The sequence below is a fragment of the Lampetra planeri genome, unplaced genomic scaffold, assembly GCF_965212315.1.
Source record: "Lampetra planeri unplaced genomic scaffold, kcLamPlan1.2.h2 scaffold_373, whole genome shotgun sequence".
Lineage (NCBI taxonomy): Eukaryota > Metazoa > Chordata > Hyperoartia > Petromyzontiformes > Petromyzontidae > Lampetra > Lampetra planeri.
The window spans coordinates 12,501-66,134 of record NW_027615196.1 but is presented as its reverse complement, the minus strand read 5'-3'; the positions used below and the strand labels follow the sequence as shown (position 1 = coordinate 66,134).

Genomic DNA, 53,634 nt, shown 5'->3' with positions numbered 1-53,634 from the left:
TTTGAATGCTCACTGAGCTAGCTGACAAACCCTGAAGTCAGATGACCGGTAGATGCACCACCAGCTGTACCCCCCGACTGTGCCAGGCTAGGTGCAGGAGGGACAGACCCAGCAGGTTCCATGGGTAGGCTGACTCAGATGACCGGTAGATGCACCACCAGCTGTACCCCCCGACTGTGCCAGGCTAGGTGCAAGAGGGACAGACCCAGCAAGTGCCATGGGTCGGCTGACTCAGATGACCGGTAGATGCACCACCAGCTGTACCCCCCGACTGTGCCAGGCTAGGTGCAAGAGGGACAGACCCAGCAAGTGCCATGGGTCGGCTGACTCAGATGACCGGTAGATGCACCACCAGCTGTACCCCCCTACTGTGCCAGGCTAGGTGCAGGAGGGACAGACCCAGCAGGTGCCATGGGTCGGCCGACTGAGATGAGCGGTAAGATGCACGTTATGATCCCGTACACACACGCACGCACAGAGACAAAGTTCGCCCCCCCCACCCCCACCCTGTTGTAGCCTTAACAAACTTTGTTGGGGCAAGTGCCATTAGCGAGTAGCAGCACCTATGGAGGCCGGCACGGTACACTAAGGGGGCGGGTGGCCAGCACCGCGCCCAGCCGCCTTTGTTTTGACACACAGCACCAAGTACTCATTTGAGGCCGAGTAGAGCTAGGGGAGGCCCAAGACCGCAAGGGCGAATCATCACACCACGTGGCCACGAACGGGATTCGAACTCAGGTGGGCGTTCTGTTCTGCTTGATTAACAGGGGGGGTTAGGGGGGTGTGGAGGGGAGGGGTTAGGGGGGTGGGGCGGGGTTAGGGGGGTGTGGAGGGGAGGAGTTAGGGGGGTGGGGCGGGGTTAGGGGGGTGTGGAGGGGAGGAGTTAGGGGGTGGGGCGGGGTTAGGGGGGTGTGGAGGGGAGGGGTTAGGGGGGTGGGGCGGGTTAGGGGGGTGTGGAGGGGAGGGGTTAGGGGGGTGGGGCGGGGTTAGGGGGGTGTGGAGGGGAGGAGTTAGGGGGGTGGGGCGGGGTTAGGGGGGTGTGGAGGGGAGGGGTTAGGGGGGTGGGGCGGGGTTAGGGGGGTGTGGAGGGGAGGGGTTAGGGAGGTGTGTGGAGGGGAGGGGTTAGGGGTGTGTGGAGGGGAGGGGTTATGGGGGTGTGGAGGGGAGGGGTTAGGGGGGTGTGGAGGGGAGGGTGATTGACAGTGAGGGGGGGGGGATCAGAGGGAGGGGTTTGGGCAGCCACTGTTTGTTTAAGACGTCGCCCACTCAGAGATAAACTCCCAATCAGTTGTCGTTGGTGGGCGGGGGGGGGGGTGAAGTGGTGGGGGGGGTTGAAGTGAGGGGTGAGGGGGGGGGATCAAGGAGGGAGGGGGGGGGGCAGTGAGCTGTGATGAATCCCAGCTGTAGCATCTCCCAACCGGCCGAGATGAACCGAACGCGAATTGCAGTTTGGAGTTTGTTGATTAATCAATTAGCTCTGAGAGGCAGCTAGGCACGCCTACATCTCAGGTAGCCCCGCCCACTGTTAAAGGTAACTCCGCCTACTGTTAAAGGTAACTCCACCCACTGTTAAAGTAGCCCCACCTACAACTCAGATAGCCCCGCCCACTGTTAAAGGTAACTCCGCCTACTGTGTACAAGTGAGGTGCACAAGTGAGGTGCACAGGTGAGATGCACAGGTGATGTGCACAGGTGAGGTGCACAGGTGAGGTGCACAGGTGAGGTGCACAGGTGAGGTGCACAGGTGAGGTGCACAGGTGATGTGCACAGGTGAGGTGCACAGGTGAGGTGCACAGGTGAGGTGCACAGGTGAGGTGCACAGGTGAGGTGCACAGGTGAGGTGCACAGGTGAGGTGCACAGGTGAGGTGTACAGGTGAGCTGTACCTGAGTAAGCACACACAGGAGCGGGAGGCAGAAGAGAGGCGGCAGAACCCGAAACTGTGCTTCCCGTCGGCGTCGGTGAGCACAAACGTGAAGTTCTGTCCAATGTGTCCGTGTTTCACCCTGAGACACACACAGAGACACACACACAGAGACACACACAGAGACACACAGACAAAGAGACACACAGAGACACACAGAGACACACACAGAGACACACAGGCAAAGAGACACACACACACAAACAGAGACACACACAGAGACACACACATACAAGACAAAGACACACACAGAGACACACAGACAAAGAGACACACAGAGACACAAACAAAGACACACACACAGAGACACACAGACAAAGAGACACACAGAGACACAAACAAAGACACACACACACACAAACAGAGACACAAACAGAGACACACAGAGACACACAGAGAGACATACAGACACAAAAAAAACACAGACACACGCACATACAAGACAAAGACACACACACAGAGACACACAGACAAAGAGACACACACACAAAGACACACACACAAAGACACACACAGAGACACAAACAAAGACATAGACACACACAAACAGAGACACACACACAGACACAAGAAAAGACACACAGAGAAACAGACACAAAAAGACACAGACACACACACACAAGACAGAGACACATATAAAATGAATAGCCATTACATCATCAAACATAGACACACACGCACACACACAAAGACAAATACCCCCCGTATAGCCTTAACAGACTTGTGGCAAGTGCTGTTAGCGAGCACCACCTATGAAGGCCGGCATGGCACACGAGGGGGTGGGTGGCCAACACAGACACCAGCCGCCTTTGTCTCCCCAGTGCTGATGTTTACACACCACACCAGTTACTCATTTAAGGCTGAGTCGATCTAGGGAGACCCAGAACCCGTTCCGATTTTTTTTTCACGGACATTGACCGTGAACGGGAATCGAAATTTCGATTTAAAGCTTTCGTGACTGCAGGGATTCATCTTCTTGGTTCTTTCGGTAAAGTCACGTAGAAGGGAAGTAATAAAATAATAAAAATAAAACATAATAAAATAATTCTCACGACGTTTCGGCTGCTTGCGTTGCAGCCGAAACGTCGTGAGAATTATTTTATTATGTTTTATTTTTATTATTTTATTACTTCCCTTCTACGTGACTTTACCGAAAGAACCAAAAAAACGGGAATCGAACTTTAGTTTTATTTTGTTGAACCAGATGGGTACGCAGGAGGCCACCAGGATACGTCCCATTTGCAGGAGTCAACGAGCGAGTGAATGAGTTAACGAATGAGTGAGTGAATAAGTGAATGAGTTAACGAATGAGTTAACGAATGAGTGAGTGAATGAGTGAAGGAGTGAAAGACGAAGCTGTGTGTTACGTTGCAAGTTGATTTTGTTGAACCAGGTGGGAACGCAGGAGGCCACCAGGATGAGTGCCATTTGCAGGAGTCAACGAGCGAGTGAATGAGTTAACGAATGAGTAAGTTAATGAGTGAATGAGTTAACGAATGAGTTAACGAATGAGTGAGTGAATGAGTGAATGAGTGAGCGACGAAGCTGCGTGTTGTTACGTTTCAAGTTTATTTTGTTGAACCAGGTGGGAACTCAGGAGGTCACCAGGATGAGTCACATTTGCAGGAGTCAACGAGTGAGTGAATGAGTGAATGAGTTAACGAATGAATGAGTTAACGAATGAGTGAGTGAATGAGTGAATGAGTTAACGAATGAATGAGTTAACGAATGAGTGAGTGAATGAGTGAAGGAGTGAGCGACGATGCTGCTAGTGACCTAGGGCCGATGATCGCTGCCCCTGCGACCACGATCCCAGCTGAGTGACGTGCGGTGGAGCTTTGCGACTTGGAAAGATCGGTGATGTGGGCCGATGACGAACGTGATGTTGGTGATGTTGGGTTACCGACGGTGATGTTGGTGATGTTGGTGATGTTGGTGATACCGACAGTGATGTTGGTGATGTTGGGATACCGACGGTGATGTGGGTCGATGACGACGGTGATGTTGGTGATGTTGGGTTATCGACGGTGATGTTGGTGATGTTGGTGATACCGAAGGTGATGTTGGCGATGTTGGTGATGTTGGGATAGCGACGGTGATGTGGGTCGATGACGACGGTGATGTTGGTGATGTTGGTGATACCGACGGCGATGTTGGTGATGTTGGGTTACCGAAGGTGATGTTGGTGATGTTGGGATACCGACAGTGATGTTGGTGATGTTGGTGATACCGACAGTGATGTTGGTGATACCGAAGGTGATGTTGGTGATGTTGGTGATGTTGGGTTACCGACAGTGATGTTGGTGATGTTGGGAGATACCAACACGGTGATGTTGGCGATACCGACAGTGATGTTGATGATGTTGGTGATGTTGAGATACCGACGGTGATGTTGGTGATGTTGGGAGACACCAATGTGGATGTTGGCGATGCTGGTGACGCTGGTGTTAGCGGAGGGTGTGTTTGAAGGAGCCATCACATGACAGGGTTACAAGCCGGGGTCATCACCCCAGGAAGTCGTTGAGAAGCGATAGGAAATGAGATCCTGCGTTTTATTTGTCCGGCAGTGGAAGGGAACACGGGGTGACGCGGGGTAACACGGGGAGACGATGCGGGGAGACACGGGGAGACGATGCGGGGAGATGCGGGGAGACACGGGGAGACACGGGGAGACGCGGGGTAACACGGGGAGACGATGCGGGGAGACGCGGGGAGACACGGGGAGACGCGGGGAGATGTAGGGAGACACGGGGAGACACGGGGAAACACGGGGAGATACGGGGAGATGCGGGGAGACGCAGGGAGATGCGGGGAGACACGGAGAGATGTGGGTGTTAGGTTTCGGGCTCCGATTAGTGTTAGGGGTTAGGTTTAGTGCTTTTGGTTAGTGGTGAGCGGTTAGGGTTAGTGGTTAGGGTTAGTGGTGAGCGGTTAGGGTTAGTGGTGAGCGGTTAGGGTTAGTGGTTAGGGTTAGTGGTGAGCGGTTAGGGTTAGTGGTGAGCGGTTAGGGTTAGTGGTTAGGGTTAGTGGTGAGCGGTTAGGGTTAGTGGTGAGCGGTTAGGGTTAGTGGTTAGGGTTAGTGGTTAGGGTTAGTGGTTAGGGTTAGTGGTGAGCGGTTAGGGTTAGTGGTGAGCGGTTAGGGTTAGTGGTTAGGGTTAGTGGTTAGGGTTAGTGGTTAGGGTTAGTGGTGAGCGGTTAGGGTTAGTGGTGAGCGGGGTTATTCGTACCTTTCCACATCGAATGGGAAGCAGAACTTGGCAATCGTTTTCACGACGTCCTGCGTCACACACATCACCACCATCACCGCCATCACCACCATCACCAACATCATCACCAACATCATCACCAACATCACCACCATCACCGCCATCACCATGACCAACATCATCACAATCACCACAATCACCACTATCACCAACATCATCACCAACATCATCACCAACATCACCACCATCACCACCATCACCACCATGACCAACATCATCACAATCACCACAATCACCACTATCACCAACATCATCACCAACATCATCACTAACATCACCACCATCACCACCATCACCACCATCACCACCATGACCAACATCATGACAATCACCACTATCACCAACACCATCACCACCTCCGCCATCACCGCCATCACCACCATGACCAACATCATGACAATCACCACTATCACCAACATCATCACCACCACCACCGCCGCCACCACCGTCAGACAAAGACCCACACCCCATCTCATCTCGCCTATGCAATACGAATCCTGTATTGAGGCAGCAGCAACAACAACATAGATCCCACCTCCCTGCTCCCACCTCACTGCTCCCCTGCCCCCCCCCCCTCCCCACCATCTCCCCTCCCTACTCCCTCAATGTCATTGATCTCTCTCCTGCTCCCCACTTCTCTCGCACCCCTTCTCCCCCGCTCTCCCCTCGCTCTCCCCCCGCTCTCCCCTCGCTCTCCCCCCCGCTCTCTCCTCCCTCTCCCCCCCGCTCTCCCCTCGCTCTCCCCCCCGCTCTCTCCTCCCTCTCCCCCCCGCTCTCTCCTCCCTCTCCTCCCGCTCTCTCTCCCGGGCTCGTCCTAATTGAGTCCCAAGAGGCAGAAAGTCTCTCAGCCTCCCCCCTCCTCCCCCCCCCCTCCTCATCCCTCTTGCCTCCAGCTCCCTCCCGCTCCATTCCTCCCAGCAAAACCCAGACCATGCCCCTCTCTCTCTCTCTCTCGCCTCTCCCCGCTCCTTACACTCCCCTCTCTCCTTTACTCCCCCCCCCCCCACTCCTTTCCTCTCCCTTCCCTCTCGCGTTGCCTCTCCCCTTGCTCACTCTCTTGCCTCTCCCCTCCTCTCCCCTAATCTCCCCTTGCGTTTTCCTTTCCTCTGCCCTTACGACTGCTTGTCTCTCCCTTTCCTCTCCCTTTCTCTCCCTTTCCTCTCCCTTTCTCTCCCTTTCTCTCCCTTTCCTCTCCCTTTCCTCTCCTATCCCATCCTCTCTCCTTGTCTCTCCCTTTCCTCTCCCTTTCCTCTCCTATCCCGTCCTCTCTCCTTACCTCTCTCTCTCTGCCTCTCCTCTTGCTTGCCTCTCCCCGTCTCTCTCCTCCTTGGGGGAGTTAGCAGCTGGGAGCTGTAATCGTCACCCCCCCCACGTCACCCCCTCCTCCCCCCCTCCCCCCCAAGGCATCTCCTTAATCCACTCTGATACCCGGGCCCCTCCCCCCATCCCCCCGCCAGCCCCCCACCACCATCACCCCCCCACCCCCCTCGAGCTAAACTCCCACGGGCCCCAAGGTCTCAAGTTTTTAACAAATCTCAACACCCGGAGGCTAGGGCTACCCCCCCCCCCTCCCGTGAACCTAGCCTGGCACCGGCGGCTAATCGCGGTGGGGGGGACTGCGTGTTGTGGGACTGCTCAGCGGGTTCATAATGGCCGTGTCAGAGACGCTGAAAAAGCGCTTTAGAGCTGATTGGATTCCTCCAGCGTAAGTATCATGATTCCGATTCTGGCATTTTCTGAGGTTTCCGTGTTTGAGTCCTGGACTGGGAGTCTCTCAGCTACCTCCGTGTCGAGGTTCACGATCGCCGTGGCTACAGATACCGTCATGTGGCGGGTTCATAACAACAGCAGCCGTCATTCGCCACTAATTGGCGGTGACCACGCCGCCCCCGTGCCAGGCCAGGTGCACTTTGAGGCCACGTCAAGTGTCGAAGGCCCGCTGACAGGTCACGGGGACACGCTCAGGTGCCACGGGTTCATAACTCGCACTCGGACGCGCACTCGCAAAAGACAAAGATCCCCCGTGTAGCCTCTAACAGACTGCCGGGGCAAGTGCTGTTGGCGAGCACCCATGACGGCCGGCACGGCACACGAGAGGGTGGTTGTCCAGCACCACACCCGGCCGCCTTTGTCTCCCCAGTGCCGACGTTTACACCTTCGCACGTGTAACACGCTCACTCGCACACTCGCACACTCGCACACTCGCACACACGCGAACTCACACGCTCACGCTTCTGGCCCGAGGCGACCGAGCAGAGGCTCGGGACGGAGTTCAGAAACCAGCCGCCGTTGTCGTCGGCCGCGAAGTGGGAATTGAACTCGGCAGGTTCGTAGCGCAGCGCGCTAACCGCTGCGCCACCGCTCCCCAACACGAGCGCACATACGCACACACGCTCCTGTTTCACGCACACACCCTTTACACACTCGCCCATATAACGCGCAGATGACGCGAACGCCTCTCCGCCTGTCGTCTGGCAATGCACAAATGATTTAAACGTGTCATTCACGACACACACACACGTACACACACGCTCATGCACACAACATCGTACAACAAAGACAAAGATCCCCCCCGCCACCCGTATAGGCTTCAACAGACTGTTGGGGCAAGTGCTGTTAGCGAGCACCTACGATGGCCGGGCACGGCGCACGAGGAGGTGGGTGGGCAGGACCACGCCTTTGTGACACACTCACTCGCACTCACACAAACCACACACTATGCAAGTATCCGATTCTTTGATCTCACACTCACACATTCACACGCTCACTCGGTCACAGACACACACTCACACACTCACCAGCTCACACACTCACACATACACACACACACACACATTCGCACACTCACTAGCTCACACACTCACACAAACCACACACTATGCAATTATCCGATTCTTTGATCTCACACTCACACATGCACACACTCACTCGGTCACAGACACACACTCACCAGCTCACACACTCACACACTCACACATACACACATTCGCACACTCACTAGCTCACAGACACACGTTTACACACCCGCTCACGCACTCGCACACACATTCGCACACCCATGCACTCGCTCAATCTCACGCTCACTCGCACCACCCCTGATCTGTCACTTCTCTCCGTCTTCTCAAACAAAAGCCACGAGACGCCAGTGGGGGGTCCGTGACCCCCCCCCCCAAACCCCGCACCCCCCCCCCAACCCCCCACCCGCTCCACCACCTACCCAACCCCAACAGCAGCAACTCCGAACCCTTCCAGAGTCCCCTCGGAGCACAGACGTGGAGCGGTAGCACTGATCCCCCTTGGGGCTCAGAGGGCTACCCCCAGTTAAAGCCTTGATCCAAATCCCCTGCTCCCCCCCCCCTTCCCCCACCCCTCCCCCGTTGAACCCTCACCAGCCACAACTCCCCGCATATCCACCGCGGTCTCTCCCCGCCAACCCTCCTCCACCCACCCCCAAAATCAAAGACAATAACAAAGATGCCCTGTGTAGTCTACACAAGCTGTTCTGGTGGGGCAAGTGCTGTTGGCAGGCCGAGTGGACCTGATGTGTGTCTCCGGTGTTGCCGTGAGCGAGTTTGCAGCGCGGTGTGCATGTATAAAGATCCCTTGCGGAGCCTGCAGCAGGCTGTTGGGGCAAGTGCTGTGAGCGAGCACCTATGAAGGCCGGCGCCACGCCATGCAGTGGTGGCAGTGGTGTTATAGTGGTCTGGTGGTGGTGGTGTTATAGTGGTTTGGTGGTGGTGGTGGTGGTGGCGGGGTGGCTGTGGTGGTGGCGACGGTGGTGTTATAGTGGTTTGGTGGTGACGGTGGTGGTATAGTGGTTTGGTGGTGACGGTGGTGGTATAGTGGTTTGGTGGTGACGGTGGCTGTGGTGGTGGTGGCGACGGTGGTGTTATAGTGGTTTGGTGGTGGTGGTGGCAGGGTGGCTGTGGTGGTGGCTGTGGTGGTGGCGACGGTGGTGTTATAGTGGTTTGGTGGTGGTGGTGGCAGGGTGGCTGTGGTGGTGGCTGTGGTGGTGGCGACGGTGGTGGTATAGTGGTTTGGTGGTGACGGTGGTGGTATAGTGGTTTGGTGGTGGTGGTGGCTGTGGTGGTGTTACGGTGGTTTCGTGGTAGTGATGATGGTGGTGCTGTTGTGGTGGTGGTGGTAGCATGATGGTGGCAATGGAGTTGTGGTGGAGGCATGGGTGTGGTGGTGGTGGTGGTGGCGGGAGCGTCGGGTCTCCTGGGAGGGAGTTGAACCCTAACCCCCGTGCTTGCCTGCTGCTGCCGCGGGAGCTCTACGCACAATAATTGGTGACACGCTCGCTGGATAAATAGCCCGCTCGCCCCCACCCCCCCGACCCCCCCAACCTTACGCCCAGGACCGCACCCACCCCAAAAGATGATAATTGTGTAGTCCACTCAGTAACGTGATTTACCCAGCGTGGCAGCCTCGCCGAGTCTCAAGACTCAATTTGCACGGGAGGGTCCTGCCACAGTGCACTTGGCCAGTCCCGTTTGAAACAAAAGGAGATAAATGTTCGGATTGTGGCGACGATGACGATCGCGATGACGTTGGTGGCAGTGGTGGTCGTTACGATTAATGATTTTTACAAAGCCTCGTCGAGTCTCAATAAGGCTCTGTCGGGCAAACAGGATCTGTTTTTATACCTAATCTTAATTTATATATCGGAGCACATTCACTCAAGGCGCTTAACGAGGCTTACACAACGGTGACAAAATGGAACGATGGTGATGGCGGTTGTGATGATGACGATGATGATGTAATCAATTTACACGAGAAATCCAATTCCCGTTTAAATAATGAGCAAGCGATGATGATGATGACTACCCTCTCTTTAGCCAGGCAAGCCTCAGCAAAGTCTCAACGCTGTCGTTAATTCAGGAATATCCTCCTGCCATATCCATGTTAAAATAAACAAGCAGTCTTTTGATGATGATGACGATGGTGATGACGATGGTGATGACGATGGTGATGACGATGGTGATGACGATGGTGATGACGATGATGATGACAATGGTGATGACGATGATGATGACAATGGTGATGACGATGGTGATGACGATGATGATGACGATGGTGATGACGATGGTGATGACGATGGTGATGACGATGGTGATGACGATGGTGATGACGATGGTGATGACGATGGTGATGACGATGATGATGACAATGGTGATGACGATGGTGATGACGATGGTGATGACGATGGTGATGACGATGGTGATGACGATGGTGGTGACGATGGTGGTGACGATGGTGATGACGATGGTGATGACGATGGTGATGACGATGGTGATGACGATGGTGATGACGATGGTGATGACGATGGTGATGACGATGGTGATGACGATGGTGATGACGATGGTGATGACGATGATGATGGTGCTCGTGGAAAATACAGGCGGCGATGATAAATTGAGGATGCTGATGCCGCCAATTAGTCACCTGGGGTAGCCTCACCGAGTCTCAGGACGCTACTGTGCAGGAGGGTGCTGCTACGCTCCGATGCTTGGGCCGTGAACCGCATTGGTCGTCAAGAGTTTGTCTTTGTGCGGACGTGAAAAGTGGGCAGCTAATTTATCAATTATTAAAACATTTAATCGATTGACAGATTTCCGTGGCCGCTGGCTAGGTTTAAATTGTGGGGGGGGGGGGGCACCTGTGACTGGAGGGGGGGGGGGGAGAGTGACACGGGGGAGAGGGAACGCAAAGCGCTGAGAGAGAGAGCTGCGGTGGCGAGGAGATGTTAACTACCTCGCCTGGTGTACAGGAGGTCGTGGGTTCGATCCCAACCCTGACACATGTTGTATATTTGGAGTTTGCGTGTCTCTATCTCTCTCATCATCATCACGGTGGCTAAGAGATGTTGACTACCTCACCTGGTCTACAGGAGGTCGTGGGTTCGATCACAACCCTGACGCCTGCTGCTGTATATTTGGAGTTTGCGTGTCTCTCTCTCTCTCTCTCCCCATGGTCGCGTGGATTTTTCCTCTGGGTCCTCCGGTTTTTCCCTTTCACATTTAGAATCCACATCACGCGTTTAGAGGATTTGGCTGCTGCTATAAATTTCCACTCGATAAGCCACTTCGTTGGGCTATCACTTGTGGCCAGGTTCCATCTGAAAAAGAGCTACGTGGCTCAGTGGTCCTGACCTAATAAGACTCACACAGAGACCCACAGACTCACACAGAGACCCACAGACTCACACAGAGACCCACAGACTCACACAGAGACCCACAGACTCACGCAGAGACCCACAGACTCACGCAGAGATCCATAGACTCAAACAGAGACCCACATACTCATACAGAGACCCACAGACTCACACAGAGACCCACAGACTCACACAGAGACCTACAGACTCACACAGAGACCCACAGACTCACAGAGACCCACAGACTCACAGAGACCCACAGACTCACAAAGAGACCCACAGAGACCCACAAGGACCTAATAATGACTTCCAGGGGATACAGTCGTATTGAGAACATAAATCAATCCACGTTGTATTGTAGGACGATGATGATGAAGAACTGCCGATGATCATGACGATGGATGAGCGATGATGTTGATGTTGTTGACGATGCCTCACCTGGTCAGGGTAATCTTGTGGATATGTCCTAATCACCTCTGGGTCTGCACAGACAAACAACCAAAGACCAAAGACGCACAACACGCACAGCAATCGCACGCACACACACACACAGACACCACGGTTAGTGCTGCTGCTGCTGCTGCACACAGCAAAGGCTGGGCTCAAGGTTGAACACCGCTGTTGTCCCTCCGCAGCACCCGCACAGGTACAATTGCACGTCCACGCGCGCGCACACAGACAAAGCTCCCCCATGAAGTCCCACAGGCTGTTCGGGGGAAGTAGCACCCATGAAGGCCGACACGGCACGCGAGGGGGTCGGGTGGCCAACACCACGCCCGGCCGCCTTTGTCTCCCCCAGTGGCGATGTTTACACACCGCACCAGGTACTCATTTGAGGCCGAGTCGACCTAGGGGAGGCCCAGGGACCGGTTCAGATAATCGTCACTCGTGATGGCCGTGAGCGGGAATCAAACTCGGGTCGGCAGGTTCGTAGCGCAGTGCGCTAACCGCTGCACCACCACTCTCCACACTGTACACACCCCACAAGTACCCACACCTACCTTAGCCCCTCCCCTCCGTCCCCCCCAACATCTCCCTTCAGCCCCGCCCCCCAGCACGAGACGGTGCTGCGAGTCACGTGACACGTCTATTTTTAGCCTCATTTGGGCTCCCACTGAACCCCCCCGCCCCTCAGCCCCTCCCCAGAACCCCCCACGGCGACACAGCTATCCTAACGAGAGGTGTGCCTGCGTCTGTGTGCAACGTGCAGGTCGACTCGGCCTGAAATAAGTACCCGGCACTGAGGGACACAAAGGCGGCCGGGCATGGGGAGCTGGCCATACCAACCTCCCTCGTGACGAGCCTCTACAGGTGCTCGCGAACAGCACTTGCCCCAAACGGTCTGCAAAATGCTCTACGGGGCATCTTTGTCTTTGTTACACAATAAGCTACCTGGCCTGTCGCTCCACATGGAGCTCGGGGTCTTCTCGGCCACAGTCATGCCCTCCCTTCTCCTCAAGAGGAACATCTGCGCCGGTTAGAAACATTCAGGCTGGGCCTGCCAATACGATCCATCCTGGGTATAACCAGGCTGGGTTGTGTGAGGAGCTCACAGATCCTTGAAAGATCTGCACACAGTCCCAAATCAGTGAGCTCCTCCGGCGGGCGAGGCCGCGTTGGCTGGGTCACGTAGCCCGCATGCCCAGCCACCGCATGCTGCCCAAGCAGCTTCTGTTGGGCCGGATGGAGGGGACGAAACGGGGCAGCACGGGCTGGAGAAGAGATGGACTGATAGGCGAGTGGATGGGTGGGTGGGTGGATGGGTGGGTGGGTGGATGAGTGGGTGGATGGGTGGGTGGGTGGATGAGTGGGTGGATGAGTGGGTGGGTGGGTGGATGAGTGGGTGGGTGGGTGGATGGATGGGTGGATGGGTGGGTGGATGGGTGGGTGGATGGGTGGGTGGATGGGTGGGTGGGTGGGTGGATAAGTGGGTGGGTGAGTCGATGTAAGAGTGGGCGAGTGGCCCGAGCTGGAGAGGAAGTGGACTGTTGTGGTGCAGAAAGTTCAATGGGTCGATGGTCTCAACCTAGTCACCAACGCCTTGACGCAACCCATCGACTCTCAACGAGGCCCGCAAACTCACGTAAAATACATGCACGAACATACAGACCCACAGAGTCACACGGACACCTACAGACTCTCACATAGGCTCACATAGAAACCCACCCACTCACAATGAGACCCACAGATTCATACAGCATATCGTAAACTAACATAGAGACCCATAGACCCACACAGAGTATTACAGACTCACATAGAGACCCACAGATTAACAGAGACCCAGACTCACATAGACACCCATAGATTCACATAGAGACCCACACACAGACTCACACAGAGACCCAGACTCACATAGACACCCAGACTGACATAGAGACCCACAGACTCACACAGAGACCCACAGAGACCCACAGACTCATACAGATACCTATAGACCCACACAGAGACCCACAGACTCACAGAGACCCACAGACTCACGCAGAGACCCACAGACTCACACAGACCCACAGACTCACGCAGAGATCCACAGACTCACACAGACCCACAGAATCACACAGAGACCCCACAGACTCACACAGAGACCCACAGACTCACAGAGACCCATAGACTACTCACACAGAAACCCACAGACTCGCACAGAGACCCACAGACTCACCCAGAGACCCAGACTCACACAGACACCCACAGACTCACGCAGACCGAGCAAGACCAAGACTAACACACAGATCCTCCTGATCCCCACTGTTCTCCCTCCTGCTCCCACCCCCTGCTCCCTCACCGAGTTAAAGCCGAAAATGAGATTATAGAGCCATGGTGCCTGACGAGGAGTGAGGGGGGGGGGTGTTGGGGGGGGAGCAGCCCCCCCCCACTCCTCCCCTCCCCCCCTCTGTGTTGTCGGGTGCAGAGCGAATTTCTTAGCCAATTACCTCTGTGAACACTTCACTCAGAGGATGGCAGCAGACACGTACACACACACGTATATAGACACAAGACGAAGACAAAGATCCCCCGGATAGCCTTAACAGACTGTTGAGGAAAGTGCTGTTAGCGAGCACCTATGAAGGCCGGCACGGCACACGAGGGGGTGGGTGGCCAGCAACCACGCCCGGCCGCCTTTGTCTCCCCAGTGGCGATGTTTACACACCGCACCAGGTACTCATTTGGGGCTGAGTCGACCTAGGGGAGGCCCAGGACCGGTTCAGATAATCGTCACTGGTGATGGCTGTGAGCGGGAATCGAACTCGGGTCGCCGGGTTCGTAGCGTAGCGCTAACCACTACACTCGACACACACACAAACACGTATAGACACACGAATATCGATAGACGCACGTACATAGGCACATGCATGTACAGACACGCCACGCACACACACAAACACACGGGTGTAGAGATACACACACGCATGCACAATCTTAAATGAACCTCTTTCACACTGTACAAGTACATGCATGTAAATAAAAAAACGCGTGCGTGTGTTGCATGCATGTGTATAAGCGACTGTGAATGGATATGACAGGCCAGGAGAAGTGGTGACTGTGTGTGTGCATGTGTGTGTATACATGTGCTCGTGTGTGTGTGTGTGTGCATGTGTGCGTGTATGTGTCCAGCCACCGCATGCCTAAACAGCTTTTGTTCGGCCGGATCGAGGGGGCTAAACGGGCGCGGCACGGGCTGGAGCAGAGATGGAGTGATGTGGTACAGGAGGATGTGGAGCTGAGTGGACTTGCCGATGACTGGTACCAGCGGTGTCAAGATCGGCCTCTGTGGAGGAGGCTCGTGAAGGACGCTACTGGGTAGTTGGAGGCAGTCGCCCTCCAGCAACAACGGAGGGCGGAGGAGCAACGCTCACAACAACGAGCGGAGCGCCGGGTGGCTAAAGCACAGCAAGTTGGTACAGTAGGGGGCACAGGTGGTGCATCAGCCAGTCATCTCGGTCATCTCGGTCAGTCGACCCGTGGCACCTGGGTCTGCCCCGTGACCTCCTGCCAGCGGGCGTTCGACACTTCACGTGGCCTCAAGGTGCACATGGCCTGGCACAAGCGTCGTGGTGACGTCACCGCCACTTAGTGGCGAATGGCGGTTGTTGTTGTTGTGTATGTGTGTATAAATAGTGGGGATCGGTAGTGCAGTGGTTAGCGCGCTGCGAACCTGAACCTGGAGACCCGGGTTCGATTCCCACTCACGGCCAACATCAGTGAGGTTTATCTGAACCGGTCCTGGGCCTCCCCTAGGTCGACTCAGCCTCAAATGAGTACCTGGTGTGGTGTGTAAACATCACGACTGGGGAGACAAAGGCGGCCGGGCGTGGTGTTGGCCACTCACCCCCTCGTGTGCCGTGCCGGCCTTCATAGGTGCTCGCTAACAGCACTTGCCCCAACAGTCTATTAAGGCTACACGGGGGATCTTTCTTTTTGTATGTGCTCATGTGTGTGTGCACATACTGTATTTACATGGGGGAACGGTGGCGCAGTGCTTAGCGCACTGCACTACAAACTCCGGCAACCCGAGTTCAATTCCCGCTCACGGCCAACATCGGCGACGAATATCTGCACCACTCCCCCGCACATCCCGTAGGTCGACTCAGCCTCAAATCAGCACCTGCTGCGGTGTGCAATAAGCATCAGCGCAGTACGGGGAAGACGACAACAGACGGGTGAGGAGCTGCGTGACGTGCCGACCTTCATAGCACTTTGCTTCACTAACGGCACTTGCCCCGACGGCCTGTGTAGGCTACACAGGGGACATGTGTCTCTGTACGTGTGATGTGTACGTGTGTGTGTACGTGTGTGTGTACGTGTGTGTGTGTGTACGTGTGTGTGTGTACGTGTGTGTGTGTACGTGTGTGTGTGTGTGTACGTGTGTGTGTGTACGTGTGTGTGTACGTGTGTGTACGTGTGTGTACGTGTGTGTGTGTGTACATGTGTGTGTGTACGTGTGTGTGTGTACGTGTGTGTGTGTGTGTACGTGTGTACGTGTGTGTGTACGTGTGTGTACGTGTGTACGTGTGTGTGTGTGTGTACGTGTGTGTGTGTGTACCTGTGTGTACGTGTGTGTGTGTGTGTACGTGTGTGTGTACCTGTGTGTACGTGTGTGTGTGTACGTGTGTGTGTGTGGTGGGGAACAGAAGTGTAGCAGGTTAGCGCTACGCTACGAACCCGGGCGGCCGCAGTTCGCTCCCCGCTCACAGGCAACGCCGGTGACGATTATCTGCACCGGTCCTGGGCCTCCCCTAGGTCGACTCAGCCTCAAATGAGTACCTGGTGCTGCGTGTACACATCGCCAATGGGGAGACAAAGGCGGCCAGGCGTGGCGTTGGCCACCCGCCCGCTCGTGTGCCGTGCCGGCCTTCGTAGATAGGCGCTGCTCGCGAACGGCACTTGCCCCAACAGTCTGTTAAGGCTTTAGGGGGGATCTTTGTATTTGCCTTTGTTGTGTGCGAGTGTGAAGTGGCTATGATGACGGGCCAGGAGATGTGTTTATTGTGTGTGTAACCCCATTGGAGCACCGTGCTGGGTGCAATTTAACGCCTCTTTGTGGAGCGGGCTAAGTGAGAATTGGAATGTGCGGGTGCATGTACCATTCGGGAGAGAGCGGGGGGAGAGAGCGCGGGAGTGAGAGAGAGAGCCCGGGAGAGAGAGAGAGAGATAAGGGATGAGGAGGAACAACGATGGCGAGCTCAAGACTCCAAGAGACTAGCAGACAAAGATCCCCCGTGTAGCCCCAACAGACTGCCGGGGCAAGTGCTGTTAGCGAGCACCAATGAAGGCCAGCACGGCAACACGAGAGGGGGTGGGTGGCCAGCAACACTCCGAACCGCCTTTGTCTCCCCAGTGGCGATGTTTACACGCCGCGCCGGGTACTCATTTGAGGCTGAGTCTACCTGAGGGAGGCCCAGGACCGGTTCAGATAATCGTCACCGGCGTTGGCCGTGAGCGGGAACCAAACTCGGGTCGGAAGCTTGCGTTGCCACCGAAACGTCGTGATTTAATTTGAATTAATTTGCTTTCTTTTAACCCACGTGACTTTACCGAAAAAAACATAGAGTATGAATCCTTGCAGTCACGAAAGCTTCAAATCTAGAATCGGGTCGTAAGATTCGTGGCGCGGCGTAGCGCTAACCGCTGCGCCACCGTTCCCCACAAATATACACGTCCATATATACACGTACACACAGAAATCGATACGCACACTTCCACAAAGAGATGCACAAATACACATCGCTCGTGACCCCCCCCCCCTTCTCCAGCCCGTGCTGCGCCCGTTTAGCCCCCTCTATCCTTCCAAACAGAAGCTGCTTGGGGCAGCATGCGGTGGCTGGGCATGCGGGCTACGTGACCCAGCCAACGCAGCCTCGCCTGCCAGAGGAGCTCACTGTTTGGGACCGTGTCCAGACGTTTCAAGGATTTGTGAGCTCCTCACACTGTGATCCAACCTGGTTAAACGCAGGATGGATTGTATCGGCAGGCCGGCCAGAATATTTCTAACCGGCGCAGATGCTCCTTTAAAGGGGGTCCCACGTTTCGCGTGACTCTGGCCCCGGAGCGTCGTGTGGAGCGACAGGCCAAGGTAGTTTGCATACTTATTCTGAGGTTTTTTCGGTAAAGTCACGTAGGTAAAAATTTTAAATTAAAATTAATAAAAGTAAAATAAAATTGGAATTTCTCATTTACTTGATACAGCTATCGTGCTGTGACGGTTCCACCTGAAGACGGAGGCTTGTGTTGCCTCCGAAACGTCGTGATTTTTATTTCACTTTTATTTTACTTTTATTAATTTTAATTTTTTACCTACGCGACTTTACCGAAAAAAACCTAAGAACATGAATCCTTGCAGTCACGAAAGCTTCAAATCTAGGATTAGTTTGCACGCTGTCACGTCACCGACGCGGCAGATGAAAAGACAATGCCGCTCGACTGATTCTGGAGCGAGACCTCCGATGCCAAACCGGTTGCGGTCGTAAGCACGCACACTGACCCAGCTATGGAAACGTCTCCATGCCATCAGCCACATAAGCAGCACAGCGGACCCATCTTTCCAAACCCCAGTGTCCAAGCGAGCAGTCGTGATGACGACAATTTATAACGCCGCGCTATTTGTGTACAGGCACAGGGTACGCAAAGCTCAGTCGTTTTCATCTTCTTGTTTCTTTCGGTAAAGTCACGTAGAAGGGAAGTAATAAAATAATAAAAATAAAACACAATAAAATAATTCTCACGACGTTTCGGCCACAACGCAAGCAGCCGTCCTCAGGTGAAAACCAGGTCCGTCGAGGCGACAGAGTCTGAATGAAACAGCACACGAGCTTGGAGCATGTATATAAGCTGGGCGCCTTTGTCAAGGCGAATTATTTTATTGTGTTTTATTTTTATTATTTTATTACTTCCCTTCTACGTGACTTTACCGAAAGAACCAAGAAGATGAATCCCTGCAGTCACGAAAGCTTTAAATCGAAACTCAGTCGTTTCATTTCTAATTGCGGACCAAAATGCCGCCGTGGAATTTGTGCAGTTTTCTCCCCCACCCCCTCCCCCCACGAGACGCGGGGAGAAAAAAAAATCGCAGAGGAGCGCCTGGAAAGGCAGCCAGGGAAACCAGCGGTTGCCCCAAGTTCTGTGGTCCTACAGCGGATCGGAATCGTTCGGCCTTCCGCGCCGCGTCGAGCGGTTCACGCAGCGCGGTAACGATCGGCGCGGTGGGCTCCGTACGTTGCGGAAGAAGTTCAACGTACACACAGGGGCGCCGCGGTGGCCAGGAGATGTTAACTACCTCGCCTGGTGTGCAGGAGGTCGCCGTGGGTTCGATGCGGCACTGACGCCTGCTGCTGTATATTTGGAGTTTGTGTGTCTCTCTCTCATCATCATCATCATCATCACGGTGGCGAGATGTTAACTACCTCGCCCGGTGTGCAGGAGGTCGCCGTGGGTTTGATCCCGACGCCTGCTGCTGTATATTTGGAGACTGTGTGTCTCTTTCTCTCATCATCATCACGGTGGCGAGATGTTGACTACCTTGCCTTGTATGCAGGAGGTCGCGGTGGGTTCGATCCCAACCCTGACGCCTGCTGCTGTATATTTGGAGTTTGCGTGTCTCTCTCTCATCATCATCATCACGGTGGCTAGGAGATGTTGACTACCTCGTGGTGGTCGCGTGGATTTTTACTCCGTGTCCTCCGATTTTTCCCTCCACATTTAGATTTAGAATCGACATCTCTACGCGTTTTAGAGTATGTGGCTGCGCAACATTCCCACGTGATGATAATAAGCCCACTTCATTGAGCTATGCAGCTCGGTGGGCCTTGCCTGGTAAAATAACAAAAAAATGTAATTCTCGATTTAAAGCTTTCGTGACTGCAGGGATTCATCTTCTTGGTTCTTTCGGTAAAGTCACGTAGAAGGGAAATAATAAAATAATAAAAATAAAACATAACAAAATTTATTTGATTATCTTTTATTTTTATTATTTTATTATTTCCCTTCTACGTGACTTTACCGAAAGAACCAAGAAAAAAAATAGTTTAGTTGATACGTACATTGCAATGTAGGGCACCCTGCACGCAATCACCGCCGCGCCCCCTCCGCTCAACAGTTTGCCCGGCGCTATTCCTAAAGGCACATCCAGCCAGCCACTCACAGAGGGTGGGCTACTTCCTCCAATATTTAAGGCTCTGCAGCCCTAGCGAGGTCAACCCCACCCTTGGCACCGTGACGTTGTTACCTGAGCTCATGGGATTCCGCTCCCCCCAGGATATCACGGGGGAAAAAAATACTCATTAGACGTGCGGGTCAAGAGATTGGATCACCGCTCTTTTAAACGCACTCTGTTGTTGTTGTTGTCGTATCCTCAAATCTTGTAACTCAATTTGAACCCACTTCCCAATGTGGTATCGACTGCAAACTTGGTATACTTATGTCATACTGATGACAATACTATATTCTATCCAAAAAAAGAACAAAAGTATTTTTAAACATTCTTTTTTACATGTTATGTTTCGCCTTGGGTCTAATTGTCCACGCTCAACTGACGTTGGCTGTAAATCACCACGGCCCCTTACGTTATGGCAAGCTTTGAGGACACTTCCTGGAGTCGTCGAGTTTTGCCATTACGAGTACGGTACATTTCATTAAAGCGTGGTTTTAAAAAAGTATTTTTAAATATTACTTATTTCCTTACGGATGGTTATGAGTGTGGCACTGCAGGTTCCTTTCCCGATGGAATAATAGCGGAATTCGTGCTGCTGAGGCTGTTACCACCTCCTCGGCAACCCACGACCGCCACCCATGCTCGCAGCGCCGCTCGGCTCTCCAAACCTCCTCAATCATGGACGTGTGACCTTGTAGACCATTGTTCTTCGTTGCAAAGCCCGCGGGCAACCGGCGGCCCCTGATGGCCTTTAGTGCGGCCCCTGGTGGCCTTTAGTGCGGCCACTGGTGGCCTTTAGTGCGGCCCCTGGTGGCCTTTAGTGTGGCCACTGGTGGCCTTTAGTGCGGCCCCTGGTGGCCTTTAGTGCGACCCCTGGTGGCCTTTAGTGCGGCCCCTGGTGGCCTTTAGTGCGGCCACTGGTGGCCTTTAGTGCGGCCACTGGTGGCCTTTAGTGCGGCCCCTGGTGGCCTTTAGTGTGGCCACTGGTGGCCTTTAGTGCGGCCCCTGGTGGCCTTTAGTGCGACCCCTGGTGGCCTTTAGTGCGGCCCCTGGTGGCCTTTAGTGCGGCCACTGGTGGCCTTTAGTGCGGCCCCTGACGTGCAGGCCCCGACAATACACAACAAGTGAAAACACCCCCCCCCATCCTGCTGTTGTCTAATCCCCAATGGTTTCAAATGCGTGGCGGCCCTCGCACTGATGATGTCTTATCGGCGAATGTGTCCGCCCTCTGAAAACGAGTCAAGAACACTGATATTGACGGTGGGAGTGGGCCTGCTCTCAGCTCGCCGTTACACCGCCGACATCAAGGCAAGGGTCTCTGGGGAGGTCTGGGCTGGGTACTCGATGCAGCCACAGCAGCTGCATGAGCCACAGTCCTGAGCCTCACACATTCCCCTCTTTCTTCAAATCACATCCCATCCACCCATATCCCTTCTCTCTCCACCTCTCCCTTCAATATCTCCCATCTGTCTCTCCCTACGCCTCTCTTGCTCTCAATCTCTCCCCTCTATCTCCTACCTCTCCTACCTCTCCCATCTCTCTCTCTCTCCTCCCTCATATCTCTGTTAGCTCTTCCTTCTATCCACCTCTTTCTCTGCATATTTCTCTCTTGCGCTTCTCTCTCCAACCTTCCTAACACATTCCTGCGGAGGGAGCTGGTAGGAACGTTGGGTTGCTCGGTCAATGGCCAGGGTCAACGGCGGCGTGGTGTATTCCGCAAATATGCCCGACTGTGAGGGCGGGCACAAGCCGGCGTGAGTAGGTTAAACGTTGAGTTTTATTAGGGCACCACGGGGTGACCAGCCCCTCCCCACCCAGCCCCACGCCTCCCACCCAGCCCCTCCCCACCCTCCCCACCTAGCCCCTCCCCACCCAGCCCCTCCCCACCCTCCCCTTCCAGCCCCTCCCTGCACGACGGATGGACGGACACAATAATCCCCTGTGGGCTGGTGTAACCAGGAGGTTCGTACCAGTATTATCATTCCCCTATCTTTAGCCTCTCTCTTCCTCCACTCCCTCCATGTTCACATCCATTTATCTCTCCCTTCTGTCTCTCTCCTTGCGCTCTCCCCTCTCCTATGCTCCTCTTTCCCCATCTCTTCCCCCTCTTCCTCTCCCGTCTCCTCTCTTCCTCGTATCTCCTACTTTCCACGCAATTACCCTCCGTCTTCCTCCACTCTCTCTCCGTGTCAATCCATCTCTCTCCCACACTCTCTCTCTCTCCCCCCGTGTTCTCCCCTCGCTGTGTTGAACAGGCCCTACGCGTGTAAGGACATTGTTTCATTCATTAAATGTTAAATAATTTTCGACGAATGATTAATTAATTAGACCGATCCTTTTACTTATGCATAGCTCTGTAAGAACAGCGAGAACACACATGCACGTACGCACACGTGTAAGTATACAAGTGTAAGCACACGCGTGTGAGTACATGTGTTCACGCGTGTACACGCACGATCCACGATGCGCACATGTAGACACACGTGTACACAAAGGCAAAGGTCCCCCCGTAAAGCCTCGAATGACTGTTGGGGCAAGTGCTGTTAGCGAGCACCTATGAACTCCAGCATGGCACGGCACACGAGGGGGTGGGTGGCCAACACCACGCCCGGCCGCCTTTGTCTCCCAAGTGGTGATGTTTACACATTGCAGCAGGTACTCAATTGAGGCCGAGTCGACCTAGGGGAGGCCCAGAACAAGCTCAGATAATCGTCACTGGTGTTGGGCGTGATCGGGAACAGAACTCGGGTCAACGGGTTCAGAGCGCAGCGCGCGCTAACCGGTGTGCTATTGAAGTGTGTATACACACATTCAAACACATGTACACACCAAACACACTTGTACACACATACACACGTAGTAGTATACACACCTCTACACACACGTATATAACGCACACAACAACAACAACAGCCGCAAAGTGGTCGGTGATGTCACCACAGCGCCCGTGCCAGGCTAGGTGCACTTGGAGACCATCACGTTAAGTGTGGGTGGCTCGCTGCTGGCAGGTCACAGGGCAGACCCCAGCGGTCAAAGGTTGTCTGAACTTGAGATGACTCATACACACCAAGACAAAGACACAGATACGTGCCTGTGATTATTATGTGTTTGTCGATGATTTACCCTCTAAAGAAATCTGGCCGTGTCTCGCACCCCCAGAAAGGTCATCTCGCACGCCCAGATGAAGAAGAGCCACCGCTCCCGACTCTAAAGCCTCAGACTCTGGTATCCGAATCGAGTCCCAGTGACACAAAAGACAAAGACAACCCTTATAGCCTTCACAGACTGTTGGGGCAAGTGCCGTTAGCGAGCGGCACCTACGAAGGCCGGGCACGGCGCACGAGAGGGAGGTGTGGCCAGCACCACGGCCTGGCCGCCTTTGTCTCCCCAGTGTCGACCTGCGGCTCCGTAGAGGCGTGCCGCCCTTTCAGGGAACTGCTGCTTCGTTATTTATTCAGGACCGCCGCGGTCTCGTATTCACCGTGTGCAATGCGGCTCTTGCAATACTGAAGGGTTTTTCGTTTACCGAATTCGAACAACATTTATTTGATTTTCGATTTAAAGCTTTCGTGACTGCAGGGATTCATCTTCTTGGTTCTTTCGGTAAAGTCACATAGAAGGGAAATAATATAAATTTAATAAAATAAAACATAATAAAATAATTCTCACGACGTTTCGGCCACAACGCAAGCAGCCGTCATCAGGTGAAGACCAGGTCTGTCGGGGAGACAGCGTCTGAATTATTTTATTATGTTTTATTTTATTATTTTTATTGTTTCCATTCTACGTGACTTTACCGAAAGAACCAAGAAGAACATTTATTTGTTATAATTGGTTTTTTACCCTTCTATCTGGCAACAAAACTGACACCTTTTTTTTACAAGGAGTCATGTTTGCATAGACCACAATACCTGCAGCCATAATGCAAACAAAAAACATAACTCTGATAATGTATGCACTGTCCTTGAAGTTGATTGGTCCACACCTGAGACAGCTTTCCTTAGAGCCTAGTCTCACATGGGTTGGACCAGATGACGCCAAAAGGCGCACAACTCAAAGACAATGCACCATCAGAGTATGAGAGCTCGGGGTAAGCATTTACACCATTGGAACCTCATTTGCCAGTAAAAAATATGATAATAGTTTTTTTACCCTTCTATCTGGCAACACAACTGACACCTTTTTTTACAAGGAGTCATGTTTGCATAGACAACAATACCTGTGTAGAGGTGTAATTGTGCATGGGCACGGATGGCTAACAAACACAAGGGGCGTGGTTAGAGCCGTACACAGAGGAGGTGCTCACACCGACGTCCGCACCTGCATCCCCCACGGGCCCCTCCCGGGGGGCCGAGTGCTATAAAAGGTGGTGAGCCGGAGGGCTCGAGGTCGAGTATCAGCTTAAACCAGCGAAGACTGAAGACCAGCTAGAATAGGCCCCGGAGCTCCCCTGGCTCGCTGTCCTTGTCAGGGCCGACCAGGGCAAGCCGGTGGCGTGGCCCCGAGAGCCCAGACTGACGTTCTTATAAGAGCCGGTCTGGAGACTTAGGGTGCCGGGATCCCAGCTTGACCAGGGCTGGGATAGGTAGCCTCCCCTAGCTCCGTAGTGGAGGACTTGGGCGTAGGTTAGCGGGGTTAGATGTTGTGTCTCCCTGTTAGCCGAGTGAAGGGGACGATAACCCCTTAAGTACTGTGTGTACCCGTTACTGTGCACAAGTTGGTGTTAATAAATAAGTGTGCCTCCGACCCCGTCGTCAAGCCTCCTGAATACTTACTACACCTGCAGCCATAATGCAAACAAAAAACATAACTCTGATAATGTATGCACTGTCCTTGAAGTTGACTGGTCCACACCCGAGACAGCTTTCCTTAGAGCCTAGTCTCACATGGTGTTGGACCAGATGACGCCAAAAGGCGCACAACTCACAGACAATGCACCATCAGAGTATGAGAGCTCGGGGTAAGCATTTACTCTCTGGCAATATGATAATTGGTTTTTTACCCTTCTATCTGGCAACAAAACTTTTGTTGTTATTTTTTACTGGCAAATGAGGTTCCAATGGTGTAAATGTATTTGTTACCCTCCTTGTGATTTTGGTGGCCGACCCCTGACCATGGCAGGGGCCTGGGACCGGTTCAAACATTCGCCACCGATGGTTGGCTACGTGCGGGAGTCGAACTCGGGGTCAATAGGGTCGTAGCGCAGCGCGCTAACCACTGTGCCACCACTCTCTTCAACAGACTGCTGGGGCAAGTGCTGTTAGCGAGTAGCACCTATGATGGCCGCGCACAGCACACGAGGGGGTGGGTGGCCAACATTACACAAACACAAACAACAACAGCAGCAGCAGCAGCAGCCGCCACTCGGCACTAAGTGTCTTGCTCCTTCACCATCGCACTCGTGCCAGGCTAGGTGCACCTGTACACACCTATCCACTTTGAAGGAGGAGGGGGGGGCGGTGTGAGGTGTGTGGGGGGGTGTTGAGTCTGGGCACAAGTCCCAACCCTTCCCTCAATTCTTCCCACTGAGTTGGGAGGGTGAGAGGGGAGGGGGAAGGGGTGATGACCCCCCTCCCCCCCCCATCGTCCCCACCCCCCACGGCGTGGGCGCTGATTAACGCTCGGATCTCAGGTAATTAATGAGGTCACATGTCCCGCCACGCACGCCAATGTGGGGGGCCAATTACTCCCCCCCACACCCCGCCCCCCACACTCCTTCTTTTCACCCCCCCCTTTCCCAATTATTAAGTTGTGTTTAATTGATTTTGCTAATTGATTGGTTATTAATTAATTAATTGGGCGCGCGCCTGCCCGGTGATGTCACGTGATCCGTCATCAGCAAAGATGACGGTAACAACGATCACCACCGCCATCATCGCCATCATCTTCACCATCATCGCCATCATCATAAAACCATCATCACTACCACCAGCATCGTCATCATCACCACCATCATCACCATCATAACATCACAGCCATTACCAACACGACCATCATCATCATAACATCATCCCCACCAATATCAACGTCATATTAGTGTAATAGCACCGTCATCAGGATCATGTCATCACCACTACCACCATAACATCGTTATCATCATCACCACCACCACCATAACATCGTTATCATCATCACCACCATCATCGTTATCCCTTGTGCTCGTTAACTGCTGGTCCAGACTTACCTAAGAGCAGCCTGCTGCAGAGTCTAGAGTTAGAGACGTTAGCCCGAGATGATCATCTATATTCTTGGTTCTTTCGGTAAAGTCACGTAGAAGGGAAATAATAAAATAATACAAATAATGTAAAACAATAAAAATTCTCACGACGTTTCGACTGCAACACAAGCAATCATCATCAGGTGTGGATTTCACACCTGATGATGATTGCTTGTGTTGCAGTCGAAACGTCGTGAGAATTTTTATTGTTTTATATCTATATTATTTTATTATTTCCCTTCTACGTGACTTTACCGAAAGAACCAAGAATATGAATCCCTGCAGTCACGAAAGCTTTAAATCATAATCATCTATATCTACGAAGATTGGAGTCTAGAGCAAGCCATGAGAGTGTGGGTCTAGCGTGCAGTCTAGCTATTAAAAATTGACAGTCTTGAGTCGAATTTTTTTGACAATCCCCAAGGAACCGGCGTTCAGGGCGAGATGAATGACGCGAGATTTTGATCACCTGACAGTCTACGGAGATGTCGTGACTGCAAGGATACATACTCTTAGTTTTTTCGGTAAAGTCACGTAGGTAAAAAAATGAAATTTAATTTAATAAAAATAAAATAATAAAAATCACGACGTTTCGGAGGCAACACAAGTCTCCGTCATCAGGTGGGACCGTCACAGCCAGATTTGCTGCATCAAGTGATGCCACCTGATGACGGAGACTTGTGTTGCCTCCTAAACGTCGTGATTTATAATTTTATTTTTATTAATTTTAATTTCATTTTTTTTACTTACGTGACTTGACCGAATAAACTAGGAGGATAGTCTACGGAGAGTCAGAGATGCGAGTCCACAGTGAGGCGTGCAGGTTGACAGTCGACGAGTCTCACAGCCAGATCGAGTCCGTGGGAGAGTCGAGAATGCGATATTCGAGCGCTGCTGCGGTGCCCAACCTTTTTGTGCACCAGGGATCGGTTTCGTGGAAGACAATTTTTTCACGGACCGGGGAGGGGGGGGGTCATCATTGGGTCTTTCCCCCTTTTCAAAGAAGCTCTCCGGCCACGTTTGTTTTTTTACTAATTCTGCCTAGGGCAGGGGTCGGCAACCAAAATAACAAGAAGAGCCATTTCTTTCCAATTCGGTACAAAATTCAGTATTTCAAGTGCCGCAATGCATCTATGTACATACGTACATATCGTCAAGAAGCAGCCCGTAAAGAGCCGCATGCGGCTCCGGAGCCGTAGGTTGCCGACCCCTGGCCTAGGGGTTAGAGCTTGTGGGCTTACCAACACTGTGACTGAGACGAGTGCGCAGTGCGGGGAAGAGGCACGCACGGAAGTGGTGAATAATAAAACAATGGGGTGGGCCACGCACGGACTCACCGCTCACCACGATGCGGTGTGTAGAGTGTGTACACACACGGACTCACCGCTCACCACGATGCGGTGTGTAGAGTGTGTACACACACGGACTCACCGCTCACCACGATGCGGTGTGTAGAGTGTGTACACACACGGACTCACCGCTCACCACGATGCGGTGTGTAGAGTGTGTACACACACGGACTCACCGCTATGCGGTGTGTAGAGTGTGTACACACACGGACTCACCGCTCACCACTATGCGGTGTGTAGAGTGTGTACACACACGGACTCACCACTATGCGGTGTGTAGTGTGTACACACACGGACTCACCACTATGCGGTGTGTAGAGTGTGTACACACACGGACTCACCGCTCACCACTATGCGGTGTGTAGAGTGTGTACACACACGGTACCGGTCTGTAGCCCGGGGTTTGGGGGGACCCCTGGCCTAGAGGCATTCTGAGTCCAAAGTGAGATGGGTCGCAGTGCCACCTTTACTGCAGCCTTCCACCCCTTTGGTTCTCAACCGCAAAAAAAAAGTACGACGTGAATAAATACGCGGGGGGCTTGACGAAACAAAGTAAGTTGTAACTTACGTGCCCGTGCTTAAGTTGTGTTTTCAATGATTTACCTTCTAAACACAAATCTGGCCGCGTCTCGCAACCCCCAGAAAGGGCATCAACGCACCCCCAGGTGAACATGAACCGCTGCTCCAGACCACACCACTAAAGCCTCAGAGTCTGGTATCCGACTCGAGTCCCAGTGACACAAAAGACAAAGACTGAACAGACTGTTGGGGAAAGTGCTGTTAGCGAGAAGCAGTATCTTTGAAGGCCGGCACGGCACACGAGGGGGTCGGGGTGGCCAGCACCACGCCCGGCCGCCTTTGTCTCCCCAGTGGTGATGTTTACACATCGCACCAGGTACTCATTTGAGGCGGAGCTGACCTCGGGGAGTTCCAGGACCGATTCAGATAATCGTCGGTGGCGTTGGCCGTGGGCGGGAATCAAACCCGGCTTGCTGCTGGGCTCGTAAAGCAGCGCGCCGACCGCTCCAGTGACACGCAAAGACAAACACACACGCGCACACACGCACGCACACACACACACGCACACACCACACACGCACACACGGGCACGCACACACGCACACATGCGCACACACACACGCACACACATGCACACACACACGCACACACATGCGCACACACACACGCACACACATGCACACACACACGCACACACATGCACACACACACGCACACACATGCACACACACACGCACACACATGCACACACACACGCACACACGCGCACACACGCACGCACACACACGCACACATGCGCACACACACACGCACACACATGCACACACACACGCACACACATGCACACACACACGCACACACGCGCACACACGCACGCACACATGCGCACACACACACGCACACACATGCACACACACACGCACACACGCGCACACACACACGCACACATGCGCACACACACACGCACACACATGCACACACCACACACGCACACACGGGCACGCACACACGCACACATGCGCACGCACACATGCACACGCGCACACACGCGCACACACACACACACACACGGGCACGCACACACACACACATGCGCACGCACACATGCACACGCGCACACACGCACACATGCGCACGCACACATGCGCACACACACACGCACACACACGCACACACGGGCACGCACACACGCACACATGCGCACGCACACATGCACACGCGCACACACGCGCACACACACACACACACGGGCACGCACACACACACACATGCGCATGCACACACGCACACACACACGCGCGCCCTGGGTATATCTGCAGTGAGAATTGACCCAATCAAAAAAGAAACGGGACGATACAAAACCGGTACAAATTCGAGGTGTGTCACCAGTGAGCCCCCGTCATAGCAATGTGTAATTTCCACTACTCTAGAGGCACGTCGCCTTGTCCACGCTGCGCTAAAACAACTTCAGGAGGTCCTCCAACTTGGTTGCCTGCAAATCTGTGTTTCCGGATTGGGTGGTGGGGAGGGTGGGGGGGGTGGGGGGGGTGGTTGGAGAGATACAAAGACGGCCGGGGAATCGTGTGTTCTCCCCCACCACCCTCGCCCCCTTCTCCCCCCAACCCCCCACCTCCCACCACCACCCCCCCCCCCGGCCCCCTATGGCCGGACCCGGTGCCAATTATCCCGGGTAACTTGGGCTGCCTTTAATTAGTATAACGAGTCTACGCGGGGAGGGGGGGCACGCGTGGGTGTGTGTGTGTGTGTTAGTGTGTTACTGTGTGTGAGTGTGTGTGTTAGTGTGTGTGAGTGTGTGTGTTAGTGTGTTACTGTGTGTGAGTGTGTGTTAGTGTGTGTGAGTGTGTGTTACTGTGTGTGAGTGTGTGTTAGTGTGTTACTGTGTGTGAGTGTGTGTTAGTTAGTGTGTGAGTGTGTGGTAGTGTGTGAGTGTGTGTGTGTTAGTGTGTTAGGTGTGTGTGAGTGTGTGTGAGTGTGTGTTAGTGTGTGTGAGTGTGTGTTAGTGTGTTACTGTGTGTGAGTGTGTGTTAGTGTGTGTGAGTGTGTGTGTGTGAGTGTGTGTGTTAGTGTGTGTGAGTGTGTGTGTTAGTGTGTTACTGTGTGTGAGTGTGTGTTAGTGTGTGTGAGTGTGTGGTAGTGTGTGAGTGTGTGTGTGTTAGTGTGTTAGGTGTGTGTGAGTGTGTGTTAGTGTGTGTTAGTGTGTGTGAGTGTGTGTGTTAGTGTTACTGAGTGTGTGTGTTAGTGTGTTACTGTGTGTGAGTGTGTGTGTTAGTGTGTGTGAGTGAGTGTGTTAGGTGTGTGTGAGTGTATGCGAGTGTGTGTTAGTGTGTTAGTGTGTGTTAGTGTGTTAGTGTGTGTTAGTGTGTTAGTGTGTGTGCATGGGGAGCGGTAGTGTAGAGGTTAGCGCGACGCTGCGCTACGAACCTGGCGACCTAAGTTCGATTCCCGCTCACGGCCATCACGAGTGACGATTACTGAACCGCCCATGGGCCTCCCCTAGGTCCACTCAGCATGGTGCTGGCCATCATAGGTGCTGCTACTCGCTAACAGCACTTGCCCCAACAATGCATGCCCTACAGGCTCAACCGGTCATCAGCAGTTACCCTGGTGTAGTAACCCTGGTAATATTGAGTACCACAATACCTCCGGTTACCATGGTGCCTTCCGTTACCATGATACAGGTGCTGTGAGGGAGGCATTCACTCGGCAGCGGACGCGGGGGCTGGGCGGTGGCCAGTGTGTGTGAGCGTCTGTGTGTGTGTGTGTGTGTCTGTGTGAGTGTGTGTGAGAGTGTGTCTGTGTGTGTGAGTGTGTGTGAGTGTCTGTGTGTGTGTATCTGTGTGTATGAGTGTCTGTGTGTGTGTGTCTGTGTGTCTGTGTGTGTGTCTGTGTGTGTGAGTGTGTGTGTGTCTGTGTGTGTGTTTGTGTGTCTGTGTGTGTGTCTGTGTGTGTGAGTGTGTGTGTATCTGTGTGTATGAGTGTGTCTGTGTGTGTGTGTCTGTGGGTGTGTGTCTGTGTGTGTGTCTGTGTGTGTGTGAGTGTGTGTCTGTGTGAGTGTGTGTGAGAGTGTGTCTGTGTGTGTGAGTGTGTGTGAGTGTCCGTGTGTGTGTGTATCTGTGTGTATGAGTGTGTCTGTGTGTGTGTGTCTGTGTGTCTGTGTGTGTGAGTGTGTGTGTGTCTGTGTGTGTGTGTCTGTGTGTGTGTGTGTGTGTCTGTGTGTCTGTGTGTGTGTGTGTCTGTGTGTGTGAGTGTGTGTGTGTGTGTCTGTGTCTATGTGTATGAGTGTGTCTGTGTGTGTGTGTGTGTGTGTCTGTGTGTCTGTGTGTGTGAGTGTGTGTGTGTCTGTGTGTCTGTGTGTGTGTCTGTGTGTGTCTGTGTGTGTGTGTCTGTGTGTCTGTGTGTGTGTCTGTGTGTGTGTGTCTGTGTCTGTGTGTATGAGTGTGTCTGTGTGTGTGAGTGTGTGTGTGTGTCTGTGTCTGTGTGTATGAGTGTGTCTGTGTGTGTGAGTGTGTGTGTGTTTGTGTGTGTGTGTGTGTCTGAGTGTGTGTGAGTCTGTGTGTGTGTCTGTGTGTGTGTGTCTGTGTGTGTGTCTGTGTGTGTGTCTGTGTGTGTGTCTGTGTGTGTGTCTGTGTGTGTGTCTGTGTGTGTGTCTGTGTGTGTCTGTGTGTCTGTGTGTGTGTCTGTGTGTGTGAGTGTGTGTGTGTCTGTGTGTGTGTCTGTGTGTGTGTGTGTGTCTGTGTGTGTGTCTGTGTGTGTGTCTGTGTGTGTCTGTGTGTGTGTCTGTGTGTGTGTCTGTGTGTGTGTCTGTGTGTGTGTGTTGTGGGGAGCGGTGGTGCAGCGGTTAGCGCGCTGCGCTACCAACCTGGCGACCCGAGTTTGATTTCTGCTCACGGCCAACACCAGTGACGATTATCTGAACCAGTCCTGGGCCTCCCCCTAGGTCAGCTCAGCCTCAAATGAGTACCTGGTGCGGTGTGGAAACATCGCCACTAGGGAGACAAAGGCGGCCGGACGTGGTGCTGGCCACCCACCCCCTCGTGTGCCGTTCCGGCCTTCACAGGTGCTCGCTAACAGCACTCGCCCCAACAGTCTGTTCAGCCTTTGTGTATGTGAGTGTCTTTTTATTTATGTGCGTGAGAGTGTCTTTGTGTGTGGGAGTGTCTTTGTGTGTGGGAGTGTCTTTGTGTGTGGGAGTGTCTGTGTCAGAATAGGGAGCGGTAGTGTAGCGGGTAGTGTAGCGGGTAGTGTAGCGGGTAGCGCGATGCTCTCCAAACCCGGCGACCTGGGTTCAATTGCCGCTCACGGCCAACACCAGCGGCGATGATCTGAATAGGTCCTGGGCCTCCGCTAGGTCAACTCAGCCTCAAATGAGTGCCTGGTGCAGTGTGTAACCATCGCCACTGGGGAGACAAAGGTGGCCGGGTACGGTGCTGGTCACCCGCCCCCTCGTGTACCGTGCCGGCCTTCAAGTGCAGTTCGCGAGCACCTCTGAAGGCCGGCACGGCACACAAAGGGTGGGTGGTGAGCACCGCACCCGGCCGCCTTTGTCTCCCCTCGTGGCGATGTATTAATCGCACCAGGTACTCATTTGAGGCCGAGTCGACTTAGGGGTGGCCTACGACCAGTTCAGATAATCGGGTTCGGAGCGCAGCACGCTAACCGCCCCCCCACCCCCCCACACTGTAACTCGCATACATTCTCACTCAACAAGCACTTCCCCTCTCAAAATCCCACTTCCGATAATCCGCCTCGATTCCTGCTCATAACGGGATCCCATCTCTTCCTCAAACCCTTCCAATCCTCCTCATCAGCATCGTCAGCCATCATCTATCTACTGCCGGAAGGAAGGCCTACACCCAAGCCGACAACCAGCGTTCGCGATCCTGCCACACGGGCCCCCCCCCCCCCCGAGTCGGTTGGCGACGTACGGTGCGAAAGAAGTTCAACGTACATACATAGACTCACACGGAGACCCATAGACCCATCACACAGACCCATAGAGTCATCACACAGAGACTCATCACACAGAGACACATAGACCCATCACACAGACCCATAGACTCATCACACAGAGACCCATAGACTCACACGTAGACCCATAGAGTCATCACACAGAGACTCATCACACAGAGACCCATAGACTCACACGGAGACCCATATAGTCATCACACAGAGACTCATCACACAGAGACCCATAGACCCATCAGACAGACCCATAGACTCATCACACAGAGACATCGCACAGAGACCCATAGACTCATCGCACAGAGACCCATAGACTAATCACACAAAGACACAGACTCACAACAGAGACCCATAAACTCATCACACAGAGACCCATAGACGACTCATCACACAGAGACCCATAGGCCCATCACACAGACCCATAAACTCATCACACAGAGACATCGCACAGAGACCCATAGACTCATCACACAGAGACCCATAGACCCATCACACAGAGACCCATAGACCCATCACACAGACCCATAGAGTCATCACACAGAAACTCATCACACAGAGACCCATAGACCCATCACACAGACCCATAGAGTCATCACACAGAAATCACACAGAGACCCATAGACCCATCACACAGACCCATAGAGTCATCACACAGAGACACATCACAACAAGACCCATAGACTCACACGGAGACCCATAGACTCATCACACAGAGACCCAGACTCATCACACAGAGACCCATAGACGACTCATCACACAGAGACCCATAGACTCACACGTAGACCCATAGACTCATCACACAGAGACCCATAGACTCATCACACAGAGACCCATAGACTCATCACACAGAGACCCATAGATGACTCATCACACAGACACCCATAGATGACTCATCACACAGAGACCCATAGACTCATCACACAGAGACCCATAGACTTATCACACAGATACCCATAGACTCACAACAGAGACCCATGGACTCATCACACAGAGACCCATAGACTTATCACACAGAGACCCATAGACTCATCACACAGAGACCCATAGCTTGTCCTTCCCCCGCACTTCCGATTAGTGCAGTTGGCTACGTACGGTGCAAAAGAAGTTCAAATTACACACAGACAGATAATCGTCACACACACATACAGACATCCACACACACACCGCCTTCACACAACACCTACACAACTACAAATACACACGTACACCCCGCATACACACAATACCTACACACATACAAATACAAAGACTTCAGGATAGCCATACCAGACTGTTGGGGCAAGTGCTGTTAGCGAGCACCTATGAAGGCCGGCACGGCACACGAGGGGGTGGGTGGACAGCACCACGCCCGACCGCCTTTGTCTCCCCAGTGGCGATGTTTACACACCGCACCAGGTACTCATTTGAGGCTGAGTCGACCTAGGGGAGGCCCAGAACCGGCTCAGATAATCGTCACTGGTGTTGGACGTGAGCAGGTATCGAACTCGGGATGCCACCACTCCCCATAACACAACACCTACAGTCCTACACACAAGTACACACACAGCACATTCACACAACACCTACACACACAAGTACACACACATCACCTACACACATACACACACAAGTACACACACAGCACATTCACACAACACCTACACACACAAGTACACACACAACACCTACACACATACACACACAAGTACACACACAGCACATTCACACAACACCTACACACACAAGTACACACACATCACTTACACACATACACACACAAGTACACACACAGCACATTCACACAACACCTACACACACAAGTACACACACATCACCTACACACATACACACACAAGTACACACACAGCACATTCACACAACACCTACACACACAAGTACACACACATCACCTACACACATACACACACAAGTACACACACAGCACATTCACACAACACCTACACACACAAGTACACACACATCACCTACACACATACACACACAAGTACACACACAGCACATTCACACAACACCTACACACACAAGTACACACACAACACCTACACACATACACACACAAGTACACACACAGCACATTCACAAAACACAAATACGCACACTCACACACGCCTACAACATACAAAGACAACGATATCCCGGCAAAGCCTTAACAGACTGTTGGGGCAAGTGTTATGAAGGCCGACACTGCACACGAGGGCGTGGGGTGGGTGGCCAGCACCACACCCGGCCGTCTTTGTATCCCCAGTGGCGGCGTTTACGCATCGCACCACATACTCATTTTGAGGCTGAGTCGACCTACACACTCCAACTACGCACGCACCTCTACAAACACAACATTTACAAAACAAACATCTTACGCGCACACACACACCTTATATACACACACATCTTATATATACACACACACATACACGCACTATACATACAAACCCATAAATAAGCATGCACCACAAGGAGTCTAAAATTAATGACTCAGGCTCACAGCCCTCCCCTCCCCTCCACCCCCCACTGTGCCCCCCATCCTTTGCCCCCCCCCCTCCGAGTCCACCAATACCCAAGCCCCCACCGTCTCCCAGCATGCCTACCGCTACACTCTGGCCCCGTTAAACCGCACAGCTCACTAAATCACTCACTATTGCATTTCCTCCCTCCCCCTCCTCCCCCTCTCTACCTCCCCTCCCTCCCCTCCCCCTCCCCTCCTCCTCCCCTCCACCTCCTCTCCACCTCCTCCCCACCTCCCTTCCTCCCCCTCCTCTCCCTTCCCCTCCCTCCCCCTCCCCCCCACCTCCCCTCCCTCCCCCTCCTCTCCACCTCTCCCGCTCCCTCTCTCCCCCTCCTCCCCACCTCCCCCTCCCTCCCCCCACCTCCCCTCCCTCCCCCTCCTCTCCCTCCCTCCCCCTCCTCTCCCTCCCTCCCCCTCCTCTCCCTCCCCCTCCCCTCCCTCCACCTCCTCCCCCTCCTCTCCCTCCCTCCCCCTCCTCTCCCTCCCCCTCCCCTCCCTCCACCTCCTCCCCCTCCTCTCCACCTCCTCTCCCTCCCCCTCCTCTCCCTCCCCCTCCTCTCCCTCCCCCTCCTCTCCCTCCCTCCCCCTCCTCTCCCTCCCCCTCCCCTCCCTCCACCTCCTCTCCCTCCCCCTCCTCTCCCTCCCTCCCTCCCCCTCCCCTCCCTCCACCTCCTCTCCCTCCCCCTCCTCTCCACCTCCTCTCCCTCCCCCTCCCCTCCCTCCACCTCCTCTCCCCCTCCTCTCCCTCCCTCCCTCCCTCCCCCTCCTCTCCCTCCCCCTCCCCTCCCTCCACCTCCACTCCCCCTCCCCCTCCTCTCCCTCCCTCCCTCCCTCCCCCTCCTCTCCATCCCCCTCCTTTCCACCTCCTCTCCCTCCCCTCCCTCCTCCCCACCTCCCCTCCCTCCTCCCCACCTCCCCTCCCTCCCCCTCCTCTCCCTCTCCCTTCCCCTCCCTCCCCCTCCCCCCCACCTCCCCTCCCTCCTCCCTACGTCCCCTCCACCTCCCCTCCCTCCCCCTCCTCCCCACCTCCCCTCCCTCCCCCCCAGCTCCCCTCCCTCCCCCTCCCTCCCCCTCCTCTCCACCTCCTCTCCCGCTCAATACCTCCCCCCCTCCTCTCCACCTCCGAGCCGCTCTTTATGATTTCGGGTTTAAGTGCCACACAGTAAAAACACTAAAGTCGGGGGGAGTCTTGCGTCCTCTTTGCTGGGCTGGAACTCGCCCCGGGGTACGAGGTAGTTGGTGGTGGTGGTGGCGTTAGTTGTGGTGGTGGTGGCGTTGGTGGTGGTGGTGGAGGTTTAATCAGTCCAGCACGTGCGCTGACTGCCCCTGGACACGCGGCAACCCTCATTGATTTAGCCCTGTCCGTCTGTATGTCTGTCTGTGTGTGTGTCTACACGTCTGTGTGTGGTGTGTCTTTCTACAAATCTGTGTGTCTATATGTCTGTGTTTATACCTATGCCTGTCTCTCAACATCTGTCTATTTACATGTCTGTGTATATGTCTGCGCGTCTATATATAATGTGCGTGTCTATATGTCTACCCGTGTATCTATATGTCTGTCTCTCTGTGTCTACATTTCTGTCTGACGACTCTATACATGTCTGTCTGCATGTCTTGTCCATCCACATGACGATATACCTGCCCCTAAGCCTGCGCGACCAATTAATCTCTTACAAGGTCGCCTTGCTATCAGGAACTGGACCTATATTGCATTAAACTTAATTTGGAGCTTTCGTGACTGCAGGAATAATTCTTTGGTTCTTTCGGTAAAGTCACGTATAAAGATAAAATAATAAATTAAATACTAGCATACCACGTTTCGATTGCAACACAAGCAATCATCATCAGGTATAAATTAAATAGAAACACAAATCTAGTATACTTAGAAATGGAATGTAATACAACAGAGAGTCGGATAACATAACAGTCAACACCCTACCTGGTTGATTACAATCAACCAGGTAGGGTGTTTCTATTTAATTTATACCTGATGACGATTGATTGTGTTGCAATCGAAACGTCGTATGCTAGCATTTAATTTATTATTTTATCTTTATACGTGACTTTACCGAAAGAACCAAAGAACTATATTGCATCGTCTCTGTCAGTCTACCTGTCCATCTATCCATCCATCTATCCGTCTGTCCATCCACCTATCTGTCCATCTGTCTGTCTGTATCAAAGAGGGGAGCCCTGGCCCAAATTGGGACATCTTGTGAGACCAGCGTGGCACAGGTTTGGTGGAATTTTTTTATTTTTTTAAACCCACCCGTACCGTGAGGGGCTCTTCATGCCAGACAGGTGAAGGGTGAGGACCGGTGAGGGTGAGGGTGAGGAGAGGTGAGGGTGAGCGGGTGAGCGGTGCGGTAACTCACCCGCCGTGTTCCCCTTGGGACTAGCCACCTCCACAAACACCTCCATGAGCCTCTCCGGATTGGGCCTGCACCAAAGACAAAGATTTCGATTGAAAGCTTTCGTGACTGCAGGGATTCATCTTCTTGGTTCGTTCGGTAAAGTCACGTAGAAGGGAAATAATAAAATAAATAAAATAAAACATAATAATTATATCATTTACAAAACAATGCACCCATCCCATCAGGCCGAACGGCATTCCGGGAGTACAAATCATCAGCAAGCATTGGTCCAGGCAATCAGTTGTCGTTGACTCTGCTGATGAGACGCTGAAATGTCGAAACCAATCCTTGCCCCTAAACATCTGGGCAGTTAAATTTCGATTTAAAGCTTCTTTCGTGACTGCAGGGATTCATCTTCTTGGTTCTTTCGGTAAAGTCACGTAGAAGGGAAGTAATAAAATAATAAAAATAAAACATAATAAAAGAATTCTCACGACGTTTCGGCCACAACGCAAGCAGCCGTCCTCAGGTGAAGAACAGGTCTGTCGGAAAGACAGCGTCTAACATTGTCTTTCATTCAGACGCTGTCTTTCCGACAGACCTGTTCTTCATATCACTCTATGTGTATCTATGTATCTCTATGGGTCTCTGTGTATCTCGAGGAGCCTATGGGTTTTCCAAATGATTCACAGTTTGTTTGGGTTGGGATGGCCCCTCCAATCAATCGCACTGCATTATTACGAGGGGATATCACTCGATGTGTCTCTATGGGTCTCTGTATATCCACAGGTCTCTCTCTGTGTATCTCTATGAGCCTATGGGTTTTCAATATGATCAAAAGTTTGTTTGGGTTAGGATGCCCCCCCCCCCTAATCGCACTGAATTATTACGAAGGGATATCACTCTATGGGTCTCTATGTATCTCTATGGGTCTCTGTGTATCTCTATGAGCCTATGGGTTTTCCATATGATCCAGTTTGTTTGGGTTAGGATGGTCCCCCTAATTGCACTGCATTATTACGAGGGGATATCACTCGATGGGTATCTATGTATCTCTATGGGTCTCTGTGTATCTCTATGAGCCTATGGGTTTTCCAAATGATCCACAGTTAGTTTGGGTTAGGATGGTCCCCCTAATCGCACTGCATTATTACGAGGGGATATCACTCGATGTGTCTCTATGGGTCTCTGTATATCCACAGGTCTCTCTCTGTGTATCTCTATGAGCCTATGGGTTTTCCATATGATCCACAGTTTGTTGGGTTAGGATGGCCCCCCTAATCACACTGCATTATTAACAGGTGGGTTACCAACTACTTGAAACCTCTACGCACATGGCAAGATCAGCAAACCCACTTTCTGTACTGCCACAGCGAAAGGCAGTGACCCCAGAACCAGCACCACCAAATCAAACACGGGAATCGTGTTTGACCATACTTCACCACGCTGGTCATCGGTACGCCGTGTCGGCCTTGCATTATAGGCGGACAAGCATACAGTATATCGCGACACGGGAGCCATAGGAAGAAGCCAGAGGTACCGTACAACGATTTGACGCCACTCCAACCCCCCCCTCCTCCTGAAGCCGAACTCGGAACTTTTGAACCTCGCAGTTTGGGACCGTGTCTCGCTCAAACAATAAACCCGGGAGGGGATGGGGGTCTCAGGGGGTCTTCTGGGGTCTCAAATCCCCCCCCCCCCCAACTATCCCCTCTGACCCCCTTGAACCCCGTGAACAATCCCCGCCAGTTGCGGCCTTTGGCGTCCCGTATAGCCTCGGTCTTGCCTGAACACCCTGCCCGGTAAACACCCCCCCACCCCCCCAAGGGACACACAGACACAGACCCCCCCCCCCCCCCCCCCGTCTTAAAGACCCCCTAAACACACCCTGAAGACAACTTAAAGATCCCCCGTAGACTCACCTCAGCCTTGAATCCATCGCGGAGATCAAGAGGAAGGGTGGTCCAGATTTGGGGGTCTTCAATTGAATCCAGGAGATGGGTTGGGGGTGGTGGAGGTGGTGGTGGAGGTGGTGGTGGAGGTGATAGGTAGACCCCCTTGTGAACGCTGTAGAAGGGGGTCTAAGACCCCCTCGGAGAGAGGGGGGGGGGGTCCCGGCTTGTAACAGAGTGAAGTTTGTCCCCCAATGATGGATGATGTGTGGGGTGTGTGGTGGGGGTGGTGGTCGAGGGGTTGGAGGTCCGAACCGAGGGGGTTCACGATGATGGGGGGGGGGGGGGTTATCAAGGGGGTACCACAGTTAGGGGATCTAATTCAACTCTAGCGGTGGGGGGGGGGGGACGTCCTTCGCGGAGACGGAGCGACGGAATCGTCAATCAGACGGAGCGCTGGGACGACGGCCGACTTGGGAACGTGGCCTCATTCAGCAGTGGATCGATCCTGACGGCGACCGCTGCTGCTGCTGTTGTTGATGATGATGATAGGATCTCTCCTCCCTCTCTCTCTAGGTTCTTGAGGTCACTGGGGTTCAAGCGACTCGGAGGGGGGGTCCCGAAGTCCTGGGGTCCCGAGTCTCGGGGGGGGGGTCTTGAAATCCCAAGTCTCAGGGCGTCTGTCACAAAGTCACGATTTTCAGGGGGTCTTGGTGACCCTGGCTCTTGGGTTCCCGGAGTCTCAGGGGGTCTTGAGGTCCATAAGTCGTGGGGCGGGGTCCAAGGTTGTAGGGGTCTTGAGGTCCCAAGGTCTTCAAGTCCCGAGTCCCAGGGGTCCCAGGGGGTCCCAAGGGGGTCCCAGGGGGTTCTCCGCGGGGTGTCGCGGGTCCCAAGCGATGCGGGAGGCCCAGGCAGGAAGCAGCGACGCGGGTTGTGGGCGGTACGCGAGTGACGTCACGGGGGGACGACGCCCACTCACCTGTGAACTCACCTGGACTCTCACCTACACACTCAGCTGTACACTCACCTACACACTCACTCATTTGTACACTCACCTACACACTCACCTACACACTCACCCACACACTCACCTACACACTCACTCACCTGCACACTCACTCACCTGCACACTCACTCACCTGTACACTCACCTGTACACTCACTCACCTGTACACTCACCTGTACACTAACCTGCACACTCACCTATACACTCACCTGTACACTCACCTGCACACTCACCTACACACTCATCTGCACACTCACCTACACACTCACCTACACACTCATCTACACAGTCACCTGCACACTCACCTACACACTCACTCACACACTCACCTACACACTCACCTGTACACTCACTCACCTGCACACTCACTCACCTGTACACTCACCTGTACACTCACTGACCTGTACACTCACCTGTACACTCACCTACACACTCACCTGTACACTCACCTAAACACTCACCTCCACACTCACCTACACACTCACCCACACACTCACCTACACACTCACTCACCTGCACACTCACTCACCTGCACACTCACTCACCTGTACACTCACCTGTACACTCACTCACCTGTACACTCACCTGTACACTAACCTGCACACTCACCTATACACTCACCTGTACACTCACCTGCACACTCACCTACACACTCATCTGCACACTCACCTACACACTCACCTACACACTCATCTACACAGTCACCTGCACACTCACCTACACACTCACTCACACACTCACCTACACACTCACCTGTACACTCACTCACCTGCACACTCACTCACCTGTACACTCACCTGTACACTCACTGACCTGTACACTCACCTGTACACTCACCTACACACTCACCTGTACACTCACCTAAACACTCACCTCCACACTCACCTACACACTCACCTACACACTCACCTGTACACTCACCTGCACACTCACCTGTACACTCACCTGCACACTCACCTGTACACTCGCCAGTTCACTCACTCACCTGTACACTCACTCACCTGTACACTCACCTGCACACTCACTCACCTGCACACTCACCTGTACACTCACCTGCACACTCACCTGTACACTCACCTGCACACTGTAGCTTGGCATGTGGTGTGATGTTGGGTGCCTGGGGGTGCAGGAGAGAGGTGAGTGGGTGGTGAGTGGCGGGTGGTGAGTGGCGGGTGAAGGGGGGGGTGAGTATTTCGAGGTGAGGGGGATGGGGGGAGGGAGAGGTGAGGGGCGGGGTGCTGACGCCTGTACGGTGTCTGGGGAGACACTGTAACACAGACAAAGATCCCCCGTATAGGCTTAACAGACCGTTGGGGCAAGTGCTGTTATCGAGTAGCACCTAAGAAGGCTGGCACGTCAAATGAGGTGGTAGCATGGCCAGCACCACGCGCGGCCGCCTTTGTCTCCCCAGTGGCGACGATTACACACCGCACCAGGTACTCGTTTGAGGCTGAGTCGACCTAGGGGAGGCCCAGCACCGGTTCAGATAATCGTCACTGGCGTTGGTGGCCTTGAACGCTAACCACTGCACCACCGCTCACACACACACCACCACCACAACCACTGCAACACCGCTCCCCACACACAACCACCACAACCACTGCACCACCACTCACACACACAACCACCACCACAACCACTGCACCACCGTTCCCCACACACAACCACCACCACAATCACTGCGCCACCGCTCCCCACAGACAACCACCACCACCACTGCACCACCGTTCCCCACACACAACCACCACCACAACCACTGCACCACCGCTCCCCACACACAACCACCACCACAACCACTGCACCACCGCTCCCCACACACAACCACCACAACCACTGCACCACCGCTCACACACAACCACCACCACAACCACTGCACCACCGCTCCTGACACACACATTACATCACCCACTTCCAGGCAGCATCATCAGCCACCATCACAAATCAATGAGCGTCACCAGCATCACCATCACTTACTAACATAGCCAACCGACATCATCATTAAGCAACATCATCATTAAGCAACATCACCAACATCACCACCATCACCAACATCACCATCATCACCAACATCACCATCATCACCATCACTTACTAACATAGCCAACCAACATCATCATTAAGCAACATCATCATTAAGCAACATCACCAACATCATCACCATCACCAACATCACCATCATCACCAACATCACCATCATCACCAACATCACCATCATCACCCAACATCACCAACATCACCCAACATCACCATCATCACCATCACCATCATCACCATCATCACCCAACATCACCATCATCACCATCATCACCATCATCACCCAATATCACCATCATCACCATCACCAACATCACCATCATCATCACCATCACCAACATCACCAACATCACCATCATCACCATCACCAACATCACCATCCATCATTACCACCAACATCACCAACATCATCATCACCATCACCAACATCACCATCATCACCATCACCAACATCACCAACATCACCATCACCATCATCACCATCCATCATTACCACCAACATCACCACCGTCACCAACCAACATCATCATCATCCACCACACCCATCACCACGCGACATCTTCGCGATCACGTGAGCAGGCAGGCTGTCAATCAAAGACTAATTGGTCTCTGTGTGGGCCGGGTTGGATCAATGCGCGTGAACTCTCTGGGAGGACGTGTATACACACGTGTACACACGTGTACACACGTGGACAAAGACAAAGGTCCCCCATATAGACTGCTGGGGCAAGTGCTGTTAGCGAGCAGCACCTATGAAGGCCGGTACGGTACAAGAGGGGGTGGGAGGCCAGCACCACGCCCGGCCGACTTTGTCTCCCCCAGTGCTCATGTTTATTTCACAGCACGAGGATACTCACTTAAGGCTGAGTCGACCTAGGAGAGGCCCAAGAGCGGTTCAGAATGTTCGTCGCCGATGTTGGCCGTGAGCAGTGCGCCCACCACTGCGCCACCGCTCCTCACACGGAGACATCGAAGCACACACGCATCACACAAAACACCCATTGCTTTACACACACCAAATACAAAGATCCCCCGTATAGCCTCAACAGACTGTTGGGGCAAGTGCTGTTCGCGAGCACAAATGAAGGCCGGCACTGAAGACGAGGGGGTGGGTGGCCAACACCACGCCCGGCCGCCTTTGTCTCCCCAGTGGCGAAGCTTGCACACAGCACCAGGTACTCATTTGAGACTGAGTCGACCTAGTGGAGGCCCAGGGAAGGGTTCTGACAATCGTCGCCGGTGTTGGCTGTGAGCGTCGAATCGAACTCGGGTCGGTGGGTTCGTAGTGTAGCGTAGCGCTAACCGCTACACCACCGCTCCCCACACAGACACACACACAGACACACACACACACAGACACACACATCCCCTACGTTGCCTGAAATCAGAATTCATCCCCCATTCCTCCTCCCCCATCCACCCCCCGCGATGATGAACTCCCATCGCTGACCAGATGCACTGACATAGACTCACTCATTCACTCACTCATTCATTCACGTACCACATCGATACGTACACTATAGACTCACTCATTCGTTCACGCACCACAGAGACACATACACCATAGATTCACTCATTCATCCATGCACCCCATAGACACATACACCATAGATTCACTCATTCATCCATGCACCAAATAGACACGTATATCATAGACTCATTCATTCATATACCACATAGACACATACACCATAGACTCATTCATTCATATACCACAGAGACACATACACCATAGACTCATTCATTCGTTCACACACCACAGAGACACATACACCATAGACTCATTCATTCATTCATACACCACAGAGACACATACACCATAGACTCATTCATTCATACACCACAGAGACACATACACCATAGACTCATTCATTCGTTCATACACCACAGAGACACATACACCATAGATTCACTCATTCATCCATGCACCACATAGACACATACACCATAGATTCACTCATTCATCCATGCACCACATAGACACGTATATCATAGACTCATTCATTCATATACCACAGAGACACATACACCATAGACTCATTCATTCATATACCACAGAGACACATACACCATAGACTCATTCATTCATTCATACACCACAGAGACACATACACCATAGACTCATTCATACACCACAGAGACACATACACCATAGACTCATTCATTCGTTCACACACCACAGAGACACATACACCATAGACTCATTCATTCATCCATACACCACATAGACACGTATACCATAGACTCATTCGTTCATACACCACAGAGACACATACACCATAGACTCATTCATTCATCCATGCACCACATAGACACGTATACCATAGACTCATTCGTTCATACACCACAGAGACACATACACCATAGACTCATTCATTCATACACCACAGAGACACATACACCATAGACTCATTCATCCATACACCACAGAGACATACACCATAGATTAATAATGTGGTGGAGGGTTACGACACATTTATAAATAACGCGAAAGCCGACGTGTTAAACTGATCATAGATTTACTCATGCCTTCATACACCACAGAGACACATACACCATATACTCACTCTTTCATTCATACATCACAGAGACACATACACCGCAGATTCACTCACTCATTCACTCATTCATCCATACATCACGGAGACACGTACACCATAGATGAACTCATTCATTCGTACACCACAGAGACACATACATCACAGACTTATTCACCCATGCACTAAAGAGACACATACACCATAAACTCATTCCATCATCCATACATCGTAGAGAAACATACGCCATAGACTCACTCATTTGATATCACATTCATCCAGTCGTTTAGGCTTCGAGCCAATGCATTGTTCTGTAAGCGTGAGCGTTCAGTGATGAAACGAATAATCGATTCGTTCAACGCCGTTGCTTAAAACGGGAAAGAGTCCTGCCTGTCCGCTCATTCCGATAATCATTCAATGTTTCCATTACTCATTTATTCATTCAGCCGTTCTATAATTCATTCGCGACACGAGGCTGCATTAACATTACGAATGCGTGACCCCGTGTGTTGTTGTTGTTGTTGTATTACCTTGGAGTTTCACCAGCGTTCGTTCAAGCAAGCGAGCCCGACTCTGCTGATGAGAAACTGGCTGTCGAAACTAACCCTTGATGCTAAACATCTGAGCAGTTCACCATCTTTGCTTCAAGCGAGCCCGTCTGCTGATGAGACGCTGAAAGTCGGAACCAACCCTTGATGATAAACATCTGAGCAGGTCACCATCTTTGCTTCAAGCGAGCTGGACTGCTGATGAGAGGCTGAAAGTCGGAACCAACCCTTGATGATAAACATCTGAGCAGGCCACCGGTACCGCTTCAAGCGAGCCCGACTCTGCTGATGAGACGCTGAAAGTCAAAACCCCGGTGCAGAGTTGTGCGTCTGATGAGCCAACACCACCGATGACATGCATCCTCAGAAGGCAGGCTGCGTCGCTGATGGGATGTGTGGCTTGACGACATACGAGCTTGCTGCCAGAATGATGTTGCCACTACTGGAGCCAACTGGCACGACAAGACAGAGAGGAAAGTGGAACCAAACGATGGAATGTGCAGTGGACACCAACGGGACTATCGGCCCACATGGATCGTGGTGATGATGATGATGCTGTGGGAAAGGCGTGCGTGTTGGTCTGCTCTGCAACATCCAAACTTGCGTAGATTGCAGGAGAGTTCGAGAGGTCTATTTTCATACGACAACCACCCACCCACCAACGCACCCACCAACGCACCCACCAACCCACCCACCTACCCACCCACTAACCTACCTACCTACCCACCCACCTACCCACCCACCAACCTACCCACCGACCCACCAACCCACCCACCAACCCACCCACCAACCCACCTACCCACCCACCTACCCACCCACCCACCCACCAACTCACCCACCAACCCACCCACCAACCCAACCACCAACCCACCCATCAACCCACCCACCAACCCACCTACCCACCCACCTACCCACTCACCCACCAAATCACCCACCAATCCACCCACCAACCTACCCACCAACCCACCCATTAACCCACCCACCAACCCAATCACCTACCACCGATTGTCAACCAGTGCCTCCACGATGTTACTACCACCTGATAACCTCCCACTCGAGTCCCCGATCATCCCGTCTGGGATGCGCTGCTGCTGCTGCTGGTCACCCATCCCTCTAGAGACATCGACCCTCAACCCAGAAGATCGGGAGGAACGCTGCCTGGCGAACAGAGTTGAACAACAGCGGACGTCCAGAATAGCGCGTCCTCAGTCGAGACCCCAACAAGATCACCGCACCTCCTCCAGGCTTTGTCTTTCTAAACTATTAAAAAATAAAATGTTTAAAATCTGCCAGGTAGGGCGCACTGAGCTACGCATCTTTGTTTCGGAAGTGACCTGGTCATCACAAATTAGAGCCTCAACGAAGTGGGCTCATCATCATCATTACCATCATCACCATCATCATCATTACCATCATCACCATCATCATCGTCATCATCATCATTTCCATCACCATCATCACCATCATCATCACCATCATCATCGTCATCATCATCATCATCACCATCATCATCACCATCGTCACCATCATCACCATCGTCATCATCACCATCGCCATGATCATCATCATCGTCATCATCATCATCGCGTGGATTTTGGCAGGAGCCAAATACTCTAAACGCGTGACCTTCATTCTAAATGTGGAGGGGGGAAAACCGGGAGGACCCGGAGAAAAATCCACGCGACCGCGGGGAGAAACACGCAAACTCCGAATATACAGCAGCAGCAGGCGTCAGGGGCCGGGTTCGAACCCACGCTCTCCTGCATACCAGGCGAGGTAGTTAACATCTCCCTCCAGCTCCTCCCTCCACCTCTTCCCTTCACCTATCCCCTCCTCCTCCCACCACCTCCTCATCCTCCACCTCCTCCACCTCCTCTTCGAAGACACTGGTGGTGTAACGATCAACCGGATCGGAACGTCATAAACACCAGACTGATGATGGTGTAGCTCAGACTATATGGACCACACAGTACACCCATAGAGACACACAGAGATCAACAGACTCGTGGAGATACATCGTGATAAAGACCCACATGTATACATAGACACGTAGAAATAAATAGAGACGCACCGAGATACATAGAGACCCACAGCGATAGTTAGAGCGACTCATAGAGATGCACAGACACACAGGGATACGCAGAGACTCAGAGACCCACGGGAGATAGACAGAGACCCATAGAGATACGGAGATGCATTGAAGACGAGCCGTAGTAGTGTAGCTGTGGGCCGTGAAGCCCACACTATACGGACCACACAGTAAACCAAGAGAGACCCACAGCGATACGTAGAACGACTCATAGAGATGCACAGACACACAGAGATATGCAGAGACTCATAGAGATACATAGAGACCCACAGCGATACGTAGAACGACTCATAGAGATGCACAGACACACAGAGATATGCAGAGACTCATAGAGATACATAGAGACCCACAGCGATACGTAGAACGACTCATAGAGATGCACAGACACACAGAGATATGCAGAGACTCATAGAGATACATAGAGACCCACAGCGATACGTAGAACGACTCATGGAGATGCACAGACACACAGGGATATGCAGAGACTCATAGAGATACATAGAGACCCACAGCGATACGTAGAACGACTCATAGAGATGCACAGACACACAGAGATATGCAGAGACTCATAGAGATACATAGAGACCCGCAGCGATACGTAGAACGACTCATAGAGATGCACAGACACACAGAGATATGCAGAGACTCACAGAGATACATAGAGACCCACAGCGATACGTAGAACGACTCATAGAGATGCACAGACACACAGGGATATGCAGAGACTCATAGAGATACATAGAGACCCACAGCGATACGTAGAACGACTCATAGAGATGCACAGACACACAGAGATATGCAGAGACTCACAGAGATACATAGAGACCCACAGCGATACGTAGAACGACTCATAGAGATGCACAGACACACAGGGATATGCAGAGACTCATAGAGATACATAGAGACCCACAGCGATACGTAGAACGACTCATAGAGATGCACAGACACACAGAGATATGCAGAGACTCATAGAGATACATAGAGACCCACAGCGATACGTAGAACGACTCATGGAGATGCACAGATACACAGAGATATGCAGAGACTCATAGAGATGCATAGAGACCCACAGCGATACGTAGAACGACTCATAGAGATGCACAGACACACAGGGATACGCAGAGACTCATAGAGATACATAGAGACCCACAGCGATACGTAGAAAGACTCATAGAGATGCACAGACACACAAAGATATGCAGAGACTCATAGAGATACATAGAGACCCACAGCGATACGTAGAACGACTCATAGAAATGCACAGACACACAGGGATATGCAGAGACTCATAGAGATACATAGAGACCCACAGCGATACGTAGAACGACTCATAGAAATGCACAGACACACAGAGATATGCAGAGACTCATAGAGATACATAGAGACCCACAGCGATACGTAGAACGACTCATGGAGATGCACAGACACACAGAGATATGCAGAGACTCATAGAGATACATAGAGACCCACAGCGATACGTAGAACGACTCATGGAGATGCACAGACACACAGAGATATGCAGAGACTCATAGAGATACATAGAGACCCACAACGATACGTAGAACGACTCATAGAAATGCACAGACACACAGAGATATGCAGAGACTCATAGAGATACATAGAGACCCACAGCGATACGTAGAACGACTCATGGAGATGCACAGACACACAGAGATATGCAGAGACTCATAGAGATACATAGAGACCCACAGCGATACGTAGAACGACTCATAGAGATGCACAGACACACAGGGATATGCAGAGACTCATAGAGATACATAGAGACCCACAGCGATACGTAGAACGACTCATGGAGATGCACAGACACACAGAGATACGCAGAGACTCATAGAGATACATAGAGACCCACAGCGATACGTAGAACGACTCATAGAGATGCACAGACACACAGAGATATGCAGAGACTCATAGAGATACATAGAGACCCACAGCGATACGTAGAACGACTCATGGAGATGCACAGACACACAGGGATATACAAGTCAAGACGATATTATCGCTGTGATTCACAATCAAGGTTTTGTTGTTGTTGTTGTTGGTTGGGTTATATCGCGCGGATATAAATGCGTCGTTTCAGCCCGCCCGACGCAAGACAATTATAAAGTGATTTAAAGCTTTCGTGACTGCAGGGATTCATCTTCTTGGTTATTTCGGTAAAGTCATGTAGAAGGGAAGTAATAAAATAATAAAAACAAAACATAATAAAATAATTCTCACGACGTTTCGGCCACAACGCAAGCAGCCGTCCTGAGAATTATTTTATTATGTTTTATTTTTATCATTTTATTACTTCCCTTCTACGTGACTTTACCGAAAGAACCAAGAAGAATTATAAAGTGGTTGTCGCGTAAACAACACGTGCCGAACGGTGACTGCTTCAGCACCACCGGTGTGCTGGAGAGTGAAGCCACAACAACGTTGACAAGTCGAGGAGCCGCGACAATTCGTCTGGCGCATGCAACCAACTTCATCAGGCGCGTTGTCGCAATTATCTCGCTTGGAAAAAAAACACAAAAGAAAGAACCTGGCTAATGTGGCTTTGCCCAGGTGTTGGGTGGGTTAACGAGACGTTTATATTTACGCGAGATAACCCCCCCGCCCCCCGGGTCCCCCTCCCCAGAAAACCTTTTACTGTGAATGAGATCGGTCGCGAAAGTCCACGTGTTGAACAGAATGGCCGTGAGTGAGTCTGCTGCTGTAGCCTGTCACAGAGGTAGTGTAGCAGGTAGCGCGCTGCGCTACGAACCCGGCCACCCGAGTTCGATTCCAGCCCATGGCTACCAACACCGGTGGTGGTCCTGGGCCTCCTCTAGCTCGGCTCAGCCTCAAATCAGTACCTGGTGCGGTGTGTAAACAACATCGCCACTGGCCACCCACCCCCCTCGTGTGCCGTGCCGGCCTTCATAGGTGCTGCTCGCCGACTACACTTGCCCCAACAGTCTGTTGAGGCTACACGGGGGACCTTTGTATTTGCCTTCACAGCACGGTCCGTCTGTTGTGTATGTTGTTTACGTGTTGTATTGTGTTGTGTGTTTGTGTTGTGTATGTTGTTTGTGACGTGTGTGTTGTGTATGCTGTTGTCTTGCGTGTCGCGTTTGTGTCCTGCGATGCATGTTTGCACGTGACATGCACTGCCACGCATGGTACACATTATATGCACACAAAGGTAAAGATCTCCCCGGGTAGCCTTTAGCAGACTGTTGGGGCAAGTGCTGTTCGCGAGCATCACCGCTCTCCCAACACACACAGTGCACATGTACAAAGATCACCCGTATAGGCGTCACAGACTGCAGGGGCAAGTGCTGCTAGCGAGAAGCACCACCTATGAAGGCCGCCACGGTGCACGAGGAGGGGAGGAGGGGGGGGGGGTTAAGCCAGAACCATTCCCGGTCGCCTTTGTCTCTCCAGTGACGGGTTCGTAGCGTAGTGCGCTAACCACTGCGCCACCGCTCCCCACTTATACACACGCATATATATACGCACACACACACACACAGAATGTACAAAGACAAAGATGCCCCTTGTAGGCTCACATGCTGGTGGGGCAAGTGCTGTTGGCGAGCAGCTATTAAGGCCGGTACGGCAGAGCCATGAGCGAGGTGGCGTGGTAAATACAACGCACGGACGCCTTTGTCTCTCCAGTACTGTTGCTTGCGCACACACACACACACTCACACACACACACACAGGTACACACACAGGCACACACAGGCACAGGCACACACAGGCACAGGCACACACAGAGGTACACACACACAAACACACACACAGGCACAGACACATGCACACACACACAGACACATACACAAAGGCGCACACACACAGACACACACACAGACACACACAGGCACACACACACACACTCACACACACACATTCACACACACACAGGCACACACACACAGACACACACACACACATCCACACACACACATAGACACACACACAGGCACACACACACACAGACACACACAGACACACACACACAGACACACACACACAGGCACACACACAGGCACACTCACAGACACACACACATCCACACACACACACAGGCACACACACAGGTACACACACAGGCACACACACACAGGCACACACACACAGGCACACACACACATACACACACAGGCACACACACACATGCACACACACAGACACAGGCACACACACACACACAGGCACACACACAGGCACACGCACAGGCACACACACACAGGCACACACACACAAACACACAGACACACACACAGGCACACACACACAGGCACACACACACAGGCACACACACACACAGGCACACACACAGGCACACACACACACAGGCACACACACACATAGGCACACACACATGCACACACACAGTTCACACACACACAGTTCACACACACAGCACACACACACACACAGTTCACACACACACAGTTCACACACACACAGTTCACACACACAGTTCACACACACACAGCTCACACACACACAGTTCACACACACATACTGTTCATACGCATAGACACACACACACGTATCATATGCTATATATATAATACATAAGAATGAGAGGCCAAATAACAGAGAAACCTCATTTGTCTTGACAGATATACAACCGATATCTACACAACACAGACATATTAATGTCTCAAACATAACATATGCACACAATGTGCATTACACAAGCACAGTGTATATATGCACTCCACACATCATATACACACTGTGTATACACACTGTGTATACACAAAGTACACACAGCACAAACACAGTGTATACATGCACTCCACACATCATATACACACTGTGTATACACACTGTGCATACACAATGCACACACGATACACACAACACAGTGTACACATAGCCAATATACACAACGTATACAATGCATACACATAATACAAACACAATGTAAATATATATATACACCGCACAAACACAATGAATGCACGCACTACACACACAACACAAACACAATGTGGATACACACAACACACACACAACGGACACCCACAAAACCAACGAGATGTGTGTCTAACGCCTGCAAAACAACGTCCCATATACACAAACAACAACACAAACACACGCTGCTCACGCACATGCATCGTGTCTGTAATCATTATGAGCATTGTGTAATATTATTATTGTCATGTTTCTTTATATTGTACATTTACTCGTGTGTCTGTGTACACTGATTTAGACACACGATTGTGTGTGTGTGTGTTATGTATCTGTACACACTAGTAAACAGATGCAGACACGATACGGTGTGTCTGTGTGTATATATATAAAGATGTAAAATTCGCAAAACAATGACACAACAAACATGTGCTTTGATACAAATAGGTACAAAGACAAAGATCCCCCGTGTAGCCTTTCACAGACTGTTGGGGCAAGAGCTGTTAGCGAGCAGCACCTATGAAGGCGGCACGGCGCACGAGGGGGTGGGTGGCCAGCACCACGCCCGGCCGCCTTTGTCTCCCCGCTGGCGATGTTTATTACACACAGCACCAGGTACTCATTTGAGGCTGAGTCGACCTAGGGGAGGCCCAGGAACGCTGTAGATATATGTCGGGTTTGGGTCGCCGGGTTCGTAAGCGC

At 52.5% G+C, this 53,634-nt stretch overlaps 1 protein-coding gene across 1 annotated transcript; it reads right to left on the bottom strand.

Moving 5' to 3' along the window:
* Positions 1–1,611: 1,611 nt before the first annotated feature.
* LOC144740989 (DENN domain-containing protein 1A-like) lies at positions 1,612–40,799 on the bottom strand. The gene is made up of 5 exons (XM_078623682.1): positions 39,835–40,799; positions 37,934–37,998; positions 11,785–11,828; positions 5,151–5,200; positions 1,612–2,005 (listed from the first exon to the last, which is right to left on the bottom strand). The coding sequence occupies exons 1-5, from the start codon at positions 39,849–39,851 to the stop codon at positions 1,612–1,614; spliced, it is 570 nt and encodes a 189-aa protein (XP_078479808.1). The 5' UTR covers positions 39,852–40,799.
* Positions 40,800–53,634: the final 12,835 nt, after the last annotated feature.

What these genes read in the sequence shown, in the direction of transcription:
- LOC144740989 (XM_078623682.1), bottom strand. An exon ending in TCCCAAGGGGAACACGGCGG is followed by an intron (nt 11,829 to 37,933) that starts GTGAGTTACCGC and finishes TTGTCTGTGCAG; the next exon opens with ACCCAGAGGTGATTAGGACA. An exon ending in CACAAGATTACCCTGACCAG is followed by an intron (nt 5,201 to 11,784) that starts GTGAGGCATCGT and finishes TGTGTGACGCAG; the next exon opens with GACGTCGTGAAAACGATTGC.